The 72,089-nt window shown below is 42.5% G+C and overlaps 1 protein-coding gene across 1 annotated transcript; it reads right to left on the bottom strand.

Annotated features, from left to right (window-relative positions):
* Positions 1 to 57,751: 57,751 nt before the first annotated feature.
* Positions 57,752 to 70,100, bottom strand: CD83 (CD83 molecule). Its single transcript, XM_041413279.1, has 5 exons — positions 70,058 to 70,100; positions 69,799 to 69,929; positions 59,868 to 60,084; positions 59,651 to 59,754; positions 57,752 to 57,910 (listed from the first exon to the last, which is right to left on the bottom strand). The coding sequence occupies exons 1-5, from the start codon at positions 70,098 to 70,100 to the stop codon at positions 57,752 to 57,754; spliced, it is 654 nt and encodes a 217-aa protein (XP_041269213.1).
* Between the last annotated feature and the right edge of the window lie 1,989 nt (positions 70,101 to 72,089).

Here is a 72,089-nt window from a genome sequence, read left to right as displayed (position 1 = left end):
CTATTGAAAGAAGTACTTGGCATATTTGGAGCACATGCTGACACCAGTTGCTTTTCAAAGGCTCTGTAAATTCCAGCTCACTCTTCTATCCAATTTTCCATTCAGAGACACAGCAAGGGGCATTTGGCAGACCATGAAATAAAACTGCACGTGCTGTAATCCTTTTCAGGGTGAGGCTCAAGCTCTTGCTCCCTCTCCTCCCTCCCTCCCTCTCCTTTTCATTCCCAGTCTCTTTCTATACAAGTGTGACCAACTACAGGAGCACCTTGCTTGGATTAGACAAGGTCATGGAAAACGCTTGGAAAATCTAGGGCTTGTTATGAATTCAGCGAGCAGTGATACTGACCTTACCAGTTTTAATAGCACAGGAGTTTAATTCCACCCTATGAGCTGTCTTTTGTTTTCTCCCCCTCCTTCTGCTGCTAGCCAAGGTTAACTCTTTGCAGGCTTGGGAAAGGCTACTTTGTGAGCCATAACAGAGTAATGCACAGCCTAAATCTCTTGTACTGTACTTGTGGACAGGCAAAACTGGCAGTTCTTAGATGTGTGACTGAGCCCAGAGGGGTTTGCAGTAGATGTGCCAACACCTTCAGTGTATTCCTGGATTAATTTGATATTCCCTTCTTGGCACTGAAGGAGCCTGCTGCCCCACTCAGAGTATAAACCACAAGAGTAAAAACAATGCTCCTCAGCTTCAGTGTCTGTCAGGTCTTACTCTGCAAGGGGACCTTTAGAGTGTACCAGTGCAAAAGTGGTGCAGAACAAGGCAGTGGAAGTGATCCTTAGAAAAATCAAAAGGATGGGATGAGAGACTTCATGCCAATAACTCATGAGCTTTAGGGACTAAACCTACTTAGTTACTTTAAATTGGCTTTGGTCCATTGACTTGGTTTCTCACTTATGTGCAGCTTTGTGTGTTTCCAGATCCTTTAATTTTAGGTCTCTGAGGGAAAAAAAAAAAATCTATTTGATTTTCCTGAGCAAGATTGCTGATCCAAGCATCTCATGGGTCAGTACTGCTGGCTGTCAGTTTGCTCCCTTTTCTCCTTCTCTCCCCTCCCACCAGCCTCCAGCCACTTGCTCCCATTCCACTTCTCAGTTAAAACGTAGGCAAAATGGGTGCTAGAGGCACCAGCCAGACAGTGGGAGAAGGGAAGGAGAGGAGGGGCTGGAGAGGGGGAACAGGCTTCCCAGTGTGGTACTGGTTAGGTGTTGTGCTGGGACAACCCAATGCAGCCATCTCCCGTGACAATAATCACTGGAGAATCATTTGTGTTCATTGAGCCTACCCAGCAGTGAAGTCACTGTTGTGAAGTCATGTGTTGCCACAGTGGTGAAGAAAGTCTTTTTCCCACAAAGCTGACATCAGGAGATGAGAGGTGGCCACAGGCTCACCGATGGGTAGAAATCATCTGTGGGAGAAGCAGCTGCCAAGGAATGCACTGTAACATGACTATGGTAGCCAGGAGGTAAAGGCACAAATCAAAAGAAAATGGAGAAATGCCTGTGAGGAAAGGGAAGACTCAGGAGGGAAGGATGAATTATTTACATTAATACCAACCAAATTGTATTCAAAGGGGCACTTTTATTTTGAGTAAGTAGTTTTCCAGTATATGGCTCTGGCGTGACTTGCTAGCCTTATTTCTCTAAATTGAATTTTAAAAAATCCATTCTCGATTTGCTTTCAGCAACTTGGAGAGAATTCATGTCTAGATGCAAACCTCATGGCTTAGTCCAGTCCCTTCTGCCTCTCTCTCCACTTATTTAATTTCCAGTTTAGAGCTTTCAGATGTGGGTAAGGGATAAAGCAAAGTTGTTTTGTTAACCTAGGCCCATTTCAGCTGCCTTCTGGTAGAATAGTCTTCAAATACATTTTGTACATTCAATATATATAGTCTTCAAATATATTTGTACATTCTTGTATGCCAGTACTGCTTTGGTTTAGAAACTTACAGAAAGAAGTTATCAAATATGAATGCATTAATGAATATAAGCTGCATTTCTTCACATACCTCTAGACCAGTCTCTTTGTACTGAGTGGAGATACAGTTTTTAGTTGCCTTGGGTTTTAACCCAGTGACATCAGAGAAGTGGAAACGCAATAGTGATGGGCCCCAAGGTGTGTTTTCTTAATGTCTTTGGAACTGCTGCAAATCCATGCCTACTACTGTCTCCTGTAATTCAGAGGAGCTGTGTGGAAAGGGAAAGCAACAAATGTTGATCTCAGCAAATTTGATACAAATTTGGGCAAAGGATCAAAGATTCCGTTTTTATGGAAACCAGTTCATCAATCCTTATCTTTCATGCAGCAGATCTATTTCTCCCTGCCCCCCTCCTTCTTTCTTCTTCTTCTTTTTCTTTTTTTGTAATTCTTGTTTAAAACATGAAATGGGAAAAAAAATGCTTTATCACTAGCCAGAGACTGATTTCCACCAGGACGTGAAGGTTTCTTTGCCTTGGTCTTTTCTAACAACCAGTAAATATCCAAACACATCGTTGTGCCAGATAAAAGAAGAAACTAATAATGCTTTATAAAGTCAGCCTGGGCAGCTAGCTAAGGAGTTGGCTTTCGTTTCTTTCAGAATTAAAGGAATCAAATCCAGTTCTGTGCCAGTATTTACTGTCAAGTGGCCTACTTCAGATTTTAATGATCTCTTGAGACCCTGGCCTGACCCAAAATGTTGTTACAACTTGGCCCACCCCAGTATAATAAACTAAAATCCCTTCACATGGTGCCCCTCATTCAGTAATTAGATATGTCCTAAGAACAGTATTAAGTACTGTGCCTTAAAACAGGCTGAGCAAAGGCCAGTTTACAAGGGTTTCATGGTCAAGGTGCTGAGTGAATTGCTGGCTATAAAGGCATGCCTCAAACAAAAAAAAATGAAAAGAAACCTTGCTAAGCTCCCTTAGGGAAAATTGTAACAGCCTCCTTTCTCCATAATCAACAGCTGCAGAAGCAAAAGTGTTGCTCATCTGTTTTCCTGCCAAGTAGAAAATATATACTATATGCATCATGGAGATGGAGAAAGGTTATAACAACACTATAGATAGAAAACATTTATAAATGGCTAGTTGGATACTACTTTTCAGGCAAAGAACTAGAGAAGTAAGAAATTGTTGCAGAAAATGCCAAAATATGCTTTAAAAAAATGAGGAGTAATGAATACACTCTCTTGTGTCTATACATTATGAATGCAGAATTAATTTATATTGCATTTCAGCAACGTTATACTCTACTTCACACTTAATTATATTAGATAAATACCTGGAGTGAGGAACACATTGCTGACACTTGCAGCTAAGAAAGTCTTTTGTCATAAAAATAAGGACTCCATTTTTGCAAGGCGCAGACATCTTTAAGTTTTTTCATGGTTAACCCAATCATTACTGCTATTCCTAAGTAGGTTATTAACACCCTGTGGTCTGAGGGCTTTTCTGCTTGAAGTCCTTACACATCACATCAGTGAGATCAACAATTTGCAGCGCCATTCTTACCCTGGGCAGCTAAGCCAGGTTCACGACATTGACATGTATCCTCATTTCAGTAGGTTTCCTGGTCCACCAAGGTGGAGTGATATCCCAGGTAATGGGAAACCTCCAATAACATCATCAGTGGTGCAGCTCTTAAGTGAGAAATGGAGCAGATGCTTTCTTTTTGCACAGGGCCCTGTGCAAGCCATCATGTCCTCTGACAGTAGAGAGTTAACTGCATTTGCAGTATCATTAACCCCACTAATCTTCTAACTAAAAAAACCCCAAACCAAAGTGCCCTCACACAGCTCAAAAAGCACTGGTTCTAAATTTATTTATTGAGTCTTTACAACCAAGTGGATCAGGAACAAATCCTTTCATGCATCTTTATGCCTTTTAAAGATGAACAAGGATCATGCATATGCAATTTATTATTCCTTTTTGGGTCACCTCTGGGATCAAGGGAGGTGGGTCCAGGCATGGCATTCCCTTGTGTTTGGTGTTATTGACCTCCAAGAGGACTTGGGGTAGGCTCACAAGTGGGAGAGAAGGAAGCCATTGGAGGAGAAAGGCAGGAGATTTCATTGTGCGCTGTCCCCCAGCTCGGTGAGTGATGTGATGCAGAGCAGGGCTGTCACACCTTTCCATCATTCTGCCAGAGAAGAGAGAGGAAAAAAGAAGTGTCTGCAAGCCTTGAGCTAGGAGGCCTGGTGCATCTTTTGTCAAGGTGAGGTGCACACAGCTGCTCCCAAACCCTGTCAGCCTGCCTGGCCACACAACTGTTGTGGAAAACTTGGAAACTGCAAAGACTGTTTGTTTCATTGTCCTGGAAAATGGAGCTCATAGGAAGAGGTTGCTGTTTTCCAAAATGACCCTATTAGGAGTGATTACCAAAAATGGAAGATAAAATTAGCATGTGTAAGGTTCATGTAAATCTCAGATGACTATTTGGGGATACAACAAAAGAGCTGACTTGATGCATTAAAATATTTTTTTCCATTAGTAACAGCTAGATTATGGTTTGAATAAAAAATAAAGTCACCCTGTGCAAGGCTTAAGTGTGCAGTAAATAAAAACCAGCTTTCAAACCTGACATGGAAATAATTTTGTTGTGTTCTTGAGCTTGTTGTGCATCTCTGTCATTCTGGCATTAGTGGGATGGGTTTGATCCCACAGACATGGGCTTAGACACCTGGTTTTCTGGGGCCTCTTGGTGACAATTTTCAGTGAAGAGTCTCACTAAAGAGCTCAGAAAACTGATACAAAGGTGAGCTGGTTGCCTCTGGCAGGATTTTCTGCTGTAGAAATGTTTAGAGCTCAGTTTTGATGTGATTTGATATATAACATGCCAGTTGATTTAGAACTGCTATCTTTTATATTATTCTATGAACACTCTTAGAATTAATATCCATCAGATTAGTAACTGCCCAGGATAGTACTTAGTCCACTTTTAATTTGAATGAGAGGATTTAAAATCTCTAAGTAAATTTTACACTACTGCCCTCTGGGTTTGGTCCCTTTCCCAAGGACATAATTTAGAGTGTTATCAGAAGCTAAATAGGTCACTGGAAGGACAGCTCTTGTCCATTGGATGACACTGAGTTGGCACACAGTGGTGCCAGCTTTTAGATGACTAAAAAGAGGGCAGACACTGATGGAGAATGAATGAATGCATTGAAATCACCCCAACTCAATCTGCAGCCAGCGTCTCTCTGTAGCAGGCACCCTCAGGAGCCTGCTTGCAGCTTTATCCAGACATCCTGCTTGAGAAGTCTACAAACTCAGTAGTCTCTCCATGGGGAAACAAGCTCAGATATCTTATTTTGGGATCACCAGAAACCCAGCATGGCTGGAGGCTAATCACACATGGGAACATGTTTCCTGCCTTTCTCCATTAACCCCTTGAAAACAGCATTGTGTGTCTCCAAGTGTAACCACGTGCCATCCTTCTCAGGGAAAAGCTGTTAGCACAAACACTATAGAAGAGAAGTACTGGGTTATTCCTCGTGCTTGAATGCTCCAGATTTGGAAATAGATGCTTCACCATCAAGTGGGTCAGAGGTGTCTCCAGGTCATGGATTCAAATGATAAGGTGGATAGGAAAAGGAAACAGAGGCTTTCACAATACGTGGGTTTAATGGATGTTTAGATTGGCTGTAAATCTGCAAGTGCCTGTTTGTTTAGAGTTACCAGGATATGAATCAAAGAAATAAAAATAGCAATGCATTAAGGCTTAGAGAACCTCTTGGGAAGGAGCAAATTAATATTTCTAAATGTAAATATTTTGACCCAACTTATTAATCATATTCTCATGCTACAGTGGGAGAGAATTGAGTTGGATGTGGTAACTTGTCTTCTGTTTTCTGCAGGAAGAACACTTTGTGCTTCATACACCAGCACCTTGTCTGACTGATTAGGCAGTGCTATTTTCTTAAAACTTTCCAGTATTATGCCACTGGGTTATTGGGTTTTTTGTAACAAAAAAATTAAATCAAAACTTATTTTCCTCAGCTTTTTTGTTTGTGATGTGTGGCACAGCCAGCAAAGTCCAAGTCTTGGCATTTCTTTCAATGTCTTTACTACTGTGAGATATTGCTGGAGACTTTAAGAATACATCTTAATTAAATCAGTGAATTTCCTCATCCCTTTGTCTCTATTCCTTATCATTCCCATGGTCTTATGTAGCTCAGATTTTTGAACATGAGTGGTGATGTTTAAAATGTTTAATAGATGACTAACAGATGTCAGGACATTAACAGCATATTATATATTATTAAGACACATTGTCATTCAAAGATGTCAGCATGGTCTTCTGTCAAGTTTTGAGATACTATATAATTTTATAGCAGTTGATATCTTTCATTACAACATCCTCCTATGTCATTTGCAAATATAAAACTAATGCTAAATATGAAATGTATTTGCAATAATTTATCAAGTTGTTAGAACCAATGATAATTGGAACAATTATCTCTGCTAACAGACGTACATCCAGAAAGATGGTAGCAATGACTTTGTTCAGCTATGTCTAGTTTTTCTCAAAAGTGCTGCTAAGCCAGAGGAGTCACCTGGGGTTTGTGCAGGGATAGTCCCTAGCCATGGTATTCAAGCACTACAGTTCTGGGGAGAGTGCTTTTAGCAGTTCTGTGCCTGCCTCTGGTGCCCTAGGTAGAACTAAGGTCCAGTCTGAGAGTGGTTTTCTCCTGCTTCATCCTTTTTTTATGAGTAAGGATTTGTGATGTCTACAGCTCACTTTGGGTAGTACAAGCCTTGAAGCACTTTCTTGTGTTTACTTTGTGCTGTTAATTAAAGAAAGTCAGTAAAACGAATGCATCAGTGTCTGCAGAGGGCTCCTTATTTCTGTGCAGCGGTGATGTCTCTGTGACCCACGTTGCTTTGGCAGTGCGTGATGGCAAGAGCTGGAAATGTTTGGACCAAATCATTATTATCAAATGCATTACAGCTTAGACTTAAATCCCGGTTTGTAAAACAGGCATTACTGTAGTGTGGTGGACCAAATTGCTGGAATTTCCTTTTTCCATTGGTCTGTAAAAAGCACAAGCCCATGACACAGAGCCTTTCTACTTCCTCCATTTCTGCCCTACAGAACAACTATTGTGAGGAATGTAAAGAGTTTTCTTCCAAGGAAGTAGTCTAACGAGGTTTATAATACTTCTTGATTTACATTTTTCATATGTCCCCAGAGATGCTGTAAAGAATACATTTTACAAATGCTAGAACAAATAATGGAATTGTGAACAACAAAAAAAATTGCATGTCAGAGCTGCATACTTTGCCAGCCTTTGTCTTGAGAAGAAATTAAAGGAGAAATGAAGAAAATATTCCTTTTCCTAGGCTCACTTCCAGCCATTTAGCATTTTGACTACATATTAAACCAATCCTCTTTCTGAAAGTTTTGATTCTTACAAAATTTATAGGCAAGGAATAGCAGTAAAAAGGAGAATAATAGTAGCTATATCTGACAATAAAGTGTTGCCAAATTTTTGCCCATTTAATGTCTTTAAGGTCTCTCTAATTTATTTATTTCTTAAGTCTTTCTTGGTGGCCTGTCAGTGTAAGGAAAGAAGAAAAATTTCTGCATTTACTGAATATCTTGATGGAGTATAAAAGATATTTTATTTTCCTTGTCTATCTCTGACTGGCTGTTAGCTGACTGAGTAACAGTAGACAACTCTGCCTCCTTCTGCCTGTTTTTTACTCTTTATTAGAGATGCACAAAAGTACTTATTTAACTTTCTTTGTGCAACCTTAGTTTATCAGCTAAGAGGTTAGTGAATTGTAAAATAAAAGTACTGACACTGAAAACTAGTAAGAGATTCCCATGAATAAAGCATGAGACAGCTGGAGGTCAGGCCACATCATATGAGAAGACAAGAAAAAGCCAAGAAAGTTTCAGAACTGGGCTCCTACAGATCATTATCGACCAGTGTAGGCAGTAAAATGTGTCACTTAGCCCCAGTCACTATATCAAATCACATTAATTTTACCACAGCTCTGAAATCTCCTTCCCAGATTGCCTCTCTCTTATACTGTCCCCTGAAGACTTCCCCTGACTTTGAGGTGACATGCTGATTTCCCATTGGAGTCATAATTCAAATGAAATCACGTCACGGTGACACCAGCACAATTAAATCATAAATAAAGGCCATGACATGTATTTCTAAAAGCTATTATGAAATATATATAGAGAGAGACCTATAATCTGCATTAGATTGTTACTTAAAAGGGTGTTTTTAAAGCTCGATTTAAGTCAACATAGATTGCACATATTTACTACCCTATCTTTCTAATCTCAGAGTTTAGCAAACATGAGCCTGTATTACATCCTCTATTATACAGATAGGAAGACTGAGATATTAAAGGTGACTTTCTCCTGGTCAGAAAGCTGAGGGCATGGGAATTTTTCAACTCTCAGGCTCCTTAACTCTTCTGTCCTTTCCATTGCGTTGATATGTTTCCATACTTCCTTTTTTAGCTATAGACTAGAAGTGATCCAGGCAATCCTTTATTAAATCTAGAATCCTTCCACTACTATTCCCACTAGGGTTCTTCAGTTTTTACAAGCATCCTTACTGTCCACTGCCTTCCCAAAAGTGACTGGGCTAATTGAAGGTTTTACTGTATCTGAAGCAGATTCTATTAAAATTAGACATGAAATTGAGTTTGTAGGGATGCAGTTACTGGCATTAATGGACATTAATTCTGAGGGGCTAGAGGCAGCCAAACCACACCCCATTCCCAGCTCAGTAAAGAGCAGCATATGACAGAAAAAGAAGGGAAAAAGCACTCGCACAGTTCTTCCCTGGGGAATTAGGAGTCTGCAAGAGACATCAGCTAGCCCCAGATCCTCAGGAAACGGCTTGAGCGTCACTTGTTGGCATGCAAATAGTGCAGAATAATCCTGTGCCAGATGCCATCTTTTCCTACCACATCTCAAACAGGAGCTGAGATGCATTAGTGCCATTTGAGGATGGATGTCTCGGAAGGAAAAGCCAGCATTTGCACCACCACAATGCAGGCTAGAGGCACACAGCAAATGTGGTGTCTCGTGATGATGCGTGTGATGAAAACATGGGAGTGGAGCACTAAGCAATCATGACATGTGAAAGTTTGGCCCCCAGACTTACTGTTTTGAAGCTTGTCCTTGTTTTTCCTAATCTATGTGACTATATTTTCAAGAGTATTTAATTTCCTCGGCAAACATTATTGCCTTTTTTCTCTATTTCTGAGTAGTGAACAGTAAGAAATCAACCAGATTGAAGTTACCATACAAATAAGGCAAAAAAATTACCCACGGGGTGATGACCTGGAGATTCAGTTCCTAACTGGCAAAGGCCAAGAGGAATTGAGACTCTCAGTCTACAGGGTCTTAACAAGGGGGCAAATGGGAATGTGGAGAACAGCATCTGACACTGCATGGCACATGAGCCTGGCACATGTTGTGTGTCAGCAGCACCGATGGCACAGGAATTCAGCGCATTTTGGCTCCACTCCTGCAAGGGTTTAGGCCCACACTTAAGATGCACACAGGAAGAGTAATAAAGCTTGGAATATGCAAACAACATTATGGAAGAGAGGCCTTTTTTCATCCAGGAACTGCCTTTGCTGCACAATTTTTTGTGCCTCAGAATATCAAGCAGTGGCAGAGTTAAATGGAATCATATTAATAAGCATGGATAATCTCATCATCCCGGGTGGGCTGACAGCAAAGCAGCTCCAAACACACGCATCTGAGTGAAATGTTCCTGCAATTAATTGGATTTGATTAAATTTCTCATTTAATGGCTGGAGGAAAAGAAACAGACCAAAGAAAGTGAGCAACTTTCTTGCTAACCTGGAGCTTTGAGTAATGGCTGTGGAACACCAGGTTCTCCCACTGCATCACATGGGGAAAGTGTTGCTCTGGACATAAGGGCACAAGAACCCAGTTTCTCGCAACCTTTCTCTTTGTCCTGACCTTCTCCTTTCCTGAAAGAGAAGAAGAAAATTTTTACTCTCAAATAGCTGTTCTGATGCTGCTGTATTTCCATTTAAAAAAATTTAAACTGCTTAATTTTTGTTCCCAGGAAGGTTCCCCTGCCCAGGAAGGGGGGAAACCAACTTTAAGGCCTTGAAAGATAAGGGGAAACAGAGCTCTCAATCTCCAGCCAGCTTTAGATTATGATCTGTGAACCTAGATGGAGGCACAGAGCTACTGATCCCATCCTTGTCCATGCTTATATAGTGTTAGGCTCTACTCAGAAACATTGACTCTTGATTAAAATATCTTACAGCAAGGTCCTCAAAAATCCATAAGCAAAACAAGTAGTTTCTTTTACCACCTTCCTAAAATTGTGCCTGACACGTGGAGGATTACATGGATAAAAATCAGGCCTGGTTTCAGCTTAATTTTTCATTGTATGATCAAACTCTGTTACCTGTTGAAAATTTTATTTATTTTATACAAATTACTTGAGTCCTTTTTAGTGCATCTTTGAATAAAGAACTAAAAAGGGCAAAGGAATTTTCCATGGAAACCCCACAGCATTTTAGAAATATCCCAGCTGTGACAGATAAAACAGCTTTTTCAAAACCCAGTGAAGTTCTGTTTTGCATAATTTTCCATCAGGGGTAACACCAGTGACATAACAACAGTGGGAATTGACTACATCTTCTAGATCACCTGGTTTAGGTAAGATTTGATCATCACAGTGTTTAATTAAGCTTTCTGTCACAGGGGTCCTGCCATCTGTCCAAGAAGCAGCAGTTGCCTCTACATCACTACAGGGAGACCAGGTCCCCATGTGCAGCTTCTGGTGGCTCAAGCATTATGAGGTCAGTACACTTATTACTAAAATATTGGAAAATTTGAACATACAATCTTAGTTTATGATTTACAATGCCTGAACAAACGGATTTACAGTACCTGAACAAGTTAGAATTAAGACTGGATCAGTGGGCAGAGGCCAGTTGTATGAGGCTCAATGGGACTCAGTGCCAGTCCTGCCCTAACATCACAACAACACCATGTAATACTACAGGATTGGGGAAGAAGTGCTGGAAAGCTGCCCAGTGGAAAAGGACCCTGGGGTGTTGGTCAACAGTGGCTTAACATGAGCCAGCAGTGTCCAGCTGGCCAAGAAGGCCAATGGTATCCTGGTCTGTATCAGGAACAGTGTGGCCAGCAGGAGCAGGGCAGTGATTGTCTCCCTGTACTTGGCACAGGTGAGGCCACACCTCAAATCCTGTGTTCAGTTTTGGGGTCCTCACCGCAAAAAAGACATTGAGGGCCTGGAGCGTGTCCAGAGAAGGGGAACAGAGCTGGAAAAGGGCCTGGAGCACAAGTCTGATGAGGAGCAGCTGAGGAATCTGGGGTGTTTAGCCTGGAGAAATGGAGGACTGGAGGGTACCTTGTCACTCTGTACAACAACCTGAAAGGAGACTGTAGTGAGGTAAGAGTTTGTCTCTCCTCCCAAGCATCAGAATACAGGATGAGGAAACAGCCTCAAGTTGCACCAGGGGAGGTTGAGATTGGATATTATGAAAAATTTCTTCAGAAAAAGAGTGGTCAAACGCTGGAACAGGCTGCGCAGGGAAGCAGTTGAGTCAGCATCCCTGGAGGTATTAAAGAGACATGTACATGTGACATTTAGGGACATGGCAGTGCTGGATTAACAGTTGGAGTCAACAATCTGAAAGGTTTTTTCCACCTAAATGAGGACCTAAAGGTTATGTCCATCTAAAGAGGACCTAAATGGTCCTCTGAGTCAGAGAGGGAAGCAGCATCAGAGCTCAGTCTTGTGTGCACACATAAACACATAGAGTCAAGTACATATACACATATCTGCTTATACATGCGTGAGCAGACCTCACCACAGATCCTTAACATCAATACAACTTTTCTCTAGTTTGTGTCACATATACATGAATCATTTCTAAAAGAACTGTAGGATAACAGAACTTGCAAATGACAAAAAAAACCCCAAACAACATATCTTCTTTTCTTTCCCTCTTGGGTTCTTAGGTGTGCCAGTAAAGCAAGATCCAAACCCCTACAAAGCTGGCTACCCCATAACTTACAGTGGTGGTTGTTAAAACGCTGGTCTAAGTCAACCTTGCGATTGTACATCACAGGGGAACAAGCAGTTGAAACTTACAGGAGATCAAGACACCTGCTTTACCCTTTGCCACAATAACTAGTACTCCACTTTGGAAGGTTTCCAGGCCAAAAGCTGCAAACCAAATGCTCCTGCATTGGCTTAGTGGGGCACTGACAAGCACTCCAGGGATACCCTGGTTACTTCAGCTTCAATCCCCACCACCTCAGCAAGCAGCCCCTGGCTGAGGTCTCCAGAAGGACATGCTCATTCTATAATTCTACTAGGTCTCTGCTTTATTATTTGTCTTTTCTGTCTGGCTCCTTTAATCATTGTCCCAGTACTTTAAGGGTTCACCTTGTTACAGCCACCCAGGATGCCAGGCAACATTCAGCCACACCCAGCTGCCTCTAGGCCAAAATCTGGCGACATCTGCTGCCTGGCAGGTGCTGATACACTGGTGGGACTGCTCCTCTGCGTGTCCAGCCCCTAAATTTGCAGTGAAAGAAATGCCTTCTCTGTCCCTCTTGGCAGTAGGTGGGGGCACTTCACCAGTATGGAGATAGATATTATTCTGCCACTGAAATGCACCGATACTGGAAAGAGCTATGCTAGCAAGGATGTGCCTTTTTCCCCTGTAATATTATGGGTAATGCCAGCCCATACAGGCAATATACTCTAAAAGCATAGTTTAGCATCTGTTTGTTTTTCTTAATTGCTGTGTAGCAGCTCCCTGTCCATTACAGAAGATACCATTATCATTTCTTCACAGCCAGGGATTTACAATGCACGGATTTAGAGAGGAATCCAGGCCATGCTGAAATCCACAGATGAATTCCCAGGCCTGACCTTGGCAGGGCTGGGATTTCACCTAAAATGACTTGTGTTATGTATCATGCAGAAAGGCTGTGGCATATTATGGGATTAAAGACTGGTTTGGCAAAAATAACATGTTTAAAACATTCCCCTTTTTTGAAAAAATACGCAGTATGCGAAAATAGAAAGCTGTTTGGTCTCATCTTAATTTAGGTGGTGATTTGTCAACATATTTCTTCAAGAACAACTAATAATTAAGTGGTTCTTTTGTTATATTTTGCTATAAGGTTGTTATTTTTTGTTTGAATATGTTTTTCTGAAATCTATGACATATTGTTGTGAGAAACATCTGAACTTACTCTTACTTTCCTGAGTGAATGTAAGGACAATTGAGTTGAAAAGGTCAGAACAAATATGTGTTACCTCAGCTTTTCAACATGTAATATTCAACTTCAGTTGAGTATCCAAAGAGAAATAATTCAGATTTTCTGCACCACAAGAAATTATCAGCATTTCTGTTCTCCTAATTTGGAAGTGACAAAGTACCCAATCATACTTTTTTCACCTTCTTCTCCCAAGAAAACATAATTTTTGTTTTTCAGACAGCTCTGGCAGTGTGTGGCCCTATGTGGTGTTTGAAAGCTGCATCCTTGCTTTGGCTTGGGAAGGATGCCCTCCCTGTTCTACATCGTTACTGACTCAGGATTCATCCATCAGAAACTGCCTGGCCCCTGCTCGCCCTTTGCAATGACACACCCACCAAATAGAGTGACAGGGATGTGGGCTGGACTCCTTTGGGTAGCTGGCACAGCCAGGCTTGACTGGAAGTAAGGAAGGAAATGCAGCAGGCAGGCCATGTTTCTTGATGAAGAGGTCTGACCATTATTCCTTCCGGGATAAACCCAGGCTAACAACTTGTTTCATATCAGTTGGTGCCAATCTGGCATCTGAGGGTGTGTGAGAGCTCTGCTGCTGCGAGCCCGCATCGGATTCAGGCAGCTGACCTCGAGGTGAAAATCTCTCTATCCCATTATACACCCCCCAAGACACCCAGGCCCCATCTACTTTGTCTTCTCTGCTCCCTGTAATTTATTTTCATCTCTTGTTTTAATCTCCTTTGCATGCCATGTGTGCCCATCAAAGAGCTACGTTCTGTGCAGTCTAGCAAGCACATTAATGGGGTTCCTTCCTCTCCATGTCTGGGTATCAGCGGTACTTTTTGGCCACTTGTCAAATATTTCCATGAAGATTACCCTTCAGGGTTTCACATAATCACATTAACAGGGCAAACATTAAATAGAAGTGGGGAAAAGGTGCTCAGAAGCATTAAATAGAAGTGGGGGAAGAGAGAGTAGTTCTAGGAAATGGTTCTGTTCTTTCATTGCAAGGAAAAAGTGACTGGGGCAGAAGATGATTGCTGGATTTGTTTCCACACTAAGGCTGAGAAGTAAATAAACCAAGCTAAGGATGAGTGACTTTAGACCTGTTAAAGCTGGGATGCAAATATTCTGCAGAAATGACCCAGAAATTTTATTTTGCAGGTAAATGGGGAGGAAAAAAGCCCTCAGGGTTATGCTACAAGAATGCAGAGCAGCAGGGAAGAATAAACCTTGTCAGTATAAAAGGCTTTACTCATTAAGAAAGAATGACCTTCATTTTGGTAGGGCAGACCTTTGTTAGGGCTTTCTGGACTACTGTGGTCCCTAAGTGAGGGTTCTTTCCACATCTAGCTTTGCACAACATGGCCCTGCAGAACACAAGGTGCTCCTGAGGCTGTCAGTGGCAGAAGCCCATGGGGCTGGTTGCAAGGTTCAGCTGAAAGACCCTTTTGTTTGTTTTTTGTGCCTGAAGGGATCAGCTTTATTCAAGGTGAGGAATGTCAGCTCTGATTCCTCTTGAATCAATCTGTCCACAACTCATTAGCTTATATGTAAACATTGGATTTTAAATAAACAGCAGTACACCCTGATTTCGTATCATATAATGTATCTGAATATATACATGTTTTTGCTACGAATTGGAATTCACAACATGTTAAGGGCAGCTCTGGTTTTTAGAACTTAAAAATGCCTTCTATTTTTGGTAAGGCTCCTGATGGTTTTTTTCTCATGAAATAAGACTTGCATCTGGAACCACTGATTCTCCAGCTACCTACCAACTTATATTCCTTATGTTAGGAATGAGCTTTGCAGGATCTTGCTGTTGCCTCTTGGTACTTTAAGAGTCAGTTCTACATTTTGATGCTTTATTCCAAAAACTTTGTTCAGGTAGATGAACACCAGTATATTCAACAGTGCTGGCTGTTCTACTTGCTTAGTTGAGGAGAGGTGAATAAAAGACAGCCTGAGAAAAAGAAAGTGGATTATTTAATATGATTTTTAGCTTGTGCTGTGCAATTTGTATTGCTGGAAGTTGCTGATAGTACAAAATTTGTTGAATTTTTAATTAAATATTAACATGTGGGGGTTGTCTGTAATTTCCATGTGATGCTTGATATAACTCCTAAGTATTGTCTGAGGTCTTTTTGACAATTTTTCTGCTCCATTAACTCTTGCATAAACATCTAACTGGAGAATTTACTTGCAGAGTATTTTATCCAGGTGTCTTTAGCAATGTAGGAAATTAGACAGCTCTTGTACTCTGATGACTCTGTCTACCTGGGGATGCAAAAGCCTTTGACTTTTGGCCTGACTCTGCTCCATGGTGGCTCTGAATGCCAGTCCTTTGCCATTTCCATGAGGTTTGAAGCAGCACTTCATATACCCCTGGCATTCCACTACTCGTGAGTTGTACCTAATTATGTCATCTTAAGGTGACCTCCAAACTGCTCTTCTGCCATCTTTCTTCCCTATTAACAGTAGTTTCTGATTTGGGAAGAATACTACTGGGGGTGGGGGGGGGGGGGGGGGNGGGGGGGGGTGTTGTAGGTGGGAATATTGGGGGGTGAGTTTGAGATGGGCAGGCACAAGAAAGATGGGGACAGTGCTGTTAACAGAGGCCTGGTAGAAGCTGAACTTTGTGCCCTGGGGCACCAGAAACAGAAAGGCAAAGAAAAACACCTGAAAAGACAGGAAAAATATAAAATGCTAAAGGAAATTGATAATGAAAAGGAGGAGAAGGGCTGCATTTGGGAGTTCTGCCAAATGACAGCAGTGCAAGTTGCATAGCTGGTGTTGCTCTGAGACCAGCAAGAACCCGGACACACTATGGTGTGCATCCCATGCAGCCTGGAGCCGGTAGCCACACATGGAAATGCTGCCACAGCTGCCAGAATTCAAATATTGCACAATTTGGCATTAATTTTTGTTGTGTGGGTAGATTATTCTGCCTACAAAATATGTTTTCCTTAGCTAAGCAAGTATTTTTTGGGTGTTGTCTGACCTGATTCTGGACACCAAAGATATCACAGGATGAATATACCTTTATGTGTATCACAAATCAGGATAATAAAGAAGGCAAGAAAATACTGAACAGTCCTAATCCTGGTTGCTCTTCTGCATCATTTCCAAGTGGGAGGGCCAGGTTTGGCCCTGGCCTGAGTCTGTGAAGTCTAAATGAAAAATTTTATTATATAAATCTGAAAAATATTTTTCACACCTTCTTAGTAATGAAGTGGTTTTTGTTTGCTGGGTGGCTTCTTTTTTTTTTTATGTGGCCAGCATTGGAAATATTATATGTCTGAGCACAAAATCACACAAATCAAAGGTCGGATAATGAAAGACACCCTTTCACCAAGCAAATGAGATAAAACTGTCCAAGGAGGACCTTGTTAATACAGTCACAGGAGTTTTGACTTGGATATCCCCTCAATCATCTGCATGTAGCAAGTCTGAGTTTCATAACTCTGTCTGTGAAGACTAAACATTCCATTCTGTGGAGAACCACAAAAGCCTTTTAACACAGGTTTAATTATGAAGCCCAGAAAAATGGTTTAGCTCTAGGAAGAAAGTAATAAACGGCACTTCAGTTGAAAGAGGTTGTTTCATAGGTGAGAAGAAGCACACACAAAAACTTTTTATTATGTTAGGAAGAACATTAGAATAATGGATGCTGTTGTTTTTGTGTTGTGCATTGTCATTAGTACTGGAGAAGAGTACTTAGATAAGTTTAGGTCACTTGCAATAAAGAAGGCACTTATACACATGATATAACTTTATGCAGGTATAAAAAACATCTCTGTTCCCTAGAGGATTTACTGAATTGAATTCAGTATTTATCAGTAAATTGTATGAAAAGCTACTTTCACATACACACAGCTTGAGTTCCCAAAACCAAATGTGAAATAGAAATATTTCCACAATTCTTGCATTTAATTGCATGATAGAGAGAAAAAAAAAAAAAAAAAGACCAGCTGTAAAGAGAATAAAAATAGTTCCCCATAGCATAATTTTAGTTTTTGAGCCCAGATAAAGAGCTCATGGGTAATAAATAGAAGAGGACAGTACTTACTACAACAAGAAAACCAATATGAAAGGGTAAAAGGTGGGGGTTTTTAACCTTTGTCTTGGGAAGCTTTAGCTGATTATCTGGTTTGCTATCTGAAAAGTGTCTTAAATCAGGCTTCTGCCCAACCTTCAATGCACCTTTGTGCATCTTGAAGGAATACTTAGAGTGCAGCAGTATCCTTTAAATAGTAAAGGACCACTAAGCCTGGCACTTCAGAAACCCAGATGCCCCTCCCTCTTGAGCAGTTCTCCATCTTGAGTAAAAACCCTCTAAGTGTTATTTGTAATGAGAGTCAAGGCATTCCTACATACACCCGGATTTCAATCTTTGCAGCTTCTACTTCAGTTTTCAAGGGAAAATATTAATGTATAAAGATGCCCTCTGACAGATTCAGGGCATGACTCTTCTACATCTCTTGAATCAAGCAGAATAGTACCTGTTATGGTGTTATTCTCAAGAATAGGAATGTCAATATCAGCACCAAGCAGCCTGGAGGAAAGCAGAGACCTGGGAATATAGGAAGATATCTAAGCAAAAGCAAATCTATGGATTAAATGTTATTTACAAAGCAAAGATCTCAGACACCTCATGCTATAAAGCCACCATTTGGGGTAGTAGGTCCAAGCTTTCTTGGTTCCCCTTAAATTTTTAATCAGTTTTGGAAGTGTGTCTGCATAAACATATCAACTTTTTTAATCTCCTTGAAAAGGGGAAATTTTGGGTAAAATTTCAAAATTTCCCCCAAAAACCAAAAACAGAACAAAACAAACTCCCACCAAACCTTAAGGTAAATAACGAAGCAGGTTACCCTGTGGTTTGTGTAGCACTGAGCACAGAGGGTTCACAGTTCATAATGAGACAAGAGTAACACAAAGTACAGCCATGAGAGAGTCAGTGATCCAACTTACACCTGCTTTGCCTGTATGTTTATGTATTTGCTGCAAAACATACAGCCCAATTCTTAATGCCTATATGGGCATGAGAAGTCTCTATAGTAAACAGAACAATACCAGAGGAAGCGAGGAAACAAACTGGTCTATTTATAATTGTTCTGTTACCAATATACTCCTTCAATGGCTTGCCAAGATCAGACATGATTGTGTATTTATACTCTCTGGAAGAGCAGTTCTGAATAATTTTGTCTCTTTTCAGAAGATGCTTTTATAAATTCTGTATTTGTAACTGGATTCTACACATCCTATTACATGGATACTTTAACATTAATTACTTTGACCTCTGTTTGACTACTGTGCAAAGGGAAAAGGAGCTTTTTCCAGGAACATAATCCTTTTAATTTTTCAGGAGAAAATAATTTTTGCTTAATTTTATTTCTCTCCAGTTACTGTACTATTTGTCTTGTTTCCAGGGTCCTTTTATAAGAGGAAATGATCTTTCTGTGTGAGCTTTTTTTCCCTTAAAATCTTCTCTCAGACTTTCTACCAACAGACAGAGTAGAAACTCTGGCATGCTGAAAAACAACAAAAAACTCAGGTTCCTGCAAGTATCCTGCCAGTCTGTGGTCAGGTGCAGAACAGCACAGCTGCCTGCCTTTTCCTTAAGGCAGGCAAGGGAAGGATGTTGCTTCTTTCTGCAGAGGGAGCATTTAACTGCTGCCAGTATTTATGTGGAGCAGCACCCACGGTAAGTGTGACTGCAGATTTGGCAGAGGAGGACAGTTCACACTGTGCCAGGAGACCCACTCTCTGCTCCTCCTGCAGCAGGTCAGAGGGGCAGCCACTTTGCTGTGATCTCAGGCCTTCCTGGCACTGCTATTCCCTTTTCCACCTGCCTTCTGCCTTGCCTAATTACAGTGTGGGCTCCTCAGGGCAGTCTCTGCTGCCGTGTGCCCAGTGTAGTGGGGCTCTGATGTGGGTCAGGGCCCTGGGGCACTGAATGCAGTAGAAGTCATTAATAGGTCAAGAGAGAAATTTTGAAGCATGTGGTAAGGATGGAGAATGTGCAAAACCCTGAAAATTCCCAAATGTTTACTAATCTGAGCTCAGAGCAAAGTGTGCTTTGAAATCTTTGAAAGATCTTGGCTTAGTACTTTGATGTTGCTTTTTTTCCTGACTGAGGATGGTTGGGTTTGGCCAGTCATTGCTTCCCTCTTCTCCCTTCTCTGGTTATTCACTGACAAAAATCCTCTGGATGGTACAGGGATTTGGCTTGCAGGGGAGAGTGTCACCTCCAGTAGAGGAACTGGGTTGTCCCACTTCTCCACTGCCACGCTTGGAGTCCACCAGCCCAGAGGATTACAGTGGAGCTGACACTTTATGTTACAGTAAAGCAAACATATTGACAGCGTCAGCCATTCCCATATTGAATTCAACCACTAAAAAAAAACCCCAAAACCAAAACAAAAAAACCAAAACCAAAGCGAGAAACCCCCAAAACAGACAAACCCCCAAAGCAAACAAAACTCCCTGTAGCTAAAACCTTTACAAATTATTACAAGCTCTGAAGCTTCAGAGGCTTCTCTCACCTCCCTGGAAGAGGGGACAGGGAAGGTACTGCATTGCAATGAGTGTGTTATGCGCTGCAGAAGCAGGCACTCATCTGCTGGTACCCATGAGGGAACTAATGTTCCCTCATTTCCCCATCCTTCCAGTGCCAGCTAATCTGTGCCTGCCCGTCTAATTTCCTGGCAACTGTTCTAATGTACAGCCTAATAATGTTTGCAGCAATCCTGGGAGATGTCAGTGTGCAGGCTAACTATGAGGTTTTGGGTCCAAAGGAGGATTAATTAGGGGAAGTGTGTCATCTGGATAGGGGGAGCTTTTGAGAAGCCCTTCATCCAGGTGGTGTGAGCAGTCCAGATAAGCACCCAAATATTTCTATGAAGAACTGGGATGCCATCCCTAATTGAAGGTCAACCACTACTAAGTCCCCTTGATGATTTCTCCTCCTTTCTTCCTCAGAGTATCTTTTTTGTTGTTGTTTCCAACTACAACTTAATGAAAACACATTTGAAAGTAAAATTAAGGATTTCTCAGGGACTCTGACCCTTAGGGGCAGCCATGGAGATACTGCAGAAGGAGCTGAGTACACAAGCTCCTGTTAATTAGAGCAGAGTGAATGATTCATAGGAAATAATTTATTCAATTAATTTAGCCTCTCTTTCTTTTGCAAATTATCTGTGAAAAGTTTGCAGTTTTATTGCATTCAGCTGCTAGACAACAAATGATTTCTCTGCTTGTATTTGACCCCTATGTGGCTTAAAAGGTAAGGTCTGGCTTCCAGTTTTTCAGTGGACAGGGGTACTGGAATTAGTGTTCTTCCTTGATTAAACAACTGACTTTTAGCATGCGCCTTGAAAAACTGATGTTCATTTTTACAAATGTAGAGGTGACCTTTATAACGAATGTTATTAACCATGGCATAGAAACATCTCTGCCAGTGAACCCATTTAATAGAACAGTGATCTGGAAAGTCTGTCCAGCACTTACCCTCCAGTGTCCGACATGGTGTGTCTTTGTGAGCCTTCCCCTCTGGCATGCTCAGGGAATTTTCACTCTTTCTCCTTCACCAGTCCTGTGCAGAGTCCTTTGCTTAAGCTTCTCTCCACGTGGAGGCAACCTCTCCAGAATATCAATTGTCTGATCAAAGCAGCCATGAAGCACAGTTGTTAAAGTCAAAGTCATAAAATTCATTGCCAATAATCTGATGCCTATTTGCTGAAGTCCCTGTCAGCAAGGTGGGTATTTATTCACTGAAAAGCATTCATGTTGCTTACTATTTTCCACAATAAAGATTACAGAATGCTTCACAAGCAGGAGAAAACCCTAAATAGTACCTGTAATGACCCTCAACCAACAAGCAAACAGCCCTGCTCCATAACCTTGCAGCATTTCCCTTTGCCTGACTGACACACATAGGATAAACTAAATTGACACAGACCTTGGGTGTGGGCAACTGAATTCATGAATCTGTCTGTCCTGGTTTGGGGCAGGGCCATTGTGTCCAGCAGATTTCTGCTGCCCTGGGAAGAGGGACGTTCAGAGAGCCCAACCCATGGCAGGCAGGCTTTTCTTGAGATGCATCCAAGCATGGGGTTGTAACTCTAAGCTCAAGGTAACATTAGTTTCAGTAGCAGCTTTTCACACTCCATCAGAAAGCATTTTTAAAGAAGGACAGCACTGCGTGGAAATTAATGCATGGGAGCATTCTTGTAACAGGTGCATAATATTTCAGTAATAGGCTTGTGGGATGTTTATTCACTAGCCAAATTCATTTATCAGGTATTGGATTCAAAGGATTTCCCAACAGGATATCTGCAGAGATTAGTGAGCTAGGCAAATGTGCTTTGAACAAATGCATCCTTTCATCAGGCAGTCATTTGGATAATTCCAGCATCAACATGCTCGCTGCTGGAATGGGTCTGCTGGTAATTGCATTAACTATTTTTCCTGTGGTCAAACGTATCTGTGCCTTTAGATCCTACAAAGGATCCTACAAAGGACAGAGTTTGGCCTGCACACATGCAGTTTTGGCCAACCCAGTCTTCTGCTGTATCCAAAAAAAAAAAAAAAAAAAAAAAACCAAACAACTTTGCCAGCACAGGCTGACAATACTTTTTTTTGAAAAATAATTGGTAGTACGTCGTTGATTTTGGTTTTGAAGTTGAAAGTAAAATTAAACTTCGTTTTAGTTTAGTCTAGTTTAGTTTTTCTCCTAGTTTGACTGGGAGAAATTTCTCATCTGATTTGACTCTAGAAACTTTAAATAGATTACCATTTTGATGGAGGACAGGAATCAATACTGAAATAAAAGGAAGTATCATGGATTGGAAATTTCAGAAGTTTGTCTTTAAGATGACAAGTCATTCAACAGATATATTAGAACCCATGTTTTATTATCAGATTAATAAAGAAATAGCAAAAGTTTTGTTAGTCTTGTTCCAGCAACTAAGTGGCCTGTTTGTTTTCTTATCTGCTGTGTCCTATAATATTTCTGGTCTAAAAACCCTGTAGTAACTAATTATGGAAAAACTAATCAGTTTGGCTTATTAAATGGACAATTACATTTCAATGAATTATTTTTTACTTTTTTTAGATGCCTAGTCTAATATAATGAGTGTCTGTTTGAGACACCTGAAGTAAAGAACCATAATTCTTCCACTGATTTTTGAAAATGTGGGTGACAATATATAATGTACCAAGCTTAAATCCTCTAATGACTTAAATGTGGTTATTCTGTAGAGGTAGAAACAAAACTGAGGATTTTAGTGTTAGCATATGACTTTTCAACTCAATGTGTGCTTTCTTGTCATATTTTTTGAGCCTTTTGAATTGCGGAGGGCTGAAAGAACATTCAATAAATTTATTTTTGAGTATACCAGTGCTTCCCTGCCTTATGAAACAAAATCTTATCAAGCCTTCAGCATGAAGAGAACCAGGGCCATAGAAACAGCACAAAAGCAAGATGGACCCTGAGAAACAGAAAAGGAGAACAAGGAGGGTGAAAGTGTTTGAAGATTTGGTAAGATGGTCTAACTTGCTTGTGGTTTGCTTTCTTTTTTTTTTTCTTTTCATTGGTTTTTTTTGGAGGGATTTTTCTGTTGTGGTTTCTGTTATTTGTAAAGCAAAATATTTTGCTGTGAAAGAACGCAATGGTGCTCTCCCAGCAAGCCTCTTCCCTTTTTTTGCATCCTTTGGAGGTCACTAGCTGCTCACACACACTACTGAGCAGACTCTTTCTTGTGTTCATTTTAACAACACAAGAGCAGATGGCTCAGGCTGTGAGCCTCAAGCTGAGTTCTGCAGGCCCCAGGAATGGTGAGATGTGATGCACATCTGTGTTTTGGACTTAGCCTGCTCCAAGGATGTGTGTCAGTTGTGTTCTCCACATCTGACCTCAAGTCCACGTTCCCCCAAAAGCTCTGCTGGGAGCTCAGGGTTGTTCCCAACTGCAGGCATTTCATGTGCCCACCTCGGTGCATTAGAAATGGCAAGGGAGGGGGTGACAGCCTTTCACACACAGTTTTGCCGTGGTGCTTGCACAAAGAGGGAGGACGTCACCTCCTCATCTTCCCCTGTCATGATGCCACTGAAGGCATCAGCCAGACAGCAGTATGGGCCATGATGGGCCCATAGTAGTAGGGCCATGATTTCTTGGCTCATCCCACCATGAGTTGCCGAATTGTCTCCAGGCTGGGCTGTTCTGGGGGACCAGGATATTTTGTCTCACATGCCCAACCAGGGCAACTGGTAGGAGGCAGCAGGGGAGGATGCTGGCAGTTGTCACGCTCTCCATCGTGAGCAGGCTCCTCTGGATACCTTTGGCATGGAAGCAAGTGCATGCAGGAACCCTTCAGCAGTGAGGAAAGGAAAGCCAGAGCACACTGCTGCTTTCTGTCATGGAGAGGTTAAAAGCAACTTGCCAACTGACAGGCAGCAGCTGCAAGGAAATTTCCCCATCACTACCATCACCCCTGTTTTGTTTTGGTGGGGTTTTTTTAATTTTTTTTGGGTTTTGTTTTTTTTTGTTTTTTTTTTTGTAATGACAACAACATTTTAATCAACTTGGGCTGAGCATAAAAGTCTGAGTGGGAGGTGGGAGGAATATCTGGGGAGGGGAGGAGGAGCAGAAGAATGGCTGGCTGCTGGCATATGTCTGAGCTGAGGGACGCTCTCTGCCTAGCAGGACAGTTAACCTACACAAAATGTTCTGGCTTCTTGCCTATATCAGCCACATCATGCTGCTGCAGCCTTTCGTGCCAGATCCCTGAGATGGTGACTGTCACTCTGACAGAGGGAGAAAGGAGAAAAGATAGAAAACCGGGGGGGGGGGGGGGGGGGGGGGCGGAAAAAGCAAAACAAACCCACAAACCCACCAAACCTAATACCACGACCCAGTAATAAGCTTGCTGTCAAGGCCAGGTAGAGCAGCTGTATTTTTCAGAAATGAGCAGCAGTGGAAAAGTAGCAAGCCAGATGTGTGCTTCTGCAGAATAAATCGAGGTTGGATGGAAGGCATTGGAGAGTAAAGTCAGCAAAGCTCCACATAAATGGCTATGAACTTATAGAATTTAATAGGCAACTTGAACTCATAGTCTAGATGTGAGCAAACCATAACTCAGGCTGGGATATTTTTTCCCTGTTAAATCCAGGTGGAAGAAACTTACTCATTTCTAGAAGAGAAAAATTCATTGTCAGAAATGCTCTAATAACACCTTTGTTTATACCCACAGACTTTCTCATACAAGAGATAGTATGATAGCCTATTGACCAAAACTATCCCTGGTCTTGGGTCAAATTTTCTGATTTCTTTAAGCCAGGACTTCTGTCACCTCCTCCCTTATACACTTCTTAAAATCTTCTATAGAAGGCTGTTATGTACCACAGATGAGAAGTTGCCTTTCCAAATTATTCCAGAAAGCCAAATGACTGTTCTCTACCCCAACACTGTGCACACTGGAGTTGACAGACCCATGTCATTACCCAGTCCACAAAACATCTTTTATTATTAGCAACACAAATGCTGTTCCCAGGTTACACCACAACTCTCACAGGCTGCTCCAGCTCCAGTGAATTAGCTGGACATTGCAGTGCAGAGCAACGTCCTCCTTTGTCCTCAGATGCCTCCTCAGCCTTGAGGAGTTTGAAGCTTGAGTTTGAAGCTGGCAGCTCCCTTGGCAAAGGCCAGAGGAAGGTCTGCCTATACCCATTGAATGCTGGGGTGGGAGCAAGGGGGCAGAGAAGCTTTTTGAAGCACTGGGGACAGTTACAGCTGATCCAAAAGTGAGTGTTCAGAAGTGAAGAGACTGCTGGAAAGTGCATCTTAATACCTAAAAGCTGTGTGTGACTTCACTTTGAGAGCTGGCTGCTGAGCTCATAGCTTGCACTCAAGTTGTGCTTTCAAGCTGTTCTCCAAAAGCACTTATCCACTTCAAAAATATTTTTTGATGGAGCCCGAAATTCTCCAGCAGTTTGAGTTCTAAGGGAAAACACCAAATACCAGACAACTCATGTCAGAATAGCCCATTAGTCCAGGATATTTGAAGAAGAAGGAAGATACCTAAGGTCATTTAAATGAAAGGATGTGAGGTGGGGAGGCTTGAGCATAATTACATTTATTTTACTTACACTCATCACATGAAATAAGAAAAGTATCTAGGGACCCTTAATGTGACTTTTAAATTCTGCATAAGCCACAATTCAAGAAATTTCTTGGAAACAAGTAGACAAACAGTTGGTTTAAAGTACACATTAGGTGCATATGGACCCACAGCTGCTGTTATTCCAACTGCCACCCAAAGTACAGGTCTCTCCATGATCCAGCCTGTCACACAAAGACTGTGCCAGATGCCATGCAAAAACCCTCTCAGCACCTCCCTCTGCAGTTCTGGCAGCTTCTGAAGGGCAGAAAGAGAGAGAGAGTGGACAGGGAGTTACAGCAAGCACTTTCCAGCTGGTAGAAAACTTTCATTAGCCCCAAATGGATGGTAAGGCTGCTTAAATAAGCTGTGTATTTATATCACATCTCCTCGGAGAATTATAGAAGAGACACTGCTGTATCTGAATGGAAAGGCAGCAGAAGTTGAAAAAGTAAACAGAAAAGCCTAGTGGATGGATTAATAGAAGGTTCAGACCTTACTGCTTTCTTACTATAGATCCACGATATCTTGCTGCAGGTAAGTGATGCAGTTGTTTTGGTGCCAGCTTAACACCATGCGTTATACGGGATGTAAAAGTTGGAGGGAAAAAAATAACTTCTGTGCTTTTTGCCATTTTCTTAGGGTTGATGTGTAAAGAATCATGAAAGATGTTGTTTTCAGGGCTCTATTTTCTTCCCACCTCTCTACTTTTGGCAATATTGTTTGTGTCAATTTTGTTGTTCAGCTACCTCTGGTGGAAAACTTCTTGCAGGCATCACATCAAAGGTCCTTCAGGACTTAACTGGATGTTTTAGCTCTTGAGCAAAGGCTCCTTCCTCTCGTATCTGTTGATAAAAAATACAAGCCCCTGGAGCTTTTAATAACAGTAAAGATATTAGGATAAATGAAAGATGTTAACAGAAGCGGGTGGGGGGATGCTTGTTGGTGCATCTTTCACTCTGAGAATGTTACAGAATCTCACCCAGCAGTCCTCTGTGTCCACCTACACTGTAAAAGTCTTCAGCAGGCTGGGGTTACTTGGACTGTAGTGCCCAGATGTGCCCTGACAGTGGCCTCTACCTCTGAAACCAAAGATAGAGGGGAGAGCTCTGTAGGAAGTTGTTAGCAGTTGGGAGTGGCATTTACTGCACCCACTCCAACTCCATCAAACTCAATCCATGAGTCAGGCATCAAGACCAAAACAGTGACCCTCTGGTCCCTGGAGAGAAGTTGCTCATCCTGATGTAGACACAAGTTCTTCTTGTGTTAAATACCCACCTTAGAGTGCTGTGTCCCACTCCCCATAGGTTGCCCTCACACTAGGCATTTTCCCATCCTAACCAGATAACTCTGACTTAAAACTACACTTTAGGGTAAATAAAGTTTTCGACAGTAGGATAAATTCCATCTCTGGTTTCTGAATAGCTAAAGCAACAATTAGTTGTTAAATAATGAGTGCTTTGTCACACTGGCCTTCTAGAAAGTCCTGTGGCCAAAACAGACTCCAGAAATTAGTTTTTCACTATCTCCCTGACAGGAAGAGTCTATAATGTCATTTAATGGATAACATTGGGCATCCAGAAAGAGGTACTGATGCAAAATGAGCTTTGGTTGAATCATGATAATCGGGTTCAGCACTTACTGAGTTAATGTTAGGCATTGGAATAATCTGCATTTTAAGCAGGATGAATTTAAGGGCGGCATAAGTGTGAATATTCCATAAGGTGGTGCACCTCATTCAGCTGATGAAGGATATAAAATCAGAAGTATATGTAGCTATCCACAGAGAAGCTTTTAGACAAACATCACTCAAGAATGTGTTTCATTGAGACACTAGATGTGTCTGAAGGAGGATACATGGTACTTGTAAAGCAGAGCAGAGCTTAACACTGCCCTCTTTTGTGTGAGAAAATGCATGGTCACCTGGCATCCTCAACAAAATTCCTGGGAAATGCTGGTTTTATGCAGCAAATAATATTAGTCTTACATAGAGATCCTTTCTGCTCTGGGGAAGAGAGAATGATGTAACTACTTTTCAGACTAAATAAAGGAAGAATTATACGTTCAATTTTAACTGTACAAATTATTTAGAATCAGGTTACACATGTAGACTCACTGGCATTGGGAGGGCAAGATTATAATTTTCCTGTAACCCTAAAGACTTAAAGTGCTTTGATCAAGAACCCCAAAAAACATGAATGTTTGTCTGCTGACCACATGTGCTGGGGCTCAAGTTCATGTCAAGAGAGCTCTCTGTCAGAGAGTAGATTTGGACCACGTTCAGGGGCTTTGGAGAAGGCTTCTATTATAAAATAGGGGTTTCTACTGCTTGTTAGAGAAGTGTCAGCTATGATGTTCCATGTGTGATTTCATGGTCACATTTCATGGTATTAAAGGCCTGTTTCTTGGCAGACATTACAAAATGAGCTGAAGTCTGAGTCTGCTTCTGAGCCCTGAACACCACCAGTGACCAGATCAGTAAGATCCTGTCAGCTCTCACTGGTTGTGAGCAGAGAGGAGGGATATTTTCATGATCCCTAGTTCAGTCTTCAGCAAGAATGAACAAAATAATTATCAAGATATTTGGCTCATCCCTTCCAGGTCCTCACTGTGGATGCACCAGCAATGTTCTTGAGAGAGTCACATGTTTCCTTTGGATGCTCAATATGCAGTGCCAGGCAGGAGAAATGTTTGCAAGGCAAATGCTTTCTGATGGGCCTGCCCCTGAACTCACCAGTTGCAAGCCATTTGTATGGAAATGACACTAAAATTGCAATCCTAGAGCTGCATCCAACCCCAGCTTCTGCCAGCAGAAGATACAGGGTACCAGATGGGAGAAATCCTACCCAAGCACCAAGTGGTTTAAACTGCTCTTTTGCTAGGAATTTAAATAGTCCATATGCTGAAAGTAAAATGCTCAGCTGCACCCTGGCTGCCTAGTGGAGGCCTCTGCTGCCTAAGCTAAAGGGGATGAGCAATTAGCTGGTAGCAGCTTGGAGCTTGTATCTTCTGTACATCCCAACGTCAGGCTGTGCTACAGTCACACACACATCAAAATGTCTGATCATGCATCTGGAGGAAGATGGTGGTGTCTGATTGTCAAACTGGGCCTGCCGTGCCAAAGACTCAAGAGAAAAGCAGACTGAGCGTGGTCTGGGTATCTGGTCTCCTCTTTTTCTCAGCTTCTGGGATCGCCTGATCAACCCCAAGGTGAGGTACTCCAGGGGCATAGTTTGTCATGGATTTCAGAGGAGCACAAAGAGTGTTCTCTGGGGGATTTGCAGCCTCAGATTTCCAGGGCCTGGCGAGACCAAAGCTGCTTTGCAGCATGATGCACAGTGCCTGGAGCAGAAGGTCCTCAGCTCTGGTCACAAGTTTTGCCTGCCATTGTGCAGCTAGGACAGCTCTGCTCTTTGATCGTTTGGGTGATTTCATTTAGTTGCTGGAAAGGACTTGCTTCTCCCTGGGCAGATCCCCTACTTTATAAGTCATCTTCTAAAAATCTGCCATCAGTCTGGCTGGCTGAGGCTATACTTGCTCCAGGCAGTAATGTCCTTTTTTGTGTGTTGAAAAGGTGACCAAGCACACTGTTTCAAATGAAGAAGTGCCCTACCTCACGCAGAAATGTTATCCCTTCTCCTGGTCTATGGTCTCTTATCTGATTCATCCCGTTTCCCCTTGCCTGTTGTGCTGGAGTTGAACTCCAGATGGATGGCTCAGAGGGCTTTGCTAAAGTATTCCGTGGAGAAAATTTCTTTCCTGGCCAGATCACTCTGAATTACTTCTCTGCTTAAAATGTACTCTCACTGCCTGTAGATTTATTATGTAACATTTTTCTAATTTAAATTGTTTTCTATTTACTGGCACAGTTGCCTGAATGACCTGCTTCATCCCCAATCCAGTTACATTGGTCATTATTCACCTTTTCTCTCTCCAGTTCTATCATTATCAACAGACACTGGTATCTCACATCTGACGTCCTTATCTAAATCATTTACATACATTCATTTAAAGGATAAGCAGGTCAAATGTTTCAAAATCTTGCAAGGTCACTCAAAAGAAAGTTAAGATGTCATTTGTTTTTTTGCTTGTCTCTTTTAAGTGGAAAATTGTATTTTGGTATTCATAAGGAGACTTTTATTAGCAAATGTAAGAGTGCCTTGAAATGGGTTTTTTAATTATGCATGTAATTTTTTATGATTGTGACTATTAGTATTTAGCATGCTTGTTATCCTTGATTTTTTTTTTTAATCCTAGAGGGTTTCTAGATGTACAAAGCAGCACATATTTTAGTAAATTATTCTCTTTGTATCTGTGATTTGCTGACACTTTAAAAAACATTTTTGCATATATATATAATATATAATTATAAATAAAATAATACCATGTTCTTTCTAATAAAAACAGACATCAAGAATTTCCCAATGTAAATGACTCTCTAGCTGCTCCTTTTAGCCCTGTGCCAGAGCTAGATAACTTCCAAGGGGCTCCAAATCTTGAACTTCAGGAGGTTCAACCCCTCCTATTATGTAGGAACTTGTCTACAGTGTTTTACTGGGCTCCAGGGCAAGTTTGTTCATTTCAGCAAAAATTATGTCTCTTCCCAAATGCAGCAAATTGTAAGCAATCCTTAATAGCAGACATGAACCCATTTTCACAGGTATCAGGTCTTACATCTCAGCAAGAAGACTCCATTTTCACAGAACATGTAGATAAAGGGGTTGAGGTTTGGAAATCTCCAAAGAAAGAATCACATGATGGGGTGATGAAAAACTTTCTCACATACAGCATGCATTGAGCTGGTGTCTCCACAGCTTGCTATACTGCACATCTCCTCACACTAATTATGTCTCTGAAGTGAGAAAGCACTGTTATTGTTACTGAATGCATGGGTTTGTTTGATGATGGACAGATGGGAAATCTGTAAGAAAGCTAGAAAAAAAAAATCTAGATTTTACAAGTTCTGGAATAGGAAAAGCAAGTTAGGGGGTTAAAAAGTGCTCTGGATTAGAGAAAAAGTCCCCTGAACAGAAGAGTGGAATGTGTTTCATCAGGGATTTATTGCATTTACTCTTTTTCAGCTTACAGTGGTGAAATAAAATGTCAACAATTGACTAAGAAATTTAACTGATCCGATATCTATTAACGTATTATACTCCTCAGGTGGCACTAGTGACAAAATAACCCTTGATTAATGTCTGTGATAAATGTCAAAAATACGTTTCAGTATTTGTTATCAAATGGGCTTTAATACTGAAGCTACACGTGCACAGAAAAGTAAAAGGAGAAAGTAATGCTTGCAGACAGCAAGAAGACTAGAGGTCCCATAAAAGAGAACTATTAGAGACAAAAAAAAAAAGCATTAAAATGAGAAAACAAAAAAAGATAAATTTTTGCATGTTAAATGCGAACTGTAAAATTAAATTAAGCAGGAAAAATAGATTTTCAGGAGATCTTTTACAAAAATGTAGAAGGTGACAGTGATAAAAATGGCAGCAGAATCAGCAATAACAAAAGCAACCACCTTTGAATCAGAAAATAAGTCAATAAAACCAGCAGATGAACAAGAAGCAAAAGAAGGATTTAAAAGAGACAAGGTCACTATGGCAAGAGGAAATTAATTATTGGTCTCACTACTTACTACCTGTGAGACAGATTCTCACACCAGAACTCTATTTGGTGTTGAGTAGCCTAAGAAACTATCTAAAACAGGAGTGTGAATGGAACAGATTGCTGGACAAATCTCAAGAACAAGGTCACTGAAGAGTTAGAAAAGAAGTCAGATATGAAATTGTTCAACAACTAATTGTCATGTGTAGCCATTTTTTTCTGCAGAATAATGTACAGTGACAAATGTGTCACCAGCCTTTAGTAATGGCTGCAGGCTTCACTGGGAACTACAGATCGATAAAACCACAGTCCCACTTGTAGAAACAATCCTAAACAGAATTCTTAGACACAAAAATACATACGCATTGCTCAGAAAGAACTGTGCAGACTTTGTAGTCTTACTTGGAGACTTGGAGGAGCTGGCAACTACTGAAAAAATGTGATCCAGCTGATAAGTATTGAACTTATGTTTCACAATGCTTTTGAAAGACCTCTCACCACAAGACTTTAAGGAAAGGAGGTCCTCATGGAACCCACAGGGCCAGGGACATGGCAGGCAGGGGACTTACCTGGCAGTAAAGTTCTTGCTCTTGCTCTGTGTATTTGTGTTATTTTTCAGCAAAGCTGGTGAATCTTGAAGTGACAAACTTTGCAGAAAAGATAAAATTACTCAGAATAATAAAATAGGAGACAGCTTCTGGGGGAGACCATCAAAAATGTCTACAGATTGGGGAGTGATATGCAAGCAAATGGGAAGTGGTGATTCATTATTTTGGTCAGTTCCAGACCCATGAGGTACACAATGAAAACTACGAAGTAGCAAGACTGAAACAAACTAAAATGGGTTTTGTCACAATCCATACAAACTCTTAAACTGCAGTACTTATTACCACTGAACATTTCAGGTGCCAATTAAAAGCAGGTTCTAAACCAGATCAGGCAACTCAGAGCTATCAGTGAATACATTTCAGGTCAGACCTAGTATGGCAGTTTCAATACCCTGTGGGAAAAATGTTGTGCTGCTGGTGGTACAAAATGGTACTTGCATTAAAGAATTCTTACATTTAAAATGTGTCCTTAGATGATGAAGTGAGCTGTCAGTGTTTGGTTCTTGGCACAGCTGGTCAGAAAAATTGAAGAAAGTCTGTATTGCCATCAGAAATCAAAACAGTTTGCAAAAGAGGATTGCTTTCAGTAGATTCCTGGAAGAAAATCACTGAAAAAAGTGCTAACAGTGTAAGGTTGAAACATCTCAACATATTTTTCACTTTGAAACAATTCTCTGCCTTGATTTTTCTTTTTGTGACTTTGTATTAGCTTTTTTGCTATAACATAATATTAACTTTAAAAAGTCAAAACAGAATGTTTCACTTTCCATTACAACAAAACCTGTCAATCAACTTGAAATGCATTGAAGTTTGGGGTTTTTTTAAATTCCCCTTTGCAGAGAATTTCAGACTCTGGAGGTTTCATTGCATTTCAGAATAAAGTTAGCTTTTGAAACCTGAAAGATCTGTGAATATCAGAACTCTTGTTCTTTAAATCTTGGCCAAAATCACTCTATTTTCTTTCTCTTTCAGTTTGCTTATCTGAAAGGTGGCAAGAATGTTGCAGATCCATTTTTGCAAAGCCCTTTCAGACTGAGCATCCAAGAATTCCACGGTTCTGTGTCTGATACTAAAACTGTATGCTTCCCAAGCACCATCCCTATTCCACCACCTTCAGCTGAGTCTCTCTCTCCCTCCATCATATGTTTGCAAATTTCAGTGGTACTTCTTTTTCCCCTCTCCTTTTCTTCCTGTCCCCATCTATTGGTTTTGGTTTGCCTTCTTATTTGTGCAGACTGGGAACTGTTCCCTTCTGGGATGGGGGGAGGAGTTACTTTCCAGAAGGCTGCTGCATTTGCCCTTGTCCAAGATCTTTTCATGATTAGTGGCTTATTGAGTGGTGCATGCAAACTCCTGACAACCCAGGCAGAGCTGACTCAACTTTGGCAGGACAGTATGAGGAAGTTCACAGTGCCGCCGCTTGTGCTATAAATACAGAAACAAAAGGAAGAGCTCATCCTCTAAACTATGCACATTACATCCTCAGACTGGGGACTCAAGCATGCTTTGAGCTGTACATTGGCCATCTGCATCAGAGGGAATGTCTTCCTTATTCTGTTCCCAGGACAGATGCATCAGGATTGCTACAAGATAGCGTGAGGCAGGAAGAGTTTTCTGGATCCTGGAATGCGAACAAGCACTTCAAACATCTTTCTTGGCTTCTGGAGTCCCTGCATCCAGCACCCTGGAGCGTGATTTCTTTTTATAAAAAGAAAGCCTGTGCTATTTTTCATACCAATCACATGCTGTTCTAAACGGCTTAAAAGTTTCAAGGACTCCAAATGCTGAAAAACAGCTGTATGCTGATGTGAGCAGCATGTGTAAGGATGATTTAAATCTAGTTTTTATCCTATTTACTCCCAGTGGCTTTTATGTTTTCCATAAATGAATGAGAAAAGTTCTTGGCTGGAAAGGGTAATAAAAACGTGCAATAAATTCTTTGTAGTCTCAACATGAGCAATTCATCATATTTTTGTTTGTTTGTTTGTTTTCTGAGATTTTGTTTGCTTTCTGTGACTTTGACAAGTCTCTTGTTCCTCACTACATGCTAATCCACAGTGATAAACTGTTCTTCATGTTTTGGTTACAAGGTGGTGACCTACATCCAGAACAGAACATCCACTGCCTGGCATGGCCACAAGGACAGGGACAACCTCTGTCCTGCTGAAATGTGAGTGTTCCTAAAAATCTCTCCTGTTGGCTAGTTATCTCTGTGTTAAGAGCAGAAGGATTTTAGCTCATGAACTGGTGGAGCTCATTGAGAGGACTTTAAACTAGGTCTGAGGGGGAAGGGGATGCAGCTGGGCTGTCTGGAAGCAGGCCCAATGGTAGTAAGCCTGAGTTAGGGCTGAAGTCAGTAGCCCAGCTGATGTGCACACATACTATTGCACACAGCACAGATAACAAACAAGAAGAGCTGGAGGCCATGGTGCAACAGCAGAACTATGATGTAATTGCCATCACAGAAACATGGTGGGATGACTCACATGGCTGGAGCGCTGCACTGGATGGCTAAAAGCTCTTCAGGAGAGATAGGAAAGGGAGAAGAGGTGGAGGGTTGGCCCTTTTTATTAGGGAGGCTTTTGATGCCATGAGTATTGAAACTAATGATGGCGAAGCTGAATGCCTATGGGTAAGAATTAAGGGGAAGGCCAACAAGGCTGACATCCTACTGGGAGCCTGTTATCATCCACCCAACATGGAAGAAGGGGTGGACAACTTATTCTATGAGCAGCTGGAGAATGTTTCAGGATCAGCAGCCCTTGTTCTTGTAGGTGACTTCAACTACCAGACAACTGCTGGGAACAGCAAAAAAGAGGCAGTCCAGGAAATTTTTAGAGTTTGTGCAGGACAACTTTTTGTCACAGCTGGCGAGTGAGCCCACCACAGGAGGGACTATGTTAGACCTGCTGTTTGCAGAGATGGGCTGGTGGGAGATGTAGTGACTGGAGGGCACTTGGGGAGAATGATCAAGAAATTACAGAGTTTTCGATATTTGGTGAAATCAGGAGGAACATCAATAAAACTTTTACATTGGACTTCCGGAGGACAGACTTTGGCCTGTTTAGGAGTCTTATTAAGAGAGTTCCTTGGGAAGCAGCCCTTAAAAACAAAGGAGTCCAGGAAAGGTGGGTGTGCTTCAAAACAGAGATCTTGAAGGCACAGGAACAGACTGACCCTGTGTGCCCAAAGATGAGTCAGTGAGGCAGAGGTCCAGCCTGGATGGGCAATGAGGTTTTGAAGGAACTTAGGATAAAAAGAGGATGTATCATCTTTGGAAGGAGGGTCAGGTCTCTCAGGAAGTATTTAAGGCGGTTGCTAGGGCATGTAGGAAAAAAAATTAGGGAGGCCAAAGCTCAGTGCGAACTTAATTTGGCAACTTTTGTAAAGGATAATAAAACATGTTTTTACAAATATATTAATGGCAAAAGGAAGGGCAAGACCAACCTTTGTTCTCTACTGGATGTGGGAGGGAACTTAGTAACTGCAGATGAGGAGAAGGTGGAGGTGCTTAACAGCTTCTTTGCCTCAGTCTTTAGTGGGAAGACGGCTTGTCTGCAGGACAACTATCCTTCTGGGTTGGTAGATGGTATCAGGGAGCAGAATAGCACCCCTGTTATCCAGGAGGAGACAGTCAGAGAACTGCTGAGCCACTTAGATACTCGTAAATCAATGGGACCAGATGGAATGCATCCCAGGATGATGAGGGATGAGCTTGCAAAACCCCTCTCCATCATTTACCAAGAGTCCTGGCTCACTGGGGAGATTGCAGATGACTGGGCCATTAAAAAAAGGGTGGGAAGGAGGATCCTGGTAATTATAGGCCAGTTAGCCTGACCTCAGTACCTGGTAAGGTCATGGAACAGTTTATTTTGTGTCATCACACAGAACTCACAGGATGGCCAGGGTATTGGACCCAGTCAGCATGGGTTTAGGAACAGGGGTAGGTCGTGTTTGACCAACCTGATCTCCTTTTAGACCAGCTGACCCACCTGGTGGATGCAGGAAAGGGTGTGGGTGTTGTCTATTTGGACTTCTGCAAGGCCTTTGACACTGTCTCCCACATCATACTCCTGGAAAAGCTGGCAGCCCACGGCTTGGACAGGAGCACTCTTTGCTGGGTTAGGAACTGGCTGGATGGCCGGGCCCAGAGTGCTGGTGAGCCGTGCTGCATCCAGCTGGTGGCCAGGCACCAGTGGTGTCCCTCAGGGGTCTGTGCTGGGGCCAGTTCTGTTCAATATTTTTATTGATGACACGGATGAGGGGATTGAGTCTTTCATTAGTAAATTTGCAGATGACACTAAGCTGGGAGCATGTGTCAATCTGTTGGAAGGCAGGAGGACTCTGCAGAGAGACTTGGAACTGTTGGATTAATGGGCAGAGTCCAACAGGATGAAGTTTAATAAATGAAAGTGCCCAGTCCTGCATTTTGGCCACAATAACCTTCTGCAGCGTTGCAGGCTGGGGACGGTGTGGCTGGACAGAGCCCAGGCAGAAAGGACCTGGCAGTACTGATGGACAGCAGTCTGGACATGAGCCAGCAGTGTGCCCTGGTGGCCAAGAAGGCCAAGGGCATCCCGGCCTGTATCAGGAATAGTGTGGGCAGCAGGAGCAGGGAGGTCATTCTGCCCCTGTGCTCAGCACTGGTGAGGGCACACCTCAAGTGCTGTGTCCAGTTCTGGCCCCTCAGTTTGGGAAGGACGTTGAGACACTGGAGCATGTCCAGAGGGGGCAACGAGGCTGGCGAGGGGCTGGGAACACAAGCCCTGTGAGGAATGACTGAGGGAGCTGGGGATGCTCAGCATGGAGAAAAGGAGACTCAGGGGGACCTCTACAACTCCCTGAAAGGTGGCTGTAGTCAGCTGGGGGCTGGTCTCTCTCACCAGGCAGCAGCTGACAGAACAAGAGAACACAACCTTAAGCTGTGCCATGAGAAATATAGGTTGGATATTAGGAGAAAGTTTTTACAGAAAGAGTGATAAAGTACTGGAATGGTCTGCCCAGGGAGGTGGTGGAGTCCCCATTCCTGGATGTGTTTAAAAAAAGTCTGGATGGGGCACTCAGTGCCATGGTTTAGTTGAGGTGTTAGGGCATGACTTGGACTCTATGATCTTCAACGTCTCTTCCAACCTTGTGAATCTGTGAATTCTGTGATACTCTCAGCAGCCCAGAGAGCACAAAAGGCAGTAGGACTCTTAGCAAGAGCTTGGTGGGTTACAAGTAGAAGTTTGGGGATTTGACTGTCCCCTGTTGCTGTTGAGAAAGCGCTTTGTGGCACCCAACCCAGCCCAGCAGAACTGCTGACAGAGGATTCCAGGCCCTCCTGAACAGGTCCTAGTGTATGTATTCTCATCACATCTCCAGGGTCAGATTTAGTGATAATTTGACTCAAACTAATATCTACATAAGGGGATTTTGCAAATTTATAATTTCCAAAGGGCACATGTGCTAATATTCTATTATAATTTCTGAACTCCATTTCTTTCATTAAGGAGCTAATTTTGTTCCCAAGAGGATCATTAGCTTTTACCCATTTTGATTAATTTAATTCATATTACCAATAGCTACCTAAGGCTTTATGAACTGGATGGGAACTTTTAGCTTTTGCTTTAACACAGTCTTTCACCATGAGAAATCTTGTCACCTCTAATTGCATTCAGAGGAATTTAAATTAATTTCCTTTGACATTTTTTTTTTCAGATCTATACTAAGTGCATGTTATGCTCTTCACAATGTTCTTATTCTGCCTTCAGAAAAATGTTAAGCATGGAGGGCTCTCTTGTTCAGGATTACCCCAAAATCACTCTCAGGAGACTTGTTCCCAAGAGGTATGGGATTTTCTCAACTCCTCATGAGTTACAGAGCAGACATACAGATTTTCTTTTCCTCATATCTCTTTCAACAGAGTTTAGCCTTGGGCTCTTCTCCTCCGCAGGTCTCCCTGGGGTTCTTGCATCCAACTTCACAGCTGTCTTGGAAGATTTGTGAGAGAGAAAGTGGACCAGGGAATTACCTTTCACCCATGATGGACATGGGGATGAGGTAATAACAGCAAAGGAGGACCAAAGGGTGCCTGGTGTATGGCACTTGGGACAGTATACCGGATGTAGGCTTTTACAAGTGTAGGAACCAATGCTGTTAGTGCATGGGCCAAACAGGGCTTCTCAGACATCTCTGGTGGCTGCTGCTCTCACTGCAGCTCCTGTCAAGCAAAAGCCAGCATGCTTCCTCTTTCCCCACTGTCACAGTCAAGCTCCAGGTGATGCCTGGAGAGGCTGAATCTGGAACAGAGACTAGACAGAGCTAAAGGAATAAAGTAGGTATCTGTTGAAAGACCTTAAAGGATACACCTTGGGCAGTACAAGGCCAGGGCTACACCCAAGATAGACCCAAAATGGCCACAAAACGGATGACTGGTCACAAGGTCTCACACTTTTATAAGTTTTGGTCCATTTACATATTGGAGTTAATTGTCCAATTACAGCTTTAGGTTATGAAGTCCCATCCTCTTTGTTTGCTTTTCTTCAGTTCCTCCTTGTTTATACCTTTTGGCCTGAAACTTGTAACAGTTGTCTTTGGTCTCAAGCTGGAAAAGGATTGTTTTTTCTACCTACCTTGTGAAGAGAATCTGCTAACACTTAATAAGAGGTTCAGAGCTACACCCCTAGGCAGCATGGAATCTGAAAAATATGAAAGTTAAAACTTAAGGCATCACAGACCATGGCTATGATCATATATTTCACCATTATCAGCAATTTCTTCTCAAATCGTGGTGGTGACTTGATAGCAGAATGTAAGTGCATGTCCCTGAGATCTGCACTTCTTTCCATTTCTACCTGGATTTGCAAAGGCTACAGTGTTGCTCAATTTTCCTTTCTATTGACTGTAAATGGGAACTCACCCTAGCTGGATGAAAAAAAAAATCACCATCCTCAGGCCTAAAATGCCACTTTGCATGTTCCTAATAGCTTGTTATTTTTGGATGCTTAGCTTCAGCCGTGGGCATTGTAGTTGTATCTTCAATTCCCTGATATTACCATTAAAACTGGTGAGTTGTCATCACAGGTAAAACCACATAATATATAAAGCAGACCTTCACAGCCCATTACAGTGGCAGCTATAAATGACAGAAATGCGGTAAATGTTCTGCATGGGCAAAGTACAAGCAGAGTCTGCATTCTCCAAATGGCACATCCTTGGAGACCACACAGTTGCTATTTACAGACCTTGAGCATCCACTAAATCCAGCAGGAGCTGTGGGCACTATAAATAGTCCGTGCTGGAGCTGAGGAACAGTGTTGCAAAACCTCTGGGATAAAGGCAGGGATGTAAAAAAATAGGTCTGTATGCCGAGTCTGGCCCATACCTTTGAAGCTAAGGCAGCTATACCCACCACTCATGTGAATTTCCTTGCTGCGTGTGTTTTTTGCCGTGCACAAGCAGGACATGGCCTGCAAAACTTACCTTGTTGAGTGCTGATTGTGAGCTGAAGACAATCCTGAGCAGAAGCACAGGCAGGAGGGACCTCCTGAAATGGCCGGCTGCCCTGTGCATGCAGCACAAAGGCAATAAATTTCTTATCTCACCAGCCTATAAATCTTTGTTGACCATCTCTGTGCATGTCTCTAGAAGAACATTTGATCTAATAGCCTTTGTAAAATTTTCCTTAATTTTCCAGCATAACCCCCCAGTGAATCATTAATGTAGCAAGATAAAGATCTCTAGCTAAGGAATTATTCTTATTATAAAGTTCCCAAGTTCTAGTAGGAAACCTCTCCAGGGTATATATTAAGCCAAAAAGGTCCCACACAATCATTTGAATCTACAAAATTCAATTCATTTCTGACTCCCTCCAGGCACTTGTTTTATAGTGATCTAATAAAGGAGAGTTGTGGCTGTTAAATGATAAAGTCTCCAAAGGGGACGTGGGAACTCTGCACACTAGTCCCCAACATTTGCTGGGAAGCTTTCTTCCTCCATCTCACCTACATTCCTTTTGACAAGGAAACCTTTCAAAGTATTGGAAAATGAGTAGATGATTCTGTTTTTAAAGGAAAGCAAAGTCAAAAAATTTTCCTTACATAAATGTACTGCCCAAGGATATAGGTTACAAAAAGATTAAGCACTTAATTGTTCCAGAAATTATAAATGTGTCTTCACCGAATCACTGAAACTAAAGATGGAGCAGATGCACATCTGTTCTATTTCCTGGCTGGTGCATCCCTGAGATGCTTTTTCTGCTACTTCCTCCAGCCTAGTTCTAAATTACCTATGAAATTATCATTGGAACAATTCTGTTGTGTGATAATGCACAGAGATTCCCTGCAAGACAGTGTCTGATGATATGGGGACTTCTTCACATAGTCTTGAGAATAGAGAGGTAGGGATTATATAATACTAGCTCTCCTGATTGTATCAAAAGCATAACTGCAGGTATATCAGTATCATCCACTAAACTGCACTCAAGAGGTATTAGATACTTTTTTTTTACAGTTGGAAAATATATTTACATGAAGTTTTGTGTTAGAAAAATGAGTCTCTTACCTGATGTTAAACACAACACAACTTCTTACCTAATGCAGACACAGGGCTAGGTCAAACTTAATACTGCAACAGCTAGTTACAGTCCACCTGAGAATCCCCAGGGTTAATCACCATCAGGTAATAAAGGTTTTGCAGTATCCATTTTTTTCCATGTAATTATTTATTTCAGAGATTATTTATGTTCATTTTTAACTATGTGGTAACCACTGTATTTTGCAACACTCAGTATTTTCCTTGCAAAGATGAGGCATGAAACACAAAATTGGAGCTTCCTTCCAAATTGCAAAAAATAACAATTCTGAGGTGGATGCACAAAGGCCAGGGGAGAGCCAGCTTTATTTCCAAGGAAGCTAATTCAATTCATCCTCCAGTGCCCACACCTTAATGCATTAAGTGTTTTTGGGGTTTCCCACTGAGACTGAATGTATTTTTTCAGCCAAAGACAGGCTTTGTGAGGATGTTTAAAAAAATCAATATGTGAGGTTTGTCTAAGGTTACATATTTGTTAATGTTTTATTGATTACGCTATTGGTTGTGAATTATATAACTTAATAAAGCTGTGGACTCTTTCTAATAAAGACAAAGACATTATTCCATTAGCTGGCAACTTAAGGCAAAGAAACTTAATAATATAGCACATTATAAGACCACAGCCCAGAGACTGACAAATCCAATTCACTGTGGAAGTGGCTGTGATGTTGCAGACTGGGCTGTGTCTTCACACAATTAGGCTGTGCAGGTCAAGTTTAAAAGAGGGTGAGGTCTGCTCTCTGAAGCTGTGATGTGGCCATAAAAAGCAGATGAGAACAATGAAGTGGCCTGAAAGGACACACAGAGTAGTTCTAGAGTCTCAGGCACCCCACACACAGTTGAGATGGCATGTGTGCCATTGCAGCCTTCTGTCACATGTTCATGTTTTTAGCTGAGACTTCTGTTCAGCGTTCGTTTCCCCCAAAACGGCTTCTCACATCTCCTTGGAGATGAACCTGTTTTATTTTATTTTACTTTAAAAAAAGCTCGCAATACCCAGGGGGGAAAAAAACCCTGAAAATACTTTAAAAGGAAATGAAATGGTGAATTTCTGAGTGACAAAAGATTGCCTCTCCACAATACAATTGCATTTCCACAGCTGTGGAGAACAGATACTGCAGCTCCACTCGGGGCAGGAGGGATTGACAAGCAGTTGCTTGCAGAAGTGGGTCTAATACTTGGCTTGACTGCAGTTGCCAGGCATCAGAGTTGTCTTGAGATCAGAAAAAAAAGCACACCATGTCACTGAGTATGGAGCACCCCCTCCAGCTGCCTTCACAACCTGATGCTTTTTATTTAGCTGGGAATAGAGGCTCCAAATCCGGTCTCCAGAATGATGCCCAGCCCTGGTGACCTCCCAGCCCTGGTGACCTCCCATCATTCTCTCAGATCCAGACTGATAATTAAGCACAGGCATCAGCAAGGCCACCTGGACCACTCTTGGGGTGCTTGAAGCACCATCAGTCCACAGGGGACATGGCAAGCACACAGATTTCATAGAAACATAGAATCATAGAACAATTTGGGCTGGAAGGGATATCTGTTAAAGAACATCTGTTCCAGCCCCTTACCCTAGGCAAGGACACCTTCCACTAGACCAGGTTACTCAAAGCCCCATCCAGGGGCATCCCGCTTGCAGGGATGAAACAGCCACAGCTTCTCTGGGCAACCTGTTCAATGCCTCACCACCCTCACAGTAAATAATATCATCCTAGTACATAATCTAAACCCAGCCACATTCACTTTAAAGCAAATTCCTCTTGTTCTATCCCTACATACCCTTATCAAAATCCTTCTTCATCTCTTTTGGTAGCCCCCCTTTAGGCACTGTAAGGCTGCTCTAAGCAGCCAGCCCTCCCTGGAGATTTCTCTTCTCCAGGCTGAACAACCCCAAGTGTCTCAGCCTGTCTTCATAGGGGAGGTGCTTCAGTCGCTGATCATCTTCATGGCCTCCTCTGCACTCACTCCTGCAATCCACATCCTTAAGTGGGGGACCCCAGAGCTGGACACAGTTAATTTCTAATTAATGCAAGCTATGGACTGGAAGAGTGGGTCTACTGCTAGCCAGAGTGCTCCTCTCCAGGACAGGCAGACCTCCTTTAGCCTGCCAGTCTGTCAGCACAACCACTACCTCCTAACATGGAAACTGTCAGACCACACAGGTCTCCCCTGCCAGGAAGCACCAGGTGTTGTCAGGTGAAAACACCTGAAATCTGTCTCTGGGGTCAATGAATTCAACCACCTAAAATGGACATGCTCAGGGTCACCTGGTACATTTTGCAAATGAAAGGTCTTTCAGCTTCTGTCATTAGAAGCTTTCCAGTTTCTCATCTAGGTGATTAAACCCCTTAATTTCACAAGAAATTCAGGGGCTGAGGACTGGTTCTGCTTGCGGTTACATCTGTGTCAAATCAAGGCAGTTACCAGGTGCTGCACGCATGGAGCAGGCTCAGTGGACTTGGAGCTGTGAATTAATCCCACAGCTTCCCATAGGAAGACAGATTTTCTTCACTGGGAATTTAAGGGGAATGGCATAACAAAACTGACTGTATTTGGGCTTTTTGAGTTTCAGAGATGTCCTGCCCTGCAGTATCTTTTGTTACAAATCTACTAACCTTGTAACCAGCATCCTAAACAGAAGTCCATTTCCACAACTAAAACCTTTCCCTTTCACTAAAATCACTAACATCTCAATCCTGGAAGAGTAACAAAAACCTCACAGCCCAAATATTAACTCAGAAAAAAACCTTAATTTTTAAATAAAATATCAAACTAAACTAGAAAAAGGACAACAATTCACTTTCATAGAGCCCTATAGGAAGGGACAGACCAGGCCACACTAGCATAAGACCATGCAGCATGTTTTGAATGAGGCAGATCTCCCAGAATGAGCCTGTGTGCCAGCAGTAATGGAGGTGATGGTGCATTCTCCCCATCACCACCAGATTTTGTTTTTAAAACTGAGCAGTGAATGAAATGATGGACTGGCAGTGCTCTGCAGGGCACAAAATTACCTCCAAAGCATATGATCCACATAATAGCAAATTATTCTGACTAGACTGTGAGCCACTGGTAATGAAGATAATGAGCTAACGAGGTGCTGCCAGCCCAGCCTTGGTCTTGAGTGGGAGATGTTGGCCTGAAATCATTCCCACTTCACCAATGACAAGTTGCTGATCTGTTAGCAAAAGAGCAGCTTCAAATCCTTTATTTGTCTGGTTGGGAGTTCAGTTTTGTGGGGGGTAAAAATAGTGGTGCAAAGCAATGATTAAACAGCTTAAGTAAGATGATTTAGGTCATCATTGCAAGCTGAATTTCTGCTGTAAGAAAGTGAATTTCCGAGCTGATGGTGGGTTTAGCCACACTGCCATTACTCCATGCTGCTGCCAGTTTAACACTGTTCCCAGTCCCCACCCCACTGTTCCTGGCTCTTTCTGGGCCTCTGGTTTTTGACTCTAAGCAAGCTGGAAAGGACAAAAAAGGGAAACCAGAAAAACTGCTACAGCACCCAGGTAAGCTGTACTCAATCATTACATTTTTTCACCTTTCTTTTGTCTTGCAATGTGTCATGTTCACATCTAATTATGATCTGACAGTGCCAATACTTGGTATTATTTTAATATTTATGCCTGTGAATAACCCCTCTAAAATGAAAGGATTAGTGCTTGTATGATCAAAGCCACTATAAACTCTGTGTTCTCTGTGGTGGCAAGTGTGTTTTATATTTGCTTCCTAAGCGGCTTTGAACACTGTGGCCACTGCAAAAATAGTGCATAACAATGAGTTTTCAATAGCAATACTTAACAATTCTTCAGCTGGTGAGAAGGGAAAATGTCAGATTCAATCGGTGCTGGTGAGTTTTTTCTTTACGAGGTCGTTAAATAAGCATGAATGAGGTATAGTATCCTGGGTTTTATTGGAGGCATAAGCATCAGAGTCATTCACAAAATGTTCCCCATTATCACTTGTAATTGAAAAACAAAAGAAAATAGTCTCTTTGGGAGTTTAACATATATGATTTCTTTTAAAGACCTAATGCTGTGGGAGATAGGCAGCATTAATTCTGTACATGCTCTTTCATACTTGCATTATTTTTTTATTCTTTTCAATAACTCAAGGCACAACGTTCCTAGTTAAATGTGCTCTTGTTTTTTTCCTCTTTTTAATTAATGCTTACAGTTCAATGTCAGTTCGCTTTCTCTACGCTTGACTTAGATACTTAACTTTATTGCGTATTGATTTATGTTATGGGGGACCCTGCACTGTCAATCATTGAGCTGCTTTACAGACTTCAGACAAAGATGATGATCAAATCTACATGATCAGAAGCAACATTTGGGCAAAAGCAATAATCAGCAGCTCCTGGGCAGGGGGAGGGTGGGGGCATGTGGGAGGGAAAACAAGGCAAGAGAACAAGTTCAGATTTTATTGTGGAATTGTACAGAAACCACTATCCCACTTTCCCAACATGCCTTCTCCTTGTCTGTTGCTTGATATTCTTAAAAATACAAATCACTAAAAAGAAATAGAGAAATAAATCGAACACCAGAGAAGGTGGTGAAGTACAAAGCAGGATCTTGATGAGAATTGTATTCCATTATATGGCCTGTGGTAGGAAAACATTCGGAAATTAGTCTTGAGACATCTGTTCCGCTTCAGTATTTTTGTCTCTGGGAAAGGTTGTCTCTCTGCCCTTCCTCATCATATTGACTCAAAGGAGAAATATGTGCTGAGGTAGCAACTGGGCACAGAACGATGGCTGAGGCAGGGGGAGGCTGCAGTGCGAGGGGTCAATGTGAATGTACAGGGAAGGTCTTTCCCGAGTCCACAGGGGGTGCTGATGGTGACATTTCTTCCACATCTCGGGATAGAGTAGGTCTCATCCCCAGCCACAATGAAGCCAGTAAAGTTTGTCACTGCCAGCCTCACAGCATCTGGGTATGGCACAGAGCAGTAAAAGGTTGGGATGAGAGTAAAGATGTTACTGAAGATCATAGATCAGGTACTGGGAAACTCTTTAAACTTACTCTAATTTTGTCTACTTAGCATTTCATCAAAATGCATCTGTGTTTTAAACAAATCTCCAAAGCCTATCTCTCCAGTGAAGCCCATTACATTTTGTGCTGCACAACTTTGATCTCGCAGAACAGTCTCTTTATATTAAGTAATAAGGCATCATTTGGTTTGCATTTCATCCATTCTCTATCACATCTGCACTCAGGTAATTGCTTCCACATGCTCTTCAGTAAAAGAAAAACTCAACTGCAGTTCAAGCGTGTTTACGTTTATGGACGGATTGAGTATGTCAAGTGTCGACACTTTATTTTTTTTTCTCCAAGACAACCAATCCTCACAGACCATTTAAAGGGGGGAGGAGAAAAAAAGTCAGTAATTCATGTTTCAAAAATTTCCAAAATTGCTCCCAACTGAGATATTTTTCAAAGCTCTAATTTACCATACACAAAGTTTTAACGCTTGCTATGCCATTGTGTTTATGTCAGGGTAGGCCTCCCATGTGTTTGGTTATGTTGCTATTTAATGTAGCAAAAGCTTTAATTTTTCTATACTACAAGATGTTAATAAGGTAACCTGTGACTATTTCTTCAAAGTGGAACAAAGCTGTATTTTGTCTTTCCTAGGAATTTGTAGCTCCATTTGCCCCTTGTGCTGCTAGCAGAAAGAGAAATAGTTTGCCAACTACAGCATGGATTGTGAAGCCTGAAAGAATAGCAGTGTGAACATAGCACTGCTAAAATACAGTGATTTTAATTTTAATTCTTTTTTGCGTGAAGGCTGTTGTTGAGAAGGAGTAGAAAGAAAGTACAGGCTGTTCTGGAAGATGTAGAACAGATCCATGTTCTGCATGCTATATAAAGATTAATCTTCATACACTGATAGTTGTTGTCAGCTGAGCTGGCTTTTTTTCCCTTTTGCTAAATGTTAATAGAAATGTACTAGCACAATTTAACAGAGACACTTACAGCTGTTAAGATGGAGTGAAATGGAAAGAAGCTGTGTGAAGACAAACCCAGGAGATTTGACACCTGCTTAGGTGACAAGAAGCATGAACTGAGGGGAGAATCTCTTATTCTGGGGTCACTGCTAACATCGCCAAATTTGGTTGTTTAGGAGCTGTAGGAGTGTCGCTTGTCTTGTTTTACTGATGCTGGGTGCATTTTGGGGGGAGTAGCATGGGAGAGTAGTTTCTTCTTCTTTCCCAAGGGAAGGAACACTTTAAATAGTCCTTTTAAGTAGAAAGCAGTGAACCAGTGACAATGGCCTGGATCTTAATCCACTTGACTGTATTTATGTAGGAAGTAGGACAGAGGGCCTGGCAATCTGATTTGCCTGTAGATACTGCACTATGCACTTAACAAAAGAGCTCCTACTGTACACAAATCTCTCATTTCTTCTTGGGCAGCAGGTGTCCTCCCAAAAGTCCCACACAGATCATCTGTTTAACCTGGGCACTTATTGCATATAAGGACTTCATAGTCCTTAAAATAGGCTTGCTACTATTCCTAGGAAATAAAACAGCAATAAGGAGTTTCTGGGTAACTTATGTCCTGAGAAATGCCTGTTTAAAAGAGCTTAGCTAAAAGATGTAGCCTCAGGACCAGTGTTTTTCACCCTAGCACAAAGGTCCCAGCATGTGATATGGGATCTCAGCTTTTGGCAAAATAGGGGCACAGTTGCAAGCCCGAGGATAGGATCTGAGCGAGACAGTAGGGAGAATGGGAAGCTGCTTCCCCCAGCCAGGAAAGTGGACTTTCAGCTCCCTCAGCAGTGAGCCCCCTGCTGAACTGCTCCACAAGGCAGCGGTTCCCAAGACCTGATGTCTGCCACCATAAAGGCTGTGTAAACATGAGGCTGGCTCTTTTTCTACAGTGTGACACAGGTTAGGATTTTATTTTGGTTGTTTTTTATCCACATGTAAAACCCAGTATGGTTAAGTGCTGCACAGAACAAAAAACCTATGAGACCATGTACTTGGTTTCTTGAGCCCTGTTGTGTGCATGTGCTGTCACCGAGATGCATCCCTGAGACTCAGGGATGTGATGAAGACAAAAACTTTCTCTATTAAATGTCACATTTTATGAACACTTTGAAAATTCAAATACAAGATGTACTGGAGACTCTGAATTCCTGCAAGGGCCACCGTCAGATTTATTTCCTACTGAGAAAGGCCAGAACACAGAGAAATTTCTCTGATAGCATCCCATGTATCCTTGTGTGTTTGCCCTTGGGTGAAGAAGTAAAGTTTAAATAATCAAGTTTGTTGCCTTTTAATTTGCATTCTAATTTTTGAGGCATAATTGTCCATTGTTTATTTTTTCTTTTATCCCACAGCTACTTTTCTTACTGTGTTCTAAAAATTTTGTCTGAGATACTTTTGGTTATTACTCACAGAGAGCAGATGTCTTGGAGCGGTCCATTCATAGTGCAATAAACTTGAAGAGTAGCAATAAATAAATATTCTCTGACATGAAAAGTGATGTAGATTTATAGGACAACTGAGGTGTGAATGGACCTCAGGAAGCCTCTACTCCAACCTCCTGCTGGTAAGGTTGCAAAGGTAACCTTAAAACTAAAGCAAGGTAACCTTTGGGATCAGACCAAGTTGCTTTGCTCAGTTAGGTCTTGAAAACCTTTTAGTATGCAGACTCAACAGCCTCTGTTGAAACCTGTTTCACTGCTTGGCTGTCCTCTATGGGAAAACAATATTCCTCCCTCCCTGAACTACTCTTGTTCAATTTATGCTCATTCCCTTTCATCTTCCCACCATGCACTACTGTAAAACGCCTGGCTCTTTCTTCTTGATACCAGCCTTGTATTTACTGGGGCACTGCTTTTAAGGCCTCCCCTAACCCATCTCTTCTCCAGGCTGAGCAAGCCTCAGTTGCTCAGCCTCTCCTCACAGGACTAGCACCGTAGCCATGACTGCCTTGGGGGCAGTTTTGGGGCTCTGGAACTGGATGTTGGAGCTAGCTGTGGTCTGAGAGGCTGAGCTGAGGAGCTGGACCTGCTTGATGTGCTTGCTGTGCTCCTGTTCACAGAGCGCCAGATGCTGCTGCACCTCCAGACCTCTCATAACCAGTGTGTACCAGCCAGGCTGTTTTGGCAGTGATGTGCTCAGCACACTTGGGGAGCTGACCCCACCCACCCTGCTGCCCACCCAAACACCAGCAGCTACATGTCAAGAGAGGTGTGCTAGCTGGTGCTAATGAAGAGAAGGGGTTAATTTGTCCTGGCTTCTACATAGCCCTACACTTCCAGCTCAGTAGATGGAAGGAATGTGATTAAGTCGGTGTTGATACCAAGTCTGAGAACAGATGTGAGAATGAATTGGCAGAGCTGGAATTCAGATGGGACAAAAATAGCAAAAGGGAGTGGGTGGGAACAGTCACACATTTGTGTTACAGGTGCTTGGTCTAGACCCCAACATTTACAGAGACTCCTGAATTTTTCTTCTTACTAATTCTTATTAATCCAGTTTCTCCTGACAGCAGGGCCTTTTTCCCTTAACAGTAATGTCCAGCAGCTCAAACCTGCTGTTCTCTACCCTGAAGGACAACTTGGGCAAAAGTTCCTTTTGGCTCCAAGCAGAAAAGTTGCAAACATTGCCAGTTTCCCTGCCTCTCACACAGGGCAACACTTGAATAAAATTGCTCGCATTTATAGATACAGAAGCTAAGGCTCATAGTGCAAATATTTTTTAAAGCAAACACATAGCAAATCCCAGCCACTAAGTTTGTTCTTATTCCCTTCACAGAAGCAACTGAAAGACTCTGCAGGGAGCAAAACCCGTGTTTGTGCTGGACTTGTGCAAGCTGCTTTCCCCCCAGTATGTCTCTTCTCTCAGTTGCTGCCCCTTGCCTTCAATCTGTCCATGGGGTTGGTTTGTGGCTTTGTTAGGATTTTTTTTTTTTTTTTTGTCTTGTAACAGGGCAAACACTTAGAGTCAGCCCAGGCTGTCCACTGGCAGTGTAACAGATGCACTTGAAACTCAGCTACAAGGACAATAGCATGCTTTTCCATCAAAGGGTTTGAAGACTCATCAAAGGGTGGGACATAAGATGAAGCCTTCAAAGGACACACCACTCCTTGCAGCAATCTGTTGGTCTTGCCACCGCCCATTCCCTTGGTGGATTTTTCAGGATTTGCGTCACTGCTCCAGAGAGTTAACAGCACTTCTCACAGCTTGATGCAGAAGTAATATCAGCTGTAGCCAGCGAAAAGCAGAGAACTGCAAGCACAGGTCTTGGCAGCAAAGTGAAGGCAGAACTGACTATCAAGCAAAAACTTTCATATTGCTTTTACTTGTAACTTTTTAATCCCCCAGCAATTTGTTCCACAAAAGACTATGAACCTGAGTTTCACTAACTTTTACTTAAAGAAGAGCTGTGGGGAAAGCACTTACAATTTACCTATCTGTGTAGCTGTAACATAGTGTAGAAGCATTGTCTTCATATGGAGAAATGAAGAAAAATCAATTGCAATTCCCAAAGGCAGATGTATTGGTTGAGAAGGTCACAAAATACTTGCAGTTGCTCCAAAGACTTGGAACCAGATCCCCTTAGTACTGCATCACTGCTCAGCTTCACATGGAAAGAGGGAAGAAAGGGGACTCATGCTCTAGGGAAAAGCTCTTTATGCTTCTCAAATAGGTCTTATCAAGGGCAGAAGAAAGAAGGGAGGGAGGCATTTGTCATGCCCCAAGAGCTGTGTTCTGTTTGTATTATTGACAGGCACACACCAAGGATTACTTTGGTCCACGATGCTGCTCATAAGCGTGCTTGTAGCTCCCACTCAGGAGAAATGGGCCAAAAACTGTGCAGCCTTTACAGAAAGTATTACTGTTGCAGTGCTGTCAAGGTCACTGTCAGCCTGGGTTATCTGCTGTGTAAGTACTAGCCTCACAAATCGGGCTCAGCTAAGGGCTATAATTCATACACTCAGCATTTTGTGGATTATGTCCTTTAGCTTTCCCTCATTGCATATTTTGGATATTCATTTAGCTCCAGTGTGTGACTCCTGTGATTTCTCTTTGGGGTAATATCCCCATGTGATGCAGCGTTTCCCTGTATATTTCTTAATCACAAGTGTACAAACCCACTCTTTATGAGTAATTTTATATACCATGCTTATTATTATCTTTGAACAGATAGATCACTGTTAGATAAAACAGTAGAAAATACAGGCCACAGAGGGGAAAAATCAATGGAAAACATACAAAACCCACAAGAAATAATAACAAGAAAGTTCCTGTAATTAAGGAATCTCCCGTGGGAGAGTCAGGAAAACTCATCTCCCTCATTCTGATCTAAACTTTTGCAGGAGATTTCTGTTTTCCAGATGTCCAGCTTTTATTCATAAAAGAAAGATTATGTGTTTTCCCATCTCATGGATTTATCAGCATGAACTGAATTGCTCAGTCTAAAAAGTATTGTAAGAAAGTACTATCAAGAGCAGTTCAGGCACTAACTTATGCTATTACAGTATTTTACAAAACTGGGGACATAGATAATAAGAAGAGTGGTAGAAAATAAAGCAAATTTTTTGGCCCAACAGAGCAATTATCCCATGTAATCAAAACAGGCCTTAGATTGTGAAATAGAGAAGCATGTTCCCTTCAACAATGAAGTGTTAAAGTCTAAAGAACGTGGGTATGTGCTCATCTCCTCTATGCTGGGCTAGCTGTGGCAGTATTTTTGAACGATGTTACTTAGATCCACAGATCCGTGTTGCAAGGAAATCACTCTCTTTGGAGATACTACGCTAAAAAACGTGTATTTCACTCTGCAAGATGACAGACAATATATGATTTTTTTTAAATTTTGTTCCTGCTAGTGCTGGAGTCATTGTAGTATATATACTTATATTCTTCTTTCTGACTCATGATAATTCCAGGTAATGTTAGTTTCTGTCCTATAATGCCACAAAAGTTTCTTCACGTCCTTTACACCCCAAATGTACAGGCACCTACATTGCTTTAGGAAGTTGCTTGTTTCTCTCCAGTTTTGTGATTCAGTGAAGCATCTTGGCACAAGACTTGCTCTCTGCTTTACTTCCTCTAAACAATTTAACACATTTAAGTGGCCTTGAACATGATCTCTTCTACTGCACAGCTGGGCCTAAAGCAAATCCCCAGAATCAACCAGCCTGAAACTTCTAAGCCTGAAATTTGACTCACAGTGTTGATGCCTCAGGCCCAATCTTCTGTATTGCAGACAGTTTGGCTCAGGAAAAAAATAATGGGCATCATTTTTTTGCACAAAATCCCATTTTTTTTTCATTCTGTTCTATCTGATCTGATCCTATTTATCCTTCTGAAGAAATAATTTCAAAAGTGTTTCAGCCTTTGCTGCTAACTAATTATCAACTTCTTTCAAGTGAATTTTCCCGCCCTTCCTCTTCTCTGTGCTCCTAAAAACATTATTTAAAGATATTTTAAAAATATAAAGAGCTAATGCAGAGGCATCCCAGATACTCCAGCCAGCAAGCTGGAGTCCTTCTCCAGGGCCTAGCTTAATTGCTTCTACACAAACATATGGAGGATGGGGAACAAATAGTAGAACTAGAGATGTGCACACACCTGCTTGGGGATAACAACATCAGCATCACAGGAGTATGGTGGGATGACTTCTATGACCAGAGCTTTGGAATGGAAGGTTTCAGGCTTTTTAGGAAGGACAGGCTAGAGAGACAAGAAGGGAATGTAGCCCTGATGTCAATGACCAGCTGGAGTCTGGAACTCTGCCTGGGAGAGGATAAGGAGCCTGCTGAGAGCTGGTGGGTGAAGATTAAGGGGGAAGGCAAGGACAGGGGATGTTATAGTGGGAGTCTGCTACAGGCCATGCAATCAGGAGAATGGTGTGGATGAAGCTCTCTGTAGCCAGATGGGTGCCTGCACACTCTTAATCCCTGGTTCTTTTGGGCGTTTCAACCTCCTTGATGCCTGTCAGAGGGACATCATGGCAGGGCAAAAGAAATCCCAGAGCTTCCTCAAATGCGTCAAAGCAACTTCCCTACACAAGTGACTGAGGAGCCAACAAGCAGAAGTGCCATGCTGGACCTTGTGCTCACCAACAAAGAGGAGCTGGTGGGGAGTGCAGTGCTCCAAGGCACTGTGACAACAGGATGGTGGAGATAAAGATCCTCAGGGCAGTAAGAAGGGCACGCAGCAAAATCACTGCCCCAGACATCAGGAGAGCAGACCTTTGGCCTCTTCAAGGACATGCTCCATAGAATCCTGGAAAGCAGATGGGCCCAAGGATGCTGGCTGAATTTCAAGGATCACTTCCTCAAAGCTCAGGATCAATGGATTCCAGCTAGAGGGAAATCAGGAAAAAAATGTGAAGAGGCCTTCATGGATGGACAAGGAGCTGCTGAGCAAGCTCAGAGAGAAAAACAAAGTTTTCAGCAAGGGGAAACAAGAATGGGTGATCCAGGAGGAATAAAAGGAAATTGTATGGCAAGCCAGGGACAAGGGCCAGTTTGAATTGAATTTGTCCAGGGATATCAAGGATAACAGAAAAGGTTTCCAGAGATATGTTGGAAGCAAAAGAAAACGGGGGATGATGTGAGCTCTCTCCAGAAGGAAACAGGACACCTGGCTACCCTGGACAAAGAGAAGGCTGAGATTCTCAATGACTTCTGTGTCTCATTCTTCAACAGCAAGTGTTCCAGCCACACCACCCAAGTCCAGAAAGACAGACATAGGGACTGGGAAAATGAAGACCCTGAGCCCTCTCGGTTTGAGACCATCTAAGGAACTTGAATATGGACTCAAAAAGAATCATCTGCAGGTCCTGATGGAGCTGGCAAAGTTTCTAAGCCACCATTTTTGAGAAATTGTGGCAATCAGGTAAAATGACTGGAAAAAGAGAGATATAACACCCATTTAAAAAAAAGGTGTCAGTTTGACACTGGCCCAACACCAGGCACCCACAACAGTCGCTTGCTCACCCTCCCCTGTTACAGCTAGACAGCAGAGAGGGGAAAAAGTTAACAAATGCTTCATGAGTGAGATAAGGACCGGGAGAAACACTTCAAGGGCAAAACCCGCTCAACTTACATTGCAAAGTGAAATTTATTTCTAACAGAATCAGAGAAGGATAATGAGAAGTAAAATAAGCCTGTAAAACACCATTTCACCCCCAGCCCCTCCCTCCTTCCCACCGACAGTGCAGGGAAATAGGGCTTGGGGGTTTTGGTCAGTTCATCACCGAGATTTTCTTCCACTGCTCTGGAAGAGGAGTCCTTCCCCTGTGACACTGTGGGGTCAGTCCCATGGGAGACAGTTCTCCATGAACTTCTCTAGTGTGGGTCCCAACCACACCTGCTGCAAACGTGAATCCCTCCCACAGGCAAACAGTCCTCCCTCTCTTTCCACAGGATGCAGTCCTCCAAGGACAGGCTGCTCCAGCCTGGATGCAGGGACTCCCTCTCTTCACTGGGTCTACCGATGGATCACAGCCTCTTCCAGGCATCCACCTGCTCTGGCATGGGCACCTCCCCCATGGGCTGTGGGTGGATCTCTACATCCCCTGTGGATCCCCACAGGCTGCAGGGGCACAGCTGCCTTACCATGGTCCTCACCATGGCCTGCAGAGGAATCGGGGCTCCGGTATCTGGAGCACCTCCTGCCCTCCTTCTCCACTGACCTTGGTGTCTCCATGTTGCTTCCCTCACATATTCTCACCTCCTCCTCTTCTCTGACTAGAAGAAAAGCCCATGACTTTGTTTTGATTTCTTTCTTAAATATGTCATCATAGAGGCATTATCAAAATCACTCATTGGCCCAGTTTTGGCCAGCAGCATGTCTGTCTTCAGAGCCATCAAGGATTGGCTCTGCTGGACATGGTGGAAACTTCCAGCAGCTTCCCACAGGAGCATTCTTTGTGCAAAAAAAAACTAACCTGTTCATTGTCCAGTGACAAGGGGTGTCCCTCAGGGGTCAGTGCTGGGCCGGTGATGTTCAGCGTCTTTGTTGGTGACATGGCCAGTGGAATAGAGCACAAACCTTCAGAAAGTTTGCCGACAACATCAAGCAGTGTGGTGTGTCAGATATGCTGGAGGGAGGTGATGCCGTCCAGAGGGATGTGGACAGGCTTGAGAGTTGGGCCTGTGCAAACCTCATGAAGTTCAGCAAAGCAAAGTGCAAGGCCCTGCACCCAGATCGTGGCAATCTCAGACACAACTCACAGGATGGGCAGAGAAGTGATTGAAAGTAACGCTGCAGAGAAATTCTTGAGGGTGATACTTTGTGTGTGGCCATCCAGACAGTTTTTTATCCATTCAGTGTCCATCCATCAAATCCACGCCTCTCCAATTTGGAGATGAGGCTGTTGTGTGGGACAGTGTAAAAAACTCACACGAGCGCAGTGTGTGCTCGCAGCCCAGAAACACAATGGAATCCTGTAGCAGGCACAGGGCCTGTAAGGCCTCCTTGGCGATCAGAATGCTGAGCTAGGAAATGCCAAGTCACGATGACTCGGGCCTTAGAAGCCCCTCTCTTCCGCCTTTCGAACCCTGCTTATCTCTCTGTAAGCCTATAGGTCACTTTCCCCTGACCCTTTCTATTGGACAGTTTTCAAAACCCCTGTAGGGTACAAAAACCCCTAATTCTGCCTGGTTCGGCAGAAGAAGCTGTCACTGAGAACCTTCGTGGGACACCCTAATAAAGAATCCTGCGGAACCTTATACAGCCCTTCTCCTCTCTCTCCCTGCGTCTGCTGCCCGCGGCCACAAGCAAGCCAAAAGAGCTGACAATCACACAGAGCTGATAATCACTAAGAGCTGAAATCACTTGAGCTTGCTTGGCTGCCTGCAGTTAGGAACGGCTTGGGAGATTGGACCAAGTCTGAGCCTCCACTGAGACTATCCTGGCCTTGGCAGTCCACCGGGCGCAGCCCGGCTGGAACCTACTGGGATAGAATCCTGGGCTGCACCCAAAGGAGAGCAGCCAGCAGGGGGAGGGAAGGGATTCTGCCCCTCCACTCTGCTGAGACCCCACCTGGATCCACCTGGAGTGCTGGATCCAGCTATGAGGTCCCAAGGACATGGAGCCACTGGGCTAAGTCCAGAGGAGAGCCACAAAGTTGACAAGAGGACTGGAGCTCCTCCCCTACAAAGACAGCCTAAGAAAATTAGGGGTGTTCAGCTTGGAGAAGAGAAGGTTTTGTGGACACCTCATAGCAACCCTTCAGTGTCTGAGGGAGGCCTTTAGGGAAGCCAAAGAGGGATTCTTTATCAGGAGCTGTAGGACAGGACTAATGGGTACAAATTGAAAGAGGGGAAATTTAGGCTAGAGATTAAGAAGAAATATTTTGAGGGTGGTGAGACCCTGGAACAGGTTGCCCAGGGAGGTTGTAGATGACCCATCCCTGGCAGTGTTCAAAGCCAGGTTGCATAAGGCCTTGGGCAACCTGGTGTAGTGGGAGGTGCCCTTGCCTGTGGCAGGGGGGCTGGGACTAGATGGGTCTTTAAGACCCATTCCAACCTCTTAGCATTCTATGATAATAAACCCCAACAAACTATAATTGTTGGGGATTAAGCCTTTCTGACCAAATGGAGAAACACATATGCCTTCAGTTCGTCTTTTTTGCCTCCTAAACATACAGGTCACCCAGGATGGGGGCCATGCTCAAAAGTGACTGAAAACACCCTTGTGTTTTCCCTAATGACTTGCCTTTGGTAGGGAACAGGTGTTTTATAATGTACTTTGGACAGAAAGTAAAATTTTGATGAAAATTTAAATGGTGCTAGGTCCTTAGAAGTGCATAAAATTATCCATTGCTTAATCATACACACATACATGATTTTTTCCAAAATTATCCATTGCTTAATTATACACACATACATGCTTTTTTCCCGCAGAAGAGGATGAATCACATCTCTACCTTATTTGATGTAATTATGCTAGTTGTAAAATAAAATGCAATTGATAGAGTTTTTCTGGGTTTATTTACCAAATGTAGTACACAAAACCAAATGGTAGGTTATATCTGAATTTTTATTTCAAGTATTCTACACACATTTAAATGTAAAAATTACAGAAAAAAAAAACCCAAAACAATGTGGCATTACTTTACTATGTTCTAAGTAATTTGCATATCCCTTGTAACTAGAAGTTATTCTGGTCAGGAGCCTCTTGGACTCCATCAATGCAGACATCTACCCTGCTCGCAGAGCCAGTGCTGAGTGATGTACAGCTTTCTTGCCATCAACACTTCAAAATTAGTCAAAGGATTACAGAAAGATCTTTTTGTCAACAGCCTGGAATTCCAAACTGCATTACAAATTCTAATGTTACTGGTCAGTTCTTGAAGTATTTTTTTAAGACTGTGCTCTTGTGTGTATGCAAGTTCTGATGTTTGGGCTCAAATTCTGACATTGCAGCATGAACCACAGTCACTTTAGAGTCCTCTTCCTTCACCTTCTGCACTAGCAGTTCAATAGAGGAAGTTTCCTTGGATTCAGAGCCTAGGATCACTTGCAGTTTGGTCCAAAAGGACAAATCTTCTCTCCCCTTCATGGTGTGCCTGAGTTCACCTTTTCTCATGTCCTTTTTTCACGTACATACACTGCCAACACCAAAAGCTCATATATCCCATCTTCCATTCCTCTATATCATAGCTAACTTAGTACATCCCAAAGACATGGTTAGTTGATTTCTTCCAAATCCAAATCTTTGGTCCTCCCTCGTGTAACTTGACTGACATAAGTGTTGCATATATTTGGCTCCATGTTTTGTAAACCACACAATAAGTCATCTTTACATGTCCTTAATATCACAGTCTTCTTCATTCTTTTTTGAGATAAACAGTCTCATTGAAGCTTCCTATAGGTTAATCTGGAAAATATGTCCCTATTTTTCCTGCTGAGATAAAAAATTCATTCAGTCCAGAAAGATTTTGAGAAAATCTTCTTCCTTCTCAGCCTGTCTGTCACTCTAAGATTTAAGAGTGAATGTTGCTTTGATGCTTCCAAGAGCATGAAGTTAGCTCATCAACCTACTTGAACATCACATGACTAATTAAATCTCATTTGCAGCAAAAGAACTCCATCCAGGATCAGAACAGACAGCCCTGCACACATTTCTTTTCATACCACAGCACCTGCTGTTTGCTTTGAAAAGGTGGAAGATACCAGTCCAGTGAAGAGCTTCATCTGCTGCCTTTGCACAGCCATGGCCTCCCTACAACTCAGTCTTCATGTCAGAAGCATATTCTTGCTCAGAAAAGGAGGGCTTCACAGCAGAGTGAAATAAAGTTGATACCAACCTCATAACAGCATTGTAACATGTTGTGTGGCTGTAAAGGTATTTTTTAGCTAACTCTCAAAATTTACTGTAGTGTGTAACAGTGCTTGTCGAAGGCTTGTCCAGCACAAGCAGATCACTGACAAAGTACCTGTACTTTCAGGCTGTTCTGAAGAGACCACATATTATCATTTATTTCCTCTCCATACCATTCAGCCATCCAGCTTGTGTTTGCTGATGAGTCCACAGTGGCATCAACGTCAACTTAGACAGAACTTGAAGTAAGATCATTTTTGCAAGTGCTGTCGCTGTTTAAATGCTGGAAAGTTGTTATTTCATGTACATTGATGAGGGTAAGCATGTGCTTCATATCTGGTCTGTTTTTTTGGTAATTTGGAGACATACTCTCTTTTCTTAGACATGTCTAAAAGAGAAAACACAAAGAAGAGCTTAAAACTGATAATTCCTATGAAAGACAATTAAAAAAAACTTTTGAAGATTTTCCTTTTTCTCCTTGCTAACCATAGCTCATTACACCTTTCCCATTTGTTTGTCACTGGAGTCACCCAGTACCAATAAAAGCTGCTGTTTCTTGTTAAATCAATTAACTTTATAGGACAAAAGCCTCAGTCAAAAAAGAAAATTTATATTTGATTCATATTTTCATCTCAACAGGCCTTCCATCAAGCTATTGCAAGTGTGCTTCCACCTGCCTTCAGTGCAAGCCAGTGCCTAAAATACTTTCATCAAGTTGTCAAAGTAAAGCCCCAGTCCTGCCAACCAGTTCTAAAGTGAACGTGGCTGTTGAGTTTAGTGTAGATAAGGCACAATATTCACTAAAGAAGAGGACAATGCAACCTGTAAGAACTTAACAGGCATTTTAAATAATGAGCCTCACTTTTGAGATCAGGTCGATATTAAATTTTGATGAAAGCCAGGTTGATATCTGAGACAGGGCCTCACCCAAAAGTAAGATACACGTAATTCCACCAGAGTGATTATCTTCACTACACAGCTCTGCTTTTTATAACTGCACCACTAAAACTGGGACTCTTTTTTGTAAGGGGAAGAGAGATTTCTGTAGAGATCTGAAATTCTTTCAGGACACTGAGAAGAACGTGGGGCATCTGTCTCTTCTGAGTGATATCCTTGCTTTCATACTTCCAGCCTAACAAATTCCTACAAGATTTATCTCATCAAACTTTCGTCTGAATGGCACAAATTACTGGCAGAATTGTCAATCGAAAAAAGAGACAGGCATAAATTTAATTGCTCCCTGAAGATACATGGAAAGCTACATTTAGCACAGCTAATTAGATACACTCTGATCAACAGTTATGATTCATCTACTGAGGAGCAAAACAAGAAGGCAAATATGAAACAGGCAGCAAAAGTTAAATCTGACCTCCCAAAATGCTGGGGCTGGTTCTGGTTTTGTTTTTATTACAAATGCAGCCCGTGATGCACTGTACTGGTACCCAAGATTCCTGCTACCTCTGAGCCAGGAGACTTCACTGCCACTGCACCCAAAACATAGTTTTTCTTCTTTGGAATGAGCTTCCCAAATACCTCCTCTCCCTTCCTTTCCCAGAACTACCATCCAGCAATAAAGATATGGAAAAACTCCCCAATGAGATTTTTCTCCATATATTTTAAAATGTCTGTTCAACAAGAAAGATATGACTTCACAAAAATGCTCGTCTGAAATGCGGTTGACAGCAATTTACCAGTGTGGGAAATGAGGCAAAAAGCAGGTGGACTTGGACATGTCCATCATGCCACCACACAAAGTAATTCCACAGGTGGGGAAGGGCTCCCAGGGGTCTGTGCCTCCATCTTGGACAAATGCTGTTCCCAGCTACTAAACCAGAAGACCTATTGCCATACCCTTAAACTGATAACTAGTTTACACAGAGTAACTGGAAGCAGAAATGGGCAGTGAGAGTGCAGGAAAAGAACTGATAGTTTGAGTTAGATCAGAGCTAGATCAGGGCGCAGTTCGCTCTCTTTGGAATTCCATCCTCCTGTACCTGATTTTAATCATAAATTTAAGTAAAGACACCAACTTCAGACCAGCTGTGTTAAAGCAGTGCTAGCAGAGAAAATGAGTGGGGGGATTGTGGTTGGTATTGTTGTCTTGCTTATGAGAAAGAGAATTACTTACACAAGTAAAGAAGATGAGCAGCAAGTAAAAAATCCCAAGGCAAGTCAGCATGAAGAGCTCGCCTTTGTATTTTTTTAGTTTGTCCTCTTCTATTCCAGGGCAACCTAAAATGTAAAGCACAGTGTTACATTGCTCTGGTGTTTGTAGAATATTTTAAAACTGTTCCCTTCCTGACATGCCATGTGGAGCAAGAGACAGCCAAAGCCCTCCACTGTACCTGTTACTTTTAATGTGACTGTGCTGCTCAGATTGCGTTCTCCGTTCTGCTCCCGCAAGGTGCACTTGTACGTCCCGCTGTTTCGGCCGGTTGCATTTTTGATCCTCAGTGAAAAGGAGGTGCCATTGGAAAGCTCCAAGGACACCCCAGCTTCTCGTGGAAAATGAGATTCCATATCAAGGACTTCCCATGCTATTCCTTCACTGTCTCCAGCCATCTGGAAAACACAAATATATTTCTCTTCTTGGGCAACAGTGTCATCCTCAGTTTTAGGGTAAAGAAAATTTTAAAGCTGGCTTATGGCTGAAAATGCAGAGCCTGAAGAGAGGCAGGAGGGAACACAACCACAAATCCATTTAATATGTTCATGCTTGCAATCCAAAAGTATATGGGGTTTTGCTTAAATGGATTCTATCTATAAATAGGAATTACAGAACTATTCTGTAATAATTTCTGAAGCTGCCTCACCTGGACAGCAACACAACAGAAGGAAGGGATAGAGTCTGCTCTCAGTGGGCCCATGCAGAGGCCCCAGAAGAGTTCAGACCAAGAGACACAGTCCATGGGGATGGAGCAGAGGCAGCAGGAGGCAGCCCTACCCTCCCCAGGGTCACTGCTAAGCACCTACCAGGTGCTTAGCAGTGACCCTGGGGACCAGAGGTGCCCAGGAGAGCATGGCAGCAGGCAGGGAGGCTCCACTGCTGCCTGTGCTTGTCCTGCCAGCACACCTTCTGCCATGCAGTGGTGACAATTAAACCTGCTAACCCAGCAAGTGTGCCACTGCACAAGGGCTCTGCCAAGCACAGGCTGGCATCCTCCCAGCGGCTCCGCAGCCCAGAGTTTCCTGTGGGAATGCAGCCCTGGAAACTGCACTTTCCTGTGCCAGTTTCTATGTAGCTGACCCCTGAAACCATGCTGCCTCTCTGGAGGAATGGCGGTTTCCCCACACCCCACTTCCCTCCCTTCCTCTCATGACTGGAACCAAAGAACAAAAAATTGCTTTGACTCCTTCAGATTCAGTTGTGTGAAGGTCACAGGCAGGTTCTGGTGCACTTGGGGAGCATTTGTATGTTGAATTTCTTAATTGTAACCAGAAGAGCTACATTCCTTGGCATTGCTGAGAGGCTGCTGGAGGAATGAAGTGTATTCCCAGAACAGTTCGTACTGCGGGGCGATAGGATGCACTGAAAATGACAATTGGCTGGGAACCACAAAGAAGAGAGAAATCCCTAAGTTGATTTGAAAGATGGAAGAAGGGTTTGAATTATCCTGTGTCCATTCTTATTCATCGAAGTTGCTCCCTGCAATTCGAGGCAGCATGCCCTCGGAGGCATAAAGGTTTCCCAAGTAATGAATTCAATCTTTCTGTGGACCAGCAGAGCCAGAGCCAGCTCATAAGTCCAAGGCTCAGCATTTCAGCCAAACCTATAACAAATGTAAGCCAAGGCTTTTTATTATTATTATTTTATTTTAATGGACACATTTTTGGGTCATATGTTGGTGCTTACTTTCTATCAGCATAGCTACTGCATTGGGGTATAACAGTCACACTGTAGGTTTTTAAAATTAACACAACTTTCTCATACTGAGGCTAGGAGTATCTGGTTTCCCTTTCATGTGTTTGCAGGAGGAAAGCACACTCAAGAGTCTGGAGAGAAGTATGAGTCTGATGCTCTCTTCAACATTGCTATTTTTACAGCCTAAAATGGTGTAAAACAAGCTGCAAATTGGGGAACTTTTCAGGAACTGAGGAATGAGACTAAAGCACAAAATTTCCTTAATTGTAAAGATTCTTTCTCAGAAAGGTTTTGGGTTTTCCAGTGCATCAACTGAAACATAGAGTGGTAATTTCCTGGGGCTTTCCACACTTTACCCAGAAACAGGGAAGAATCTTCCCCTTAATCCCCCAGTAAATTTACCCAGATTCTCTTTCTTACTACACCCCGGCCCAAGCAGCTGCAAGACGAGCAGTATGTGTGGTGGTTTTCAGGCTGCAGGGACATCACTGTGCTACAGGGATTTAGGTATTTTCAGGCCTTGCGCATTGTCAGAGATGTAGCCAGAGGAATTCCAATACCCAGGCTGGGCTCAGCTCTGGTTACAACTAGGTCAACAGCAGTTAAGTGGATATAGTTGACCTCCCTCAGATCTAATTTTTGCCACTCTCTCTTCCTATACCACCCCCTTCCTCAGTGAAATTTAAAACTGCCCACAGGGCAATAAAAAGAACCAGCCTGGCTGCCCTTTGCATTGCCTTAAATTGCAGATAGAAGGTCTGAGCTACACACAAGAAATTAGATTTTTTGGGATTTTTGATTTTGTTTTTTCCTTTCATTTACTGGCAGCATAAATAATTGCTGTCCTGGGTGGTAAATGGTGGTGTGATTCTTGTGGCTGAGATCTGGGAATGAGAACACACTTTGATCTTTCCGTATGCAATTGCAACCAGCACTGCTTCTATAAGGGAGAACTCAATTAAGTCCATGCATCCCATGCCTGACCATGCACTTATTCCAGGTGAGATTTTGGGTAAATGATTGAACTCCCCTTCATGGGAACAGTGAGGGATAGGATTGATTATTGCCTCCAAAGCTTTTTAAAGTGCTTGGCTGCTGTTGCAAGCACGATGATGGTGACCCTGCAGACAAGACTGTCAGCATTTTGCCTTAGACATGCCCTGTGTAAGGCAAAGCGGTGTCATGAAACTGCACTAACAACATGCTTTTCCCCAAAACAAGAAGAAAAAGTTACTTTGTGGCCTAATCTGGCACCCTCACTTGCGGAGAAACCACTGGTGACCCGGATGGGGGTTGTGAACCTTGAGTTTGGGGAGGCAGAGGAGGAGGGGGTCATGTGTGGGTTTAATTCAGGGTTTGCACGCCTTTCTTCCTCCATTAAATCTCCTCTTTACTGAAGGACAAGGGCAGGCAAGGCAGTCTGCAGGCGTGCTGTGTGCCCTGCAGCATCCCAACATTTTTTAGGCTGCAGAGACATCTGGTGGCACTTTTCCAGCCTCTGCAGGCAGTGCATCCACCCCTACTCAGAGGTCACAGCAGCCTTTTCTCTGATGCCTGAACCAAGCCTTTTTCCACAGCAATCTTATCTCCTGTTATCTTATTAGAAAAAAGCCCAAACAAACAAACAAAAAACAAAAACACCAACAAAACAAACACCCCCCTCCCTTTTTCAATTCTCTACATAGCAAGAAAACATCTGAGCAAATTTTCAGAGTGCATCCTCATATCCCAGCTGTATAAAAGGAAGTCCATTAGATGTTCAGTAAGGTCATCATTCTGCCTCTTGCTCTGTTCAATATAACCTCTTTCCCACCCCAAACCTAATTAAAATTACAAAAATGCCACTTTGTTTGCCACCTCCTGTGAATTACTTGGCAGACTCTCTCACTGGACAGATCATTTTGTGGCTCAAGCTTCTATGATAAACCAGCTCCAATTCATGCCAAGTGTCCTCCAGGTGATACCAAGGTAAATGCTGGGGGTTTTACCTAATTAATTCCACACAAGCTTAGGGGGATCAAAGCAAGCACTGCCAGAGACAGCAATCCACTTGTGTAGGGACCATCCTCTTCTTTAATCTGTGAAAAAAAATCTTTTCTTCTCATGTTTCATTCATGTTTCATGTCCCTTACACCTCACTGCTGAACAAAATGCAGCATGCCAGCTTCCCCTGCTCCCCACCTCCAAATGGAGGAGAAAAGTAGCATATTCCTGCTCCCATCTTTGCAGCTAATGGCTTTACCAAAATTCAAAAGGCAAATGATAACCTGTGTGGGGACAGGTAGAAAATTCTTCTAAATCTATTTTCATGAAAAGGGCCTTGTTAGCATGCAATCTGCTGGGGGTTAATTCCCCCATAATTTTGCTGGGGAACAGGGACTTCCTGGCAAAATAATTCTGCCTATCTGTACAAAACTAGCCATTAAAAAAATGAGAGAAAAAAAAAAAAAAAAGAAGAAATGTGAGTTTATCTTTAATGTCACATATGCAGTGTCCTTCAGCAATGTCTGTGGCAGCCTTTCGGAAATCACCTGGCAGAATATCTTCAGCAGATGCTGAAGTAAGATCCCTGCTGAGACTCACCCCTGCTGAGCCACACCAGTGAGTGCCTCTGTTCGGTCGATGCTGAGACACACCCTGGAGGGCTGGGTTCAGTGCTGGGCTCCCAGGGCAAGACAGACCTGAGGGAGACACATCTGAGGGAGTCCAGTGAAGGGGCACAAAGATGGATAATATCTTGGAGAACCTGACATGAGCAGAAGGTAGAAGCGGTAGCTCAAACTGGAAGAGACCAGGCTCAGGATCATCTTATCAGTATTGATTCAACCTGATTAACAGGGGGATAGAGAAACTGAAGGTGGGCTCTTCTCAGTGGCCTTCAGAGGCAAGAAAAGAAAAAGAGCACGGGCTGAAATTCAGGAAATTCCACTTAAGCAAAATACTCCCCCTTTTTACTGTAGGGGTAGTTGAACACTGGAATGGGCTGCCCAGAGAGGGTGTGGAATCTCCACCCTTTGAGATATTCAGGACTAAACTGGTTACAGCCTTGAGGAGACAGCTCTAGTTGTCAGTTTTCAGTGAGTTTAATTGAAAATTATTCTAGTTCCCAAAATCTTGGAAACACGTGGTCTAAAGAGGTTGTGATTTGCCCACATATGTTCTCTAGTCCATTGACTGATTGCTATTACATTTCTCCTAGCCTGGGGCTTTTTGGTAAGAACAGTGGATATTAAAATGGGATATGTTTGATTGAAAATACAACTGAGCTGATATATTTCTGTTCTCTGACTGTATGAATTATGAGAAATAGGTAGAATAATTAGACACCCAAAATTTAAGAGCCCTTCAACAAATGTTTCATTTTCGGAGAACTAAAAACAAGGTGGTGGAAGGAGGAGGAATATTTTGCTCAGTTCTAGCTGGCTAGGCTTTAGTTATTGTTTTGAAAACTGCTACAGCATTACATGGCAGAGCCCTCAAAATGGCAATTCACCCCTGCTGTAGTTCTTGCACCCAATGAATCTATTAATATTTCATTTTATCATGAACATGCGCAAGTGAGCAGTTCTCACATTAATTCATGTTTTCTGCTCTCATTAAATAACTTTTCTTATCAAAAACTTTTCCCACACTAAAGTGGTACACTGTCTTCCAGGTAAACCAAAGTGCCAATATAAACCACTTTTCCCGTAAAATTTTTTTTTATTTTAGCAAAAATTTTTGAGGTCCAAAACTAGTGTCAGTTTAAAGGTGGAACATATTAACATCAGATTGTTTTCTAGTAAGGGTGAGACAATTGTAAAAATGGTTTTGTTTAAAGTCATACCAGGCATAATGGCCAAGTTGAAATTTCTGACTGTTATAGAGAGCTAAAAATCTACATAAGGCCAGAAGGAATTTATTTTCTGAAGAAATATATAGAATTCTGGCAATGCCCAATAGCCAACATATAATGAAACACAACTGAGCTGAAACTGCTTAATAGGTGTATTTTTCAGCAGAGAAATACTTCTACATTTGATTAGTGCTAAAGGTGCATCCATATGGTTCCTATACAGTGTCATGTAGAGATACCAAAGTTAAATTTGAAAATAACAGACATAAATGGTGGGCACATGTGAGTGAACTCTGAGTGTGCTGTAAAAAGGGGTAGAGTGGGGGGCAGAAGCAGGGGGGAGATGAGGAAAGAAAATCCAAATCCCAGCCCCAAAACAACAGTGAAGGAACTATGTGTGACACATGAGCCAGCTGGAAAAGCCCTTTGACTCACTCACACAGACTCTTTATTGTTTAGTTGATTTGGCTTGGTTTGATCTTTTTTAGTTAAGGGCATCCAGCCTTAGCTCATGTCAGACAAAAGAATTGTTTTGGTCATGAAATCATTTCCACTGGTCCCTTCCTGTCTAAATCATTAATGTGATGAAGCTACTTGGGGATGAATAGATGTCTGAGAAGCACTGGACTGCATTTCTTTGCATAGGTTAGAAATTTGGCTGAAGTAATTTAGCAAATATTTACCTATGCTAATATATCACAGCTATGCACTTTTAGCAAAAGTAGTTTCCTTTGAAGGAAGGTGCAGTCAATATTATATGCCTAAACTGTTTATTCTTATTTTGCAATATGACTTCCCCCTCTTGTTCTGCCACAATTTTATATTTTTCAAGGAAGTGCTATAAAGTTAACAGATTTCTCTCCACTGAAGCACAGCTTTCTTTCCTCTTCCTCAAGATTTATTTTAGAGTGAGACTCTTCTGGCTATCTCATCAAGAAAATAGTGTAATATCTACTGGGATTTCATTTGTGTGTGTTTAAACTTGATTTTCAAACTGGATATAAAGTGATAATTATGAGGGTCTATGAAGTGGTTCTCATTTTCAATGTACTTCACAAAGAGAAGCTGTTCAGTTTTCAGTAGCCCTATGAGGCAGAAAGGTAAGTAAAGTTTCATTACTCAGATTCTTGTCTAGTAGGTGGGCTGTAGAGATTCAAACCAGCATTTCCATAGACAATTCCCAGTACCTGGGTGCTTAGGCAAAAAAGACCTAGTTTTCAGTTCTCAGCTGGCAAACTTCCACACTGCCCATATTTGGGTTTATGGCATGCAGGCTGCCCAGTATTCCTAAAAACGTAACACACTTTAAGACTATCATCATTATGAATTCTTTTCCATGGCCTCATAGTGAGTGGAAGGAGAGCTGCACCAGGCTGGAAGAGGACTTGGTGCTCTACCTTCTCCCCAGTGTGCTCAGCCAGCCTATTTAATATATTTTTAAGTAAAAATCATTTTGTCTGAGCTGACTGACTGTGGCCCTGATTCTGCACAGATCTACTTATGCAGGTGACTTCCTGCATGAGGATAATTAGCTCCAATAATCCTTGTTGCACAGCAGATCAAACACATCCATGTCTTTTTTTTTTTTTTTTCAGTATGAGACGTTAGCAAAAGCAAAGGAATTGAATGCAAACCTTTTTTTACACCCAGTTGAATTTTGACACCAGAATATTAACTTCATTATACAATTACTTCTCTATACAGCAAATACTTTAAAATTACATCCTTTTGTTTTTTAGCACATTGTATCAAACTGCCCTTACTTGGTCCGAGCACACAGAGGTGCCTGTGGGAAGGAGAGGTTTGCTCACAGAACATTCACCCTGTGCAAACAGCTGCACAAGCAGCACCTTAACATTGCCACCATCGTTTTTTTTTTTAAGCAGCAGAAGCAAAGGTTAATTGCTTGCATTTACTTCACAGTTCAAAGTGACCTCATACAAAAGATTTCACCTAACAGCTGCTTGAACTTTACAGCCTGAAATTTCATACAATTTGTTGGAATTACCTTTTAATTAGTCCTTTGGGGTTATATGTGGTGTTTATTGATTAATCCTTCAGTAGTTGTTTTTAAATAATAGAGTAATTACCTGTGTTGGGTAGCCCAGTCACACTCTACCATTCCCTCACCCTCCTTTGCAGTGCTGAGTGGTGACAGCAGCACAGAGCCAAAGTGTAGAGAGAGGAGAACGATCCTCAAGCTGCTGCCTATTTAGCTAGCTCCATAAGTTGAGGTATTGCTTGTTCAGCACAACACACTGAGCCTAGATGGCTTTTCCCCATGGCGAGTCAGGCTTTTTACATTTGGTGCTCTGCTTTTCCTAATATGGCTGCAGCTGTGGCTTGGGCTAGTGTCACTGCCTGCCTGTCCTCACTTCCCACCTCTCTCATGGGGACAAGCAAACAGAAGACTGCAGCACCATGGCTGGTGCCATCAGTCCCTGAGGACAGTGGCGAGAGCTGACAATTGCCAGACTTTTGTTACTTTTTGTGTCAACAGAGAAAATAAGTGTGACGTTCTGTCATGCTGGACACTGGAAAACCAATCTTTTCCTGAGCAAAGCAGCTGAAGCAGGAAGAGCAAGGAGACCATGGAGGGAGTGAGGGTTATAGGGACAGGGCAGTGGTAGTCTAGACTGTGACAGCATGACTGCTGCAAGGGGAAGCAGCACCAGAGAGGGCCCCCACAAAAGGCATCATCAAATACCAGACTCCTGTGCATGTGCAGTCATTTTGTGCCCAGGTGGAACTGCAAAGAGCTACAAGGCAACACAGAATTGGCTTTATAGGCTTCCTTGTACTTCTGCATCAGGACTTTTGGCTGCTGTTTGCTGCTTGGCCCTCCCATCTCCCACTGTACTTGGAGAAGCACATGATTCTGGAGTATCCCCACACTTCAGTCTGTTTTTGTTTTTGTTGACTTCCAACACTGCTGTGGGGGAGACTATTCTGGGATCCAGTCATCCTCTCTGTTTATTCCTCCCAACCCCCTACCACTTCTCCTCAACTCCTCCAGGTCCACCAGATGGCATGGCTTGCCTTTCATGAGCTGTCTGTCCTTCCCAGACACTGGGAGAAAGGGTGCCTTCAATAATTAGCACATATCTGGATGGAAAATATAGATCCTTATACAGTTTTTGAGGCAGAAAACAAAAAATAATAAGGCGACTCATATTCCAAATCCCACAGTAAAATTCAACCAAAAGGATTATTCTCTCCTCTGTTTACCACCTGTGCTCTGTTCAACAGTTTGGAAAAAGATGCTGCACTTGGTGGGCTGGCAGTCAGATGTTCACAACAGCCCTTTTGAGGTGCGGTTGTCATCTGGTCTATAGGCAGATGCTCATTGTTGTACAGGCGATGAAAATCAGATGCAATGCAAGTTTCAACCTCAGAAGCCATATCTAATAGCAAGCACTGTTTGTTGGTTTACTGTAGGAAATGAGTTTAAAACTGTATCTGACTGAACTGCTGAGAAGCCCAGGCTGTGGCTTTAGGTTCCGGCAGAGATAAATTAACGGTTTTCAACACCCATAAATACGGGGTTTTTAACTCTTCCCTTCCATTGCTCTACCATTACATGGGAAAGTAATTCAACTCTGTAACCCACAAAATGTTTATTCACAGTTTCTTTTTCCACTATTATAACAATCAACAGAGAGTTGACTTAACAGGTAACAAGAGGACCACCAGGAGTGGCCCATGATAAGCAGCAGGAGTGTATGGCTGGGAGTGGGGAATGGAGGAGAACAAAACCTTCCCTTTTTTTCCCATTTTGGCTCACACCATAAGCTGAAGCTCTGCACTGAGGTGCAAATTTACGGTGCCGTACAGTCAACAGCCGCCTCTTCCGCCAGCGGGCAATTCTACCCCTCTTAGAAATTTTATCTTGGTAATGTTGAGTGGGACTTTTCTACCCATTAGCTGATTGACTCCTGTCATCCCTCCTGTACACAGGTGGTCAGCAGGGCTCTCCTGCTCTGGAGAGAGAAACTCTGAATCAGAGCAGTCAAGATGTGATTTTTACTTCATGACTGCAAAGAGATAACTCAGAATTTCTAGCTCTCCATCTGCCTTCTGCTCATACTCTGCCCTTATGCCCACTCCACTAGTCAAATCTTCCTATAGAATAGCAAGTACTTTTTCAGTTCTTCTATTTAAAAAAAAAAAATCATCTCCTATTTTCAGGGGATTAAACAAGCGCAACATCATTGATGCTGCAAGGCTTAAATACCATTTTTTTGCTTTGAAGAAAATCCTGGAAGACTCCTCTCTGGAGTAGTATTTGGCAGGTTGTACATGGGGCATCACCTGAATGCTAATCCACAGAAGCCAGCAATAATTAGATAGAAAAGCAGGCCAAGAGCAATTCAGGGAATGATGCTCAAATAGCCTATCTCCAATGACACAGAAAAGGCCTGTTCCCCATGGCCAGCTCAAAGGTTTGCAGTGCTGCCTTCTCTCTGCTGCACTAATGGGAGGATTCCTCTGCAGAAAACAACCCATTTTGTACAAGACAAGCCAGTAGCAGGTGGGAAACCGAAGCAGACTGCTCAAGTAACTTAGACTTTTTTCTTACTTTATACCAAGACGCTGTCTGGTAGGAGAGTGAGGAGTCCTGAAGAGCTTTACAGGGCAGCACGACTTCCTCAGCACACCTCACAGCAACATCTGGCATCATCACAGAAGTCCCACGGATCAAGCACCAAACTGCAAAGCACAGGTACACACCACCTTTAAAAGAGATTGCTTACACAATCCTTCCTGCCTTCCCAAAACATATCCCCACAAAACAAACATGAAAGACCAGAATGAAAATTGCAGGGCTGCCCACTTACCATTGCACAGGATGATGAGCAGAGCACAGATTCCCAAAGACATGGCTTTTACTGCTTCAGATCACAGAGCAGCAACAGTGTGCCTCTCTGCAGGATGGACTGTGAGAGCAGAATGAAGCTGTGACTGCTTCTAGAGTGATATTTCTGAAGGCAGATTGGGGAATCCCCCAGACTTAATCTTGAGGATTTCATCATAGGGAAAATCCCTACGTGTATGAACCAAAGCTCCTCCCCTTAAATCTGTGAGGTCACTCCCATTTCTGCAAGTACTTGCAGTGGTAGCAACTCATTTTCCTTTTTTCATTTTTTCTCCCCCTCTGTATTGATCTGAACAGAGTTAAGTTTGACCAAGGAGCGCTGTGGGTTGGTGTGAAGGCCATCAAAACCAGCACTCAATGAATCTCTCTTGAGTGACAAAATGTCAGGGGAAAGGGCTTGCCAGCTCAAAATCCCCTGTCAGCCTTCTCTCTGCAGCTCTAACAGCACAGTGCCTGTGCAAAGGTTGGCCTTATGATGTGACATTTCTGCAACCACATTTAAGACCTCAGGTCACAGCCACAGAAACACTTTGCCTTGGGGCTAAGGGAGAAACAGGAATTGCCAGCATGGCGGAGCCAAACAAACTGTATTTCAATAGAGCTACACATTTAACTCTGCAGGTAAGCACACATGAGATGGAAGATTATCTATTCTTAGCATATTTTGTCATTTTCTAGACAAAAAAAAAAAAAGGCATCTGGAGTGACATAACTTTACAAATTATATGCTGGAAAATTTCATTGTGGAAAAAGTCAGGGCAGCTCCCAGAAGAGGAACCATTTGGACATCCCCTCTAGATATTTGGAGGGGGGAGGGGAAATCCTTTCCCTGTGATCTGTGAGAGCTGTTTACCCCTGGAGAATTTTTGAGGAAGTCCAAAGTCGATTACAGAAGCATTTACAAATCTTGAAACTGAAAGTTGCTGATGTTATTTTTGGAAAACACTTGTGGCTGCTGTCTTTAGGCTACTGAGATCATGATGGAGAGAAGCTATTTGGGGGGGAGTGGGGGGGTGGGTGTTAAGATTTGATGGGTGGAGAATGTATGGTCAGCCCCTTTTGAAAACCAGGGTTCTGAAAGCCACTCCAGTCTGGGCATCCTAAATCCAAATCACCTCTAGAAAACTTTGTGAGAAGTCAGTTTGACAAGTCCTCACCCTGCTAAAGTTCTACTCAGATGAGTAAATGCTGTGGGTGGGTAACACTTTTGGAAACTCCGGTCTGTTCTGTGAAGAAAGTCAAACAGCAATTTTGCTGGGGGGCTCACTGTTGAAATAGCCCACTTATTTTTAAAGCTTTTTGCTTCTATCTTCATTGACCATAATGGTAAATATAACAGGCTCTAAGCTTTATTTTTCTCTTTAAATTTTCTGTTTCAAGGACCAGGACCTCAATCAATTACTTAGAAAGTACAAGTGAAATACAAAACCCAGTGGATCTCCTGAGAGGGAGAGAAAATCACTCTTTTTCCTGTGTGAAATAATGAGATTCCTTCAGAAGATAGAAGGGGGGGGGGGGGCTGCTGAAGGAAATCTTAGAGAGGAGAGGGCTCCAGTTAATATATTTCACATCTGTTCTTCACTAAAATGATGACTTTTCTGCCCCCACGAGTCAGTCACACATCAAGCCCATCTCCAAGAAGGGCACTCAGCTTTCACCCAAGGGTCTCTTTATGTGAGTCCTGCAGAGCTACATGTTTACCCTCCATAAACCCATCAAGAGGCACAACCTTTCTCTGTCTCCTTTTTCATCATGAGGAAACCCCCATGAGCAAACCACAGCAAGCTTCTGCCCCTGCTGTGGGTCTGTCACAGCAGTCCTTCCCTGGTGGCCTGGCCAGCAGCAGCCAGGGTGGCTGTGGCAACCCTGAGGCTGGGGTCACAAGTTTGCCCACACAGAAGCGCACTGAAGGTAAGCCAGGCTTCAGCACTGGGAAATGTACATGCCACACACACACTTGCCAAGGTGATGTTAAACAACATTCTTCCTCAGTT

This window comes from Onychostruthus taczanowskii, unplaced genomic scaffold (genome assembly GCF_017590055.1).
Source record: "Onychostruthus taczanowskii isolate IOZ18803 unplaced genomic scaffold, ASM1759005v1 scaffold40, whole genome shotgun sequence".
Classification (NCBI taxonomy): domain Eukaryota; kingdom Metazoa; phylum Chordata; class Aves; order Passeriformes; family Passeridae; genus Onychostruthus; species Onychostruthus taczanowskii.
The sequence above is the reverse complement of the archived record's forward strand: the minus strand, read 5'-3'. Positions and strand labels throughout refer to the sequence as shown.

Excerpts from the sequence above, each read along its gene's own strand:
- CD83 (XM_041413279.1), bottom strand. The coding sequence starts at position 70,100 with ATGTCTTTGGGAATCTGTGCTCTGCTCATCATCCTGTGCAATG. Across the intron at positions 60,085-69,798 it reads AGACAGCGTCTTGGTATAAA|ATGGCTGGAGACAGTGAAGG; the intron begins GTAAGAAAAAAG and ends TGTGTTTTCCAG. Across the intron at positions 59,755-59,867 it reads AGTCACATTAAAAGTAACAG|GTTGCCCTGGAATAGAAGAG; the intron begins GTACAGTGGAGG and ends TTTACATTTTAG.